Genomic DNA, 72089 nt, shown 5'->3' on the forward strand with positions numbered 1-72089 from the left:
GAACGCGGAACTTAGCACAGGGTTTCTCAAAGCAGTGATGCGTATAAAAGTAGTGACCCAGAGCAAACCTCAGGGGGTAGAGTTTCTCTCTGTAAAACATTTTGGGACGTTAATCATAAGCAAGACTTTATGGACTCAGACAGTGGGTTAAGTTCAATGTGCAATGAACCAGTCAGGATCACTAAGAGAGGAAACCCAGACCGCCGTGATCTCAGCCCTTGTTCAGTGGCAAGTACCGAGTCCAGCGAGTCAGTCATCTGCCTAAATTTGTTGACTTGACACCCGTGACCAGTTCTGTACAACGTCCCATACCCTGTAGGTCCAAAATGTCTTTGATGTCCATCAATCAAAACTCTGGTCTAAACATTGAAACATCTAAATCTCAGTATTGAAAGAGCAGGCTTATGTTGGAAATATACATGTATCTAGACTTGAGACAAGAGTGGATTCTGAGACTAAAGTGAATTCGGAAAAGCACATCAAGATGTTTGTGATTCAGCTAATTCTATGAGTCTGGAGCCAGGCTTTGACTTGCCATCTGTGGTGGTTGTCCCCTGTACGAAATTGAATGGGATTGTGTCATCTATTAAACCCATCAACAGTATTCTGTAAACCCAATTAAAACCTTGCCAGAAACAGTTCCATCTGGTCCATTGCCTGAAAAATTATGAAATTCAATCTAGTGTCACAACAGCCCGGGAAGGCTCTTTACCCCAAAGAAATGAAATAGACCTTATGCAACCAGAATCACAAGTGATTACTAAAATATCAAAACCTCTTACAGTTCAAGTCCCATCTGAAAGCATCAGACGCTCTTATAATTCCACTCCTAAATCTGGAAGTGCTTCTAGTCAGTCGAGTCGATTTAAATTGCCGCCATTTTCGGGCCTAAACAAGAAGAAAACGACAATTGATCGAAATGCATTCTATACACTAGAAAAGCAAAAGGTTGCAAACCAAGAAAACGTAAAGCTGAATGAGGCCTCTTCATTGAGTCAAGTGAAACAATACTTGTTGACACGCACAGCTGGAACTGCAAGAACGAAATTTGAAGGTTTAAACTTGAAATCCAATGTGGACAGTTCCTCTTTGTTGTCCAGTATTAAGTCAATCACATGAACAATTGGCAAGTAGTATAAACATGCATAACATCAGCAAATTCGGAAAATAATTCTAGTCAAAATGGTGTTAATATGCGAAGCGCAATGTCTTCCATCCTAACAAAGAGAAAAAGCTTTTCAAATATGTCAGATTTCCACCATGTTGATAATAAAAAACCCAGAGAAGAAACAAGCACAAACAATGAAACCAATTCTTTGAAGGAGAATTTCCCTAACAAAAGAACTATTCACAAATCAGAAAACAGACTGTTAAGCCTGGTTATACGGGTAAAAACAAGTCAATGGTTGATAAATGGGCCACAGACTCAATGAACATCACAGGTCACTCTGATACTCCAGAATTCTTGAGGAATTCATTCGTTCCCACGGCAACCGAAAAAGATCTCATGGTTGGTTCAGATACCGTTTTACAAGACCTGTACGACGCACTGAACATTCCCTACAACCATGTGCAGGACACTATGACCAGCATCATGTCAGATGTGGATGACATTCTACAGTTTGTAGATGCCAACGATGCCTTCAGAGACGACATGCGGGCAACCTCGCCAGAATCCTGCAGGTCTATACCTGTCTTCAAAGAGCACTTTAAAACTGATTGGTAAGACTCTTTTTATTGTTTATAACTCAGGTATGCACTTTGTTACCCTCGTTTTTGCTCAGAAAATCTAATTTAATTAAAGACCTTTGATTTTAAGTTTTAAGGGCTACATTTCCAATCCTAAAATACAGATGAGCATCAAACAGTTTAAAACCTGATCAGACTGCGAGTTACTGGCAGGCTGTTCTGGTTCTAGGCTGATGCATATAGCCATTTGTGCTTTGCTTTTGAGCATGAAGTCTGTATAAGTACATTTTTAGCAGCCAGTAAAACATCAATTTCTTTTTAAATTGACTAAGTCTTGAACCAAACTTTAACTTGAATCCATATTTTTCTTCCATCTTTCTAAAAAGCTTGCATCATTGTTGCATATAAGCCTTATTATTTAATCAGGCTCAAAATAAATTAAGGATGTAAAAAAAATCATTTTTGTTATAATACAGCAACATGACATTTGTTTATGCCTCAACTGGTCTGACATTTTGTCTAAATAAAACTATTTTCACATTTCTCATTCGATTAGATATAAACTTAAAATATGTAATCACTAATAAATCACTATTAAGTGTATACATGTATGTGCAACTCCATTTTTTCATGGCGAGTGATACGCATACATTATGCCTGAGTTTGCCTTTGAACATAAATGACAGTGTTGTAGGGACATTAATTATGTTAGTGAAAAACTGTAATACAGTGCTGGTAATTGTACACAAAAGCAGCAGAATAATAACTGGACAGTGCATTCAATGTGTATTAAATTTGTTTTAGTGATATACATGTTTATATAATACACATGTTTGTGTTGTCATGTCAGTACAATTTATTTTTGTACTATGCAATGTACAATTATTTAATTATATGATTGCAACACGATTGATGAAACTTTGTCAACAAAGGTTTGTTTTCAGTCACCGAGATGAAGAGCAGAATTCATTATACCATAACTTTGTATTCAAGCTTGTATTTATGGTGTGGCCAGTGTTTAAAGCTATCTTCTGCAATATGAAAATTTTGTTTTTATGCATCATTTCTGGAAAAGTGCTGGAAGACCTGATCAAGATGGAAGAACCATAACTGTGTTTTATCGTTTATTATTTTATTCGGCATTTGCCCTAGATTTGATCATGTAATATTGTTCACTTTAGATTAATGCAGAAGTTGCCCTCGCTTTTGCTGGAAGAAGTATAAGTGCTTGTATAAAAACCATAACTTTGTTATTCAGTAATTTATAAAGATGTAATTGCTCTCATTGTTCTTTATTTCTGCATTGATATTACTGCATAATAAACGCTTCTCTTACATGATAATATTGAAAAGATTGTTGAACCATCTCAACTTAGCAGTGCATCAAGGGTCATGAACTAAGCAGGGCTTCTTTGACTGATTTCCTGATTTTTATAGCTGTTATTCTGCCATATTCCGTTTGGTAAAAGCATCTCCTTTTAAACCTTCAGACATCATGAAGTATTTAGAAGTTCTAATATCCATTTACTGATATGTTATTGTTAAAGATTTTCTGTTTTATGCAAGTTTTATCAATTATTATTCTATTGCAATAAATCAATTCTTGATAAATCTTTTAAATTGAATGTAAATTGATGCTAAGATTCCCAATTTCACGGGTAAAAGTCATTAAAAAAAATGGGTAAAGAAAGCCCTGTGAATCAATATTTAATTATTAATCGAGGATCGAAGATGAAGCATTTTGTTGTATTGTCCTTTCTGTTTGAGCATTTACAATGTACTTATTGCGTAACAGTTTTTTACCTGCAATTGCTTGAGGTTCTGCATATTTAGTAGGGCCATTGCCCCAAGTTTACTATTTCTTTAATAAAACAGTTTAAGGTCCATCTCCTTTGACTAACATTGTTTCCTTGTTTATTAACATGTAAAACCGGTATAAATTATATTTCCTTGTTTGAGCAATTGTTGCATCTTTGATTGTCAATTATCCACTTATAATTTGTAATGGGGCAGATTTAAGCTCACCTTTTGTGATTGCTTTTTGTCAGTTGTGGTCCTTAAAATATTCTTTTTAATCATCAAATAGCTAATGACCAAGCGTTAGGTTACAATGAACATGTTTTACCCAAGCTGTATGAATTATAACTTTGAAACTGGGTCATGCATCGTCACAGCATTGTTAAAATCTAGGTCAAATTCTCATGAAAAGAAACAAATGTTTACCGCTCAAGATGTCAATCTTGTCAATAGAACTTTTAAGACATTATTGAAGTGCATTCAAACTGAGTCTTTGTCATAAATATTTGTCTTTCTGATTAAATCAATGCTTCATTCGGCAATTGTTCTGCTCCTGGACCATTAAAAAACATGTGTGGGTGTGGATATTTTCCTCAAATGGTTGAAGAAGGGTTTGGAATTATGTGAGTCCCAAAAATGCATTGAAAATGCTCAAAAAATAGTATCGTTTAAATTTTATTTGGACTCATTCTTTCAATTTGGGGACTCATAGATTTGAAAGTTATTGAGGCCAAGGATTTCAGATGATAAAATTTGTAAAAATATCACTGATTGGTCACATTTCGTGCAAGTAAACTTTGTTTTATGATATGGTAAATGTAATATTTTGTTTGAACATTTTATATCACGGCTGATAGGGCTTGCAGACGGTATATAAAAAAACTGTTAAAAACTTATGAACACTCTAGAGGGAATATTTATTGCACAACTTTGTCAGGAAAATTGTTCCAATAATATTTATGGCAAGTTAAAAATTAGGCTATGTGGGGTAAAAAAAATCAAAACTACGTGATAAAATGAAGAAAAGACCAAACAGTCTTGAAGTCATTGCAAATTTTCTTGAAACTTATTCGTACACTTGTTTAAAACATTTCAGTGTAGTCACTGCTGGATACTATGATAATTAAAGGTACATTTGTACACCTAGTTTAAAAGCCTTTATATTATGAACTCAGGTGAGCAACCAAGGGTCATCATGGCCTCTTGTTATATGAAGAAAAGCAATTATTGTTTAAATTCTTCTTTGTTTTCAGCATGGTCCGTATACCCGGTCGAAATTCAGCTTAAATTTGGTGCAGATGGAAAGAAAGATTGATGTTCTTGCTGAATTACTTTGCCAGTACTTAGTCTGTCATTGCAACCTCAAAACAGTGTGTTCAGTTACGTAGCGGACACAATGTTTTCATTCTGCATACACGTGTACAATATTATTAGCCTAGTTACAAATAGCTGTTTTGCTGGCTGTTGCAAGCTGTGGCTATATAATTTTGCCTCCAGTTCTCATGCTCACTTTGGTGCATTATAATTACACAAGTTCAGACAACTCTACCTTCGATATCCGGTTGACTGACATGTACACTGGCATGTTATGATTTAAATTTTGTGTACAATTTGAAAAATTGAATTTAGATGTCTTTCTGCAATGTTGTTTGGTAAAGTAACTACAAATATGGAGATTTACATCTATTCTTAAGTTCTCAAACCGTTTTCTTTCTGTATTTCTTGTGCCAAATCAATTCTGTTGAGAATGAGAGCTTATTTCTTGTGGTCTAATGTCAGACTTAAAAATGCAGTTGTATTCTGGTAGATGTATTTCGTGATGTCACATAATTGATGTAGGTTCCCTTATGCAGCTGTTTGACGCTGTGAAGGCTGAGCGTTATCTAATTGTGAATCATGGATATATGCTTTTAATTATCAATTAAATACGACATGACGAAATGGTTAAATATGTTCACGTAAATAACGTAAAATGATAACGTTCTCTTGTGTATTTTATCTAGATAACAAAGATGATGATGGTGTTGTTGATGATGATAATGCTGGTGATGGTGATAACATGAAAATCACTGCAAATAAACTGGCGAGCACCAATATGGAACTATCCGGCCGTCCGGCCGTCAGTACAAGTTGAGTCGTCATGCATCCGTCTGTCTGTCGAAATGTGGATTGAACTAATGCATGACTGTACTTCGGTTCAAGCATTGGTTCAATTGAATCAGCGTAGAAGATCGTCCAAGAAAGCATTGTTAACTGTGTTTGCAATGTCAACAGTCCGTTCATGATGTGTGGTCGTCGCCATAGGTCGTGCGCTAGTCCGTCTGTCTGTTCAGATGGGTTTGAACCAATGCATGACTGTACTAAGGTTCAAGCATTGGTTCAATTGAATCAGCATAGAAGATCGTCCAAGAAAGCATTGTTAACTGTGTTTGCAATGTAAACAGTCCGTTCATGATGTGTGGTCGTCGCCATAGGTCGAGCGCTAGTCCGTCTGTCTGTTCGGATGGGTTTGAACCAATGCATGACTGTACTTTGGTTCAAGCATTGATTCAATTAAATCAGCGTAGAAGATCGTCCAAGAAAGCATTATTTACTGTGTTTGCCATGTCAACAGTCCATTCATGATGTGTGATCGTCACCATAGGTTTGTGTTGTCCGTCCGTCTGTTCGGATGGGGATTGAACCATGCCTGATTACGCACTACATGTACGTTTCAGGTATTGTTTAAATTGGTTCAACTTGAAAGGCTGTCTGTGGCTAGCCGATGTTGGTACTACATGTATCTTAGCAAATGTTAATGTTCATATGTTTCTTGACTAATACTTATGGCATTATAATTCATTAAATTCAAACAGAAAACTTCACAATTGAATTGTTGACACTTTTGGGGTGTATTTTTACCTGCAACAGTTTCTTGGCATTATGCTTGACTAAAACTTCTTTTCTTAACTTGACGTACATGTACATTTATGTGATTTCATTTTGAATGATTTTTGATGTTCACAAATGATGTAAGATTATCCAATGCTTAAGGCAGTTGTAATACCACCAAATCTGTCTGGAATGAGACAAACATAAACTCTGTGCTGTGGTAACACGGTGCCTATACCACGTGACTTTCGGATCTGTGTTGGGGGAATATCGCGCGACCCAGTTAACATTTTTAAGGGTCTCTTTTTAAATATTTTACCATTTTTAATGGAATAAAGTGGAGAGCCCACTAATTCGTAAGAGTTTTCTATAGGTATCATGATTTTTTTAAACAAATAAGATTATTTTTAGTAAAGAGCAACCGTGCGTTTGAACGGTAAGAAAAATGTCGGACCAGTGTGGGGACTTCATATTACAAACGCGCGGTTGCACTTTACAGAAAAAAATACTTATTTGTTTAAAAAGATCATGATACCTATAGAAACTCTCACGAATGAGCGGGCGCTCCACTTTATCCCATTAAAAAAATGGCGAAATATTTAAAAAGACATCATTAACAATTTTAAGTGGGTCGCCCTTTATTCTCCCTACACAGATCTTAAAAAGTCACGTGGTATAGGCACCGTGGGTAATGGATACACATTTATTTTTCATACTACAGTTTTCAATAGTCATATCACTGAAATGGCTTATGATTCCAATGTATGGATATACATTTTTGTTCAATTGGTAATTTATATTCATCTTCAGATTGCCAAGTAGGAGAACACATAACAAATGTAGAAAGGTTGCTTGTTAATACTATTGTCTTTTAAACACGAATCTGTTAACACATGCAATAAGGACTTGTTTTCTTATGTTGCTGAATTCAAACTTGAGGGTCTGTTGTTGTTATAAGAAATCTTTGTTATAATGTGTATATCATGTGTTGCAACCAAATATAAAATTGAAACAAAAAAACTATTTAGTGTTTGTTTTTATGTATGTTGGGTTTTCAGCTTGAAAAGTCCGAGTTACAATACTCACCTTAATTGTAGCATTGGCGTCTGGCAATGGTCAAGATTAATATAAGTGCTACATCTCCATATCATTGTTTCTACTATACAGATTTGATTGAAACTACAAGCATGTGTTCCGGTTTATTGTGTGAGATCAAAATGTGTACCTTCAATGTATCAGCATTATGCCTCCATGTTGTATTTGGAAATAAGTAACTGACCTGTAATTATGCAGGCACACAAGGGTCTCCCATGAATGTTAGACAATTTGTGGGCCGAGTTTGGAATATAGGTTAAGGCGTCACACAGTTGAATTCGAAGAAAAAACGTGCTACTACTCTACAGGCAACATTTATTTAAGTCACTAAATGTAGATGAAACTTAGTCGGAATGTTATATTGACAATATCTATGCGAAATTTGAATCTGTATCAACTGCGTTCAAAAACTTGTTCATCATGTAAAATTTTATTTTAAAAACTTTTTCATACTCTCGATGTTTACCTGAGTGTTCAATTTCTGTGTTATTGTTATTAATTGTTCTGATCCAGGGGTATTAATGTTCAGGATTTTCATGAATTCATGAATAGGCCCTCAATAACTGCTTTTGATATTGATATGAATTAGAGGATTTTTTTCCTGGTATTTTAAGATTTTTGTCACAAAATGTCATCCTAAACACAAATTATTGTACTTTGACATACCGTATTGTTAACATAATTAAATGAATTATTAACCCTCTTTTGAACTGGTCCCCCACATGCTAGGCTTATTTTCAGGATTTTAGATTTTGCCATTTGACACCCTGTTATCAGTGCGTTCCCCTTTTTGTGTGAAATTGCCTACATAAGCTAATGCTTTAAAACATACTCATGCAGTTTGAAAGAACTTTGCACATATATCCGCCATTTTAAGACGACTTTTCTGGTGTAGCACAAGTCACTCTGACTTGAAGGTCAAGGTTGCTCTTAGTGGTAATAGATAAATTAGACCATTCATAGATGGATTTTGCAATAACTTGGAACAATATTAAAGCATAATAAGACGATGTGTCACGATTAACAACCGACTTTATCTCAGAGGTCAAGGACAAACCTACAAGTCAAAGTTGGCTTCACACAATGGCTGCCACTACAATGGACAGCCCATATGGGGGGCATGCATGTTTTACAAACAGCCCTTGTTTCATATATGACTATAGTAAAACCTTGTTAACACTCTAGTTATGTTATAAAGTGCTGCTTGAATGTATTCTTACAATAAAGACAATGTTAAGTTAATATCCTTCCCATTTTGCATATTAAACTTGCAATAATCTATAGATTCTTAAAATTAAATAACACCATTAATTCATAACTCTTTAAATTTATTTATTTAATTCAGTTGCCCAATCTTCATGAACTGGTCAGAACATGTGTTTCCTGTGTAGTAAAGTTTGGTTTTATTATGTCATTATTATGTACCATTAACTGTATTATTTAATTTTTCACAGAATTTTCATAATTAACATAACTGTTTTAGTCATTATTACTTATGGTAAGCCTATCAACTAAGAGATAGCTGACAGAAAGACAACAGTGTACACAATTTTGCATTATCTATTCCCTGTTTAATCTGCTGAGTCATGTTTCCCAATCTATTTTACTTCTGCTCTAGAATTTGTTAGACCCCTTGGTTTCAAAACACTTAATACTTCAAAATGCATATTTTTCTAGTATAATGACATTTTGGCTAAGTTGTAATTTTCTTGTGTAAATCTGTACTTATTGTTTTGTCACATTTGTTATCAGTTTGTAGCAACATTAATCTATAATGGGAAACTATTACTGATAAAGCCATCTTTGAGAAATTCCCTGCAGATATGATCATTGCAGGTGTAACTTTTAACCCTTCAGCTTTCTAACTTTTCTAGCCAGGTAGTGTCTGATACAGTTAGAAAACCAGCATGAGTTGCCCTGAACAAATTGATAATGACCACAGACTGACAGAATCATGATTCCTATGTACATAATTACCTTCTCACTGTGCTCTATGCCAGATGTTAATATCAGTGGTCAGTAATACACGCTAGTTGAAGTGTTTGATATATTTTATTTCAAAGAAGGAGTATTAAATGCATGTTTTAACAATTAACAAAAAATATGTAATTTAAATGGGATCTTCATATCAAAACAAGATTCCATAATAATTCACTTATATAATCATATTTAAGATATGTTAACACATATCAAATCGATACTCTATGAAAATAATAAAGAAATAATTTCAATTAAAACTTTCTGGAGATAGAAATCAGAATCAAATAACCTTCAAAGTCAAGATTTACCTATCTTATTTGCAGAGTTCATTTATCAAGATTTAATCATTTTCAGGGCTTTATGTATTAAAACGATGTCAGAAATTGAAAATAAAAACGGTAATAAATGATACACAATATTAATGAAATGAAATATAAAATCGATACATTTTCATATTTTCTAAATTGTTTAGTGTAAAATAGCCTAATGTTGAATAATATGTTTATAAAATTATATTTAAGTAACGGCAATACCTTTAGTTAATTGAATTACAACCAATCAGTGGTGTCATCCTGACCGGTAATACCGGTAAGCGTTTTTCGAATAAATATTTCGGCATTACATAAGTGCCCACAAAGTAACATAACCCGTAACCATCCTGTAACCGGTTCACTTGCGTAAGCAAACGAGACCGCAATACCACACCTGGATACGACAGTTGAGTTTGAAAATGGTTTGGATCGGTAAAAAAATGGCCGCCATGGGGGTCTTTTTCCTTATATTTATATAGAGAAAAAGCTTGTGAAACACTCTTAAAGTCACATTTTTTGCCTAATCATCATGAAATTTTGTCAAAACATTAGCTATGTGTATGTCTCGAACAAGTTTGAAAATGGTCCTGATAAGTGGAAAAACATGGGCACCAGATGGTGGGGCAGTTTTCTTTATATGTATAAAGTGAAAACATGTGAACAGTCTAGAAGACACAGTATCTTCATGAAATTTGGACATATCTTGAAAGAGTTCAAAAATGGTTCAGGTCTGTTAAAAAACATGGCCGCCAGGGGGCCATTTGTTGTTCATTCTTCATGAAACTTGGTTAGAACATTATTGTGTTTCATTGATATCTTGGGCTGCAAAGAACAGGTAATTTCTTTTTATCTCAGGTGAGCGACTTTGGACCTTTCAGGCCCTCTTGTTTGTTTATTATGTCAATATTATATTAACTTAGGTTTAACACATTGTAAAGGAAAATGAACATAATGCTGAAATTTATTGTTTTATTTTTCATTGATGGTTCTGACCTTTAACAATGGAAATTTTAGGCTGTCATTTGAGAAAAATATATACTTTTTGAGATCAGAGTTATGTACCCGTTAGCTTAACATTTTAAGTTCGAATAGGTCTGAAGCAAAATATAAAAAGCACTGCATAGTGTACACTGACAAGACAGCCACAAACTCTAGAAACTATGCCTCTAGATTGTATTTTGCCTTAGTGAAATGCTTCATTCAAATGAAACAGTATAAATATATTTCAATTTTATTTTAGCCTTAAACAGTATAACTATGTATTACAATTATATTTTAGCATTTAGCATTATCATCTATAATTCATCCATGTTTGTTTCAGTTTTGAGTACAAGTGTTCTTGCTGCGAGTACACAGAGAGCCACAGCTTCGAGAACTTGCTGCCAACCTTTCCAGAACTGTGGACAACTTTTCCATTTCCTCGCCTTCCCACAAGAAAAAGTGCCCAGAGTGTGGAAACTCAGAGGATGTTCGGACCATGGTGTATAAAGAGTAAGCACTTGAAGCGAACACTTGTTAATGGATGAAAAAAATCTATTGAAGTTTTGTTTTATTAGTGGAAAACAATCCTGATGATTAGAATCATTTTCTATTTGTATAGAAAAATTGTATAGCCAGTCAGTGGTATTTAAGATAAAATTTGGGAGCCGCTCAGCAAAGCCATTTCGCAGTGGAAAAATAATATATTTTCCCCAAATTAAATATACAATTTCCAAATTGAAGGTTCCATAAATAAAAGGTTTCCATAAATAAGTCTCAAGATTGTGTTCTGTTCATCTCCTATTAAGCTCTATAAGTTGAACCTTGGTAAAAATAATATTGTTATCACTTGTATTTTCAATAATATTGTTACCACTTGTATTTTTCAATAATATTGTTACCACTTGTATTTTCAATAATATTGTTATCACTTGTATTTTCAATAATATTGTTATCACTTGTATTTTCAATAATATTGTTATCACTTGTATTTTCAATAATATTGTTATCACTTCTATTTTCAATAATATTGTTATCTCTTGTATTTTCAATTTTAAAGCATATGTAGGCCTAAAAACAACAACACTTATTTCCAAATTTAAGTCAAAATACTGCTATTTTTCCCAATTCAAAGGGACCTGACCTTAGTCCCAAAATGGTGGGGAAAAACACACTGCCAGTACAATAAGTAAATCAATAAGTCACTGCCAGTAGTGATTTGCAGTTATCAGAATATCGTATGTCACTTTAAGATGGCATTAAGAATCAAGTGATTTGCTTGTATGTACATGTAGGTAATGTAGTATTATCTTCAACCTCCTATCTGTATGACCTGTTATAAGAGATATCAAGATAAGAAAATAGTTCATAAAATGGCATATTGAGCTGCTTTAACACTGGAGCTATTTACATGTTCACTTGACATACCTAATTTCAATGGTTCGATATATCATTCATTGTCTATTTTTAGCATTCCTGATGCACTGCTGATGCACTTTACGTCTGGATTACCCAGCATGCCCCTGTCGATCTTCAACTGAATCACCATGGAAATACGTACGCAGTGACGGGCTTGGTGCAATATCAAGAGGGGACAGACGTACCAAACCATTTTGTGGCTTGGCTGAGGAATCCTGATGGTGAGAAGGGGTTTTTCATTTCGTAAATTTTTTCTTGATTTTTTTTCACGAAAGCTTAATGTAATTTTTCTGCAATTGTTTTTTAACATGTTTTGGACTTAATAATGCAGTGATTTGAGTAAATGCTTATATAACAGTGGGTAAATATGCATAATAAAGTGCAAGTTTAAGTCCCAATGAGTTGCAGGAAACCTTGACTGAAATTGTTATTAATACCCTGAAATATTTACGTCATTCATTTTCTGGAGAATTATCTCTATGATTTGAAATACACTTGTACCTGTGCCATTTAAGTACATTTTATGTAAAAGGATTGACAGTGTATGATTTGATTATCTTGAAATGTTTTTTTTTTGCAGTAGGGTGGCATATAGCAGTCGCACTCTGCCCGTCTGTCTGTCCTTAACACTTTTGCGTTTGGGTTTCGAAAAATGCGCGTAACTTCTATGTGCCTTCAGATGTAACCTTCATATTTGGTATGCATGTGTAAATGGACATGGCCTTTCCATATGCACACAAATTTTTACCCTCTTGACCTTGAGCTTAGGGTCCATGTTAAGGTTTCGAAATCTGCGTTTAGGTTTCAAAAAAGCATTTTTCGGCGGCATATGTCTTCTCATGGAGACAGCCCTTGTTTATTATGACTATCTGCAAGATTACTGTTGTTCCAGACAACATGTGGATGAAGTGTGATGACCTTGACGGCTCAGTGTGCGCCTTCAACCACTCCCAGCCGTCTGTCCCATCGTCACAGGTGCACATCGTTATGTGGGAAAAGGTCATCCCAAAGACTCGAACCTGTCGCCAGCTTACCATGGTGCCTGACCATGACAACAGTATAAGTTTCCATGACGATGTTAAAATCTTCTGAAAACAGACAACTGTGGTGTCGATGATAGAAATCCTGACGAGGCTAACTTTTCTCAAAGAAAGGGCACTAAAATGACATTGTATGAGCCATTTAAGTTCGGGGGAACGCGGAACTTAGCACAGGGTTCTCAAAGCAGTGATGCGTATAAAAGTAGTGACCCAGAGCAAACCTCAGGGGGTAGAGTTTCTCTTGTAAAACAGTTTGTGGACGTTAATCATAAGCAAGACTTTATGGACTCAGACAGTGGGTTAAGTTCAATGTGCAATGAACCAGTCAGGATCACTAAGAGGAGGAGGAAACCAGACCGCCGTGATCTCAGCCCTTGTTCAGTGGCAAGTACCGAGTCCAGCGAGTCAGTTCATCTGCCTAAATTTGTTGACTTGACACCCGTGACCAGTTCTGTACAACGTCCCATACCCTGTAGGTCCAAAATGTCTTTGATGTCCATCAATCAAAACTCTGGTCTAAACATTGAAACATCTAAATCTTCAGTATTGAAAGAGCAGGCTTATGTTGGAAATATACATGTATCTAGACTTGAGACAAGAGTGGATTCTGAGACTAAAGTGAATTCGGAAAAAGCACATCAAGATGTTTGTGATTCAGCTAATTCTATGAGTCTGGAGCCAGGCTTTGACTTGCCATCTGTGGTGGTTGTCCCCTGTACGAAATTGAATGGGATTGTGTCATCTATTAACCCATCAACAGTATTCTGTAAACCAATTAAAACCTTGCCAGAAACAGTTCCATCTGGTCCATTGCCTGAAAAATGTATTGAAATTCAATCTAGTGTCACAACAGCCCGGGAAGGCTCTTTACCCCCAAAGAAATGAAATAGACCTTATGCAACCAGAATCACAAGTGATTACTAAAATATCAAAACCTCTTACAGTTCAAGTCCCATCTGAAAGCATCAGACGCTCTTATAATTCCACTCCTAAATCTGGAAGTGCTTCTAGTCAGTCGAGTCGATTTAAATTGCCGCCATTTTCGGGCCTAAACAAGAAGAAAACGACAATTGATCGAAATGCATTCTATACACTAGAAAAGCAAAAGGTTGCAAACCAAGAAAACGTAAAGCTGAATGAGGCCTCTTCATTGAGTCAAGTGAAACAATACTTGTTGACACGCACAGCTGGAACTGCAAGAACGAAATTTGAAGGTTTAAACTTGAAATCCAATGTGGACAGTTCCTCTTGTTGTCCAGTATTAAGTCAATCACATGAACAATTGGCAAGTAGTATAAACATGCATAATACATCAGCAAATTCGGAAAATAATTCTAGTCAAAATGGTGTTAATATGCGAAGCGCAATGTCTTCCATCCTAACAAAGAGAAAAAGCTTTTCAAATATGTCAGATTTCCACCATGTTGATAATAAAAAACCCAGAGAAGAAACAAGCACAAACAATGAAACCAATTCTTTGAAGGAGAATTTCCCTAACAAGAAGAACTATTCACAAATCAGAAAACAGACTGTTAAGCCTGGTTATACGGGTAAAAACAAGTCAATGGTTGATAAATGGGCCACAGACTCAATGAACATCACAGGTCACTCTGATACTCCAGAATTCTTGAGGAATTCATTCGTTCCCACGGCAACCGAAAAAGATCTCATGGTTGGTTCAGATACCGTTTTACAAGACCTGTACGACGCACTGAACATTCCCTACAACCATGTGCAGGACACTATGACCAGCATCATGTCAGATGTGGATGACATTCTACAGTTTGTAGATGCCAACGATGCCTTCAGAGACGACATGCGGGCAACCTCGCCAGAATCCTGCAGGTCTATACCTGTCTTCAAAGAGCACTTTAAAACTGATTGGTAAGACTCTTTTTATTGTTTATAACTCAGGTATGCACTTTGTTACCCTCGTTTTTGCTCAGAAAATCTAATTTAATTAAAGACCTTTGATTTTAAGTTTTAAGGGCTACATTTCCAATCCTAAAATACAGATGAGCATCAAACAGTTTAAAACCTGATCAGACTGCGAGTTACTGGCAGGCTGTTCTGGTTCTAGGCTGATGCATATAGCCATTTGTGCTTTGCTTTTGAGCATGAAGTCTGTATAAGTACATTTTTAGCAGCCAGTAAAACATCAATTTCTTTTTAAATTGACTAAGTCTTGAACCAAACTTTAACTTGAATCCATATTTTTCTTCCATCTTTCTAAAAAGCTTGCATCATTGTTGCATATAAGCCTTATTATTTAATCAGGCTCAAAATAAATTAAGGATGTAAAAAAAATCAGTTTTTGTTATAATACAGCAACATGACATTTGTTTATGCCTCAACTGGTCTGACATTTTGTCTAAATAAAAACTATTTTCACATTTCTCATTCGATTAGATATAAACTTAAAATATGTAATCACTAATAAATCACTATTAAGTGTATACATGTATGTGCAACTCCATTTTTTCATGGCGAGTGATACGCATACATTTATGCCTGAGTTTGCCTTTGAACATAAATGACAGTGTTGTAGGGACATTAATTATGTTAGTGAAAAACTGTAATACAGTGCTGGTAATTGTACACAAAAGCAGCAGAATAATAACTGGACAGTGCATTCAATGTGTATTAAATTTGTTTTAGTGATATACATGTTTATATAATACACATGTTTGTGTTGTCATGTCAGTACAATTTATTTTTGTACTATGCAATGTACAATTATTTAATTATATGATTGCAACACGATTGATGAAACTTTGTCAACAAAGGTTTGTTTTCAGTCACCGAGATGAAGAGCAGAATTCATTTATACCATAACTTTGTATTCAAGCTTGTATTTATGGTGTGGCCAGTGTTTAAAGCTATCTTCTGCAATATGAAAATTATTGTTTATGCATCATTTCTGGAAAAGTGCTGGAAGACCTGATCAAGATGGAAGAACCATAACTGTGTTTTATCGTTTATTATTTTATTCGGCATTTGCCCTAGATTTGATCATGTAATATTGTTCACTTTAGATTAATGCAGAAGTTGCCCTCGCTTTTTGCTGGAAGAAGTATAAGTGCTTGTATAAAAACCATAACTTTGTTATTCAGTAATTTATAAAGATGTAATTGCTCTCATTGTTCTTTATTTCTGCATTGATATTACTGCATAATAAACGCTTCTCTTACATGATAATATTGAAAAGATTGTTGAACCATCTCAACTTAGCAGTGCATCAAGGGTCATGAACTAAGCAGGGCTTCTTTGACTGATTTCCTGATTTTATAGCTGTTATTCTGCCATATTCCGTTTGGTAAAAGCATCTCCTTTTAAACCTTCAGACATCATGAAGTATTTAGAAGTTCTAATATCCATTTACTGATATGTTATTGTTAAAGATTTTCTGTTTTATGCAAGTTTTATCAATTATTATTCTATTGCAATAAATCAATTCTTGATAAATCTTTTAAATTGAATGTAAATTGATGCTAAGATTCCCAATTTCACGGGTAAAGTCATTAAAAAAAATGGGTAAAGAAAGCCCTGTGAATCAATATTTAATTATTAATCGAGGATCGAAGATGAAGCATTTTGTTGTATTGTCCTTTCTGTTTGAGCATTTACAATGTACTTATTGCGTAACAGTTTTTTACCTGCAATTGCTTGAGGTTCTGCATATTTAGTAGGGCCATTGCCCCAAGTTTACTATTTCTTTAATAAAACAGTTTAAGGTCCATCTCCTTTGACTAACATTGTTTCCTTGTTTATTAACATGTAAAACCGGTATAAATTATATTTCCTTGTTTGAGCAATTGTTGCATCTTTGATTGTCAATTATCCACTTATAATTTGTAATGGGGCAGATTTAAGCTCACCTTTTGTGATTGCTTTTTGTCAGTTGTGGTCCTTAAAATATTCTTTTTAATCATCAAAATAGCTAATGACCAAGCGTTAGGTTACAATGAACATGTTTTACCCAAGCTGTATGAATTATAACTTTGAAACTGGGTCATGCATCGTCACAGCATTGTTAAAATCTAGGTCAAATTCTCATGAAAAGAAACAAATGTTTACCGCTCAAGATGTCAATCTTGTCAATAGAACTTTTAAGACATTATTGAAGTGCATTCAAACTGAGTCTTTGTCATAAATATTTGTCTTTCTGATTAAATCAATGCTTCATTCGGCAATTGTTCTGCTCCTGGACCATTAAAAAACATGTGTGGGTGTGGATATTTTCCTCAAATGGTTGAAGAAGGGTTTGGAATTATGTGAGTCCCAAAAATGCATTGAAAATGCTCAAAAAATAGTATCGTTTAAATTTTATTTGGACTCATTCTTTCAATTTGGGGACTCATAGATTTGAAAGTTATTGAGGCCAAGGATTTCAGATGATAAAATTTGTAAAAATATCACTGATTGGTCACATTTCGTGCAAGTAAAACTTTGTTTTTATGATATGGTAAATGTAATATTTTGTTTGAACATTTTTATATCACGGCTGATAGGGCTTGCAGACGGTATATAAAAAAACTGTTAAAAACTTATGAACACTCTAGAGGGAATATTTATTGCACAACTTTGTCAGGAAAATTGTTCCAATAATATTTATGGCAAGTTAAAAATTAGGCTATGTGGGGTAAAAAAAAATCAAAACTACGTGATAAAATTGAAGAAAAGACCAAACAGTCTTGAAGTCATTGCAAATTTTCTTGAAACTTATTCGTACACTTGTTTAAAAACATTTCAGTGTAGTCACTGCTGGATACTATGATAATTAAAGGTACATTTGTACAACTCTAGTTAAAAGCCTTTATATTATGAACTCAGGTGAGCAACCAAGGGTCATCATGGCCCTCTTGTTATATGAAGAAAAGCAATTATTGTTTAAATTCTTCTTTGTTTTCAGCATGGTCCGTATACCCGGTCGAAATTCAGCTTAAATTTGGTGCAGATGGAAAGAAAGATTGATGTTCTTGCTGAATTACTTTGCCAGTACTTAGTCTGTCATTGCAACCTCAAAACAGTGTGTTCAGTTACGTAGCGGACACAATGTTTTCATTCTGCATACACGTGTACAATATTATTAGCCTAGTTACAAATAGCTGTTTTGCTGGCTGTTGCAAGCTGTGGCTATATAATTTTGCCTCCAGTTCTCATGCTCACTTTTGGTGCATTATAAATTACACAAGTTCAGACAACTCTACCTTCGATATCCGGTTGACTGACATGTACACTGGCATGTTATGATTTAAATTTTGTGTACAATTTGAAAAATTGAATTTAGATGTCTTTCTGCAATGTTGTTTGGTAAAGTAACTACAAATATGGAGATTTACATCTATTCTTAAGTTCTCAAACCGTTTTCTTTCTGTATTTCTTGTGCCAAATCAATTCTGTTGAGAATGAGAGCTTATTTCTTGTGGTCTAATGTCAGACTTAAAAATGCAGTTGTATTCTGGTAGATGTATTTCGTGATGTCACATAATTGATGTAGGTTCCCTTATGCAGCTGTTTGACGCTGTGAAGGCTGAGCGTTATCTAATTGTGAATCATGGATATATGCTTTTAATTATCAATTAAATACGACATGACGAAATGGTTAAATATGTTCACGTAAATAACGTAAAATGATAACGTTCTCTTGTGTATTTTATCTAGATAACAAAGATGATGATGGTGTTGTTGATGATGATAATGCTGGTGATGGTGATAACATGAAAATCACTGCAAATAAACTGTGCGAGCACCAATATGGAACTATCCGGCCGTCCGGCCGTCAGTACAAGTTGAGTCGTCATGCATCCGTCTGTCTGTCGAAATGTGGATTGAACTAATGCATGACTGTACTTCGGTTCAAGCATTGGTTCAATTGAATCAGCGTAGAAGATCGTCCAAGAAAGCATTGTTAACTGTGTTTGCAATGTCAACAGTCCGTTCATGATGTGTGGTCGTCGCCATAGGTCGTGCGCTAGTCCGTCTGTCTGTTCAGATGGGTTTGAACCAATGCATGACTGTACTAAGGTTCAAGCATTGGTTCAATTGAATCAGCATAGAAGATCGTCCAAGAAAGCATTGTTAACTGTGTTTGCAATGTAAACAGTCCGTTCATGATGTGTGGTCGTCGCCATAGGTCGAGCGCTAGTCCGTCTGTCTGTTCGGATGGGTTTGAACCAATGCATGACTGTACTTTGGTTCAAGCATTGATTCAATTAAATCAGCGTAGAAGATCGTCCAAGAAAGCATTATTTACTGTGTTTGCCATGTCAACAGTCCATTCATGATGTGTGATCGTCACCATAGGTTGTGTGTTGTCCGTCCGTCTGTTCGGATGGGGATTGAACCATGCCTGATTACGCACTACATGTACGTTTCAGGTATTGTTTAAATTGGTTCAACTTGAAAGGCTGTCTGTGGCTAGCCGATGTTGGTACTACATGTATCTTAGCAAATGTTAATGTTCATATGTTTCTTGACTAATACTTATGGCATTATAATTCATTAAATTCAAACAGAAAACTTCACAATTGAATTGTTGACACTTTTGGGGTGTATTTTTACCTGCAACAGTTTCTTGGCATTATGCTTGACTAAAACTTCTTTTCTTAACTTGACGTACATGTACATTTATGTGATTTCATTTTGAATGATTTTTGATGTTCACAAATGATGTAAGATTATCCAATGCTTAAGGCAGTTGTAATACCACCAAATCTGTCTGGAATGAGACAAACATAAACTCTGTGCTGTGGTAACACGGTGCCTATACCACGTGACTTTCGGATCTGTGTTGGGGGAATATCGCGCGACCCAGTTAACATTTTTAAGGGTCTCTTTTTAAATATTTTACCATTTTTAATGGAATAAAGTGGAGAGCCCACTAATTCGTAAGAGTTTTCTATAGGTATCATGATTTTTTTAAACAAATAAGATTATTTTTAGTAAAGAGCAACCGTGCGTTTGAACGGTAAGAAAAATGTCGGACCAGTGTGGGGACTTCATATTACAAACGCGCGGTTGCACTTTACAGAAAAAAATACTTATTTGTTTAAAAAGATCATGATACCTATAGAAAACTCTCACGAATGAGCGGGCGCTCCACTTTATCCCATTAAAAAAATGGCGAAATATTTAAAAAGACATCATTAACAATTTTAAGTGGGTCGCCCTTTATTCTCCCTACACAGATCTTAAAAAGTCACGTGGTATAGGCACCGTGGGTAATGGATACACATTTATTTTTCATACTACAGTTTTCAATAGTCATATCACTGAAATGGCTTATGATTCCAATGTATGGATATACATTTTTGTTCAATTGGTAATTTATATTCATCTTCAGATTGCCAAGTAGGAGAACACATAACAAATGTAGAAAGGTTGCTTGTTAATACTATTGTCTTTTAAACACGAATCTGTTAACACATGCAATAAGGACTTGTTTTCTTATGTTGCTGAATTCAAACTTGAGGGTCTGTTGTTGTTATAAGAATCTTTGTTATAATGTGTATATCATGTGTTGCAACCAAAATATAAAATTGAAACAAAAAAACTATTTAGTGTTTGTTTTTATGTATGTTGGGTTTTCAGCTTGAAAAGTCCGAGTTACAATACTCACCTTAATTGTAGCATTGGCGTCTGGCAATGGTCAAGATTAATATAAGTGCTACATCTCCATATCATTGTTTCTACTATACAGATTTGATTGAAACTACAAGCATGTGTTCCGGTTTATTGTGTGAGATCAAAATGTGTACCTTCAATGTATCAGCATTATGCCTCCATGTTGTATTTGGAAATAAGTAACTGACCTGTAATTATGCAGGCACACAAGGGTCTCCCATGAATGTTAGACAATTTGTGGGCCGAGTTGGAATATAGGTTAAGGCGTCACACAGTTGAATTCGAAGAAAAAACGTGCTACTACTCTACAGGCAACATTTATTTAAGTCACTAAATGTAGATGAAACTTAGTCGGAATGTTTATATTGACAATATCTATGCGAAATTTGAATCTGTATCAACTGCGTTCAAAAACTTGTTCATCATGTAAAATTTTATTTTAAAAACTTTTTCATACTCTCGATGTTTACCTGAGTGTTCAATTTCTGTGTTATTGTTATTAATTGTTCTGATCCAGGGGTATTAATGTTCAGGATTTTCATGAATTCATGAATAAGGCCCTCAATAACTGCTTTTGATATTGATATGAATTAGAGGATTTTTTTCCTGGTATTTTAAGATTTTTGTCACAAAATGTCATCCTAAACACAAATTATTGTACTTTGACATACCGTATTGTTAACATAATTAAATGAATTATTAACCCTCTTTTGGAACTGGTCCCCCACATGCTAGGCTTATTTTCAGGATTTTAGATTTTGCCATTTGACACCCCTGTTATCAGTGCGTTCCCCTTTTTGTGTGAAATTGCCTACATAAGCTAATGCTTTAAAACATACTCATGCAGTTTGAAAGAACTTTGCACATATATCCGCCATTTTAAGACGACTTTTCTGGTGTAGCACAAGTCACTCTGACTTGAAGGTCAAGGTTGCTCTTAGTGGTAATAGATAAATTAGACCATTCATAGATGGATTTTGCAATAACTTGGAACAATATTAAAGCATAATAAGACGATGTGTCACGATTAACAACCGACTTTATCTCAGAGGTCAAGGACAAACCTACAAGTCAAAGTTGGCTACACATATCTATTAAATACATGCCTCCGCCATACTTTTGACATATATTGACGGATTTCAAAATAACTTGGATAATGCAATCCAAAACGACCAAACTGCGATAAAGCTTGTCTCTCCCTTTTTCAAAGGTCAATGTCACACGTAAGAGTTCAGAGATAAAATGTTGCCCAAACCAGCTTTTTAAGACTGTTTATTTTCCATTAAGGATGGTATTTTGAGGGGAAAAACAAATATGATCAGCATAAGGAGACGGCATTATATGCGTAATAATCGTTTCCCAACCTTGAAGTTCAAGTCACAAATTGTGGTCAAACGTCAGTTGTGGTCATGAAATAGCTTGAATACACGGGCACTAGATGAGACAATATACGCTCCGTGCTTGAATATTGTTGTCTCGGTAATAACTTAGTCGTATATTTTATGGGTTGTAAAACGATTTTGAAAAATGTAATTCATCATAAGTCGATGTGTTGCGTTTTCAACTCATCTTCCTACCTAACAGGTTAAGGTCACACTTCAACCATAAAGGTTGGTTATAGAACAGGTTATTCGGACTGTGACTTTGTAATTCATTCTGCTCTTTTATAATAACTTGTCATGAATGATAACTAAGAAAACATGGCATTTCTGTGTAAATTATGTCTCTCTACCTCAGAGGTCAGGGTCACACTTTGAGGTCAACGATCGCATTTGTCTATAAGTGTTTTCATGTATTATTCTATTTTAAAACAACTTATTACAAATACGTCCTTATATAAGTCACCATCATTCTGACGGAAGGAGACCAAGTGTCACATGTATCAACTGTTTCACAAAATCAAAGGTCAAAGTCACATCTAGGGGTTAACAGTCAACATATGTTTGACATGGGCGTAGTTTAACAAAAAGTGATATTGTTTCGTCAGAAATAACAGACAACGGTGGGGAACGTTTAATGTGTGTATGTTGCATAAGTTAATCCTATATACCTGATATAACAAAGAAAAATGTGTTTACATCTGTTTTACTCTCGGCATGCAATCAATTCAAAACTATGTTATAATAAAATAACTAAAGCAAAACAATTTATGTAATTAACATTTTACACATTTAAACATCTTTTTTTGTAAAAAATGGGTAAGAATAGCATACAGTATTTCCATGAATTTATGATTGCCGAATAAACTATGTATATTTCTTCGAGACTATTTATTACTGTGTGAAATATATGTAAGAAACTTCATTTTGTATTACACAGTAATGCAAAATATAAGATAACATATAAACTATCATATAAACAGAGATAGCATGATTATTATCCCCGCCGAAAAAAAATTCGGAGGGGATAAAGTAATTGGTCCTGTCCGTACGTCTGTCTGTCTGTCCGGCTGAAACTTTGTCCAGAGCATAACTTCAAAATCATTCAATGGATTTACTTTAAACTTAGAATATAAACAGATGGTAACTAGGAGAAGTGCAGTGACCAAGAACCATAATTCTATCTACCTTAGTTTTTGAATTATCTCCCCTTTTATATAACTAAAGTAAATTTTTGTCCGAAGCATAACTCTAAATATGCTAAAGGGATTTACTTGAAATTGAAATATAAACAGATGGCAACTAGAAGTGCAGTGACCAAGAACCACAACTCTATCTGCCTTAGTTTTTTTATTATTTCCCCTTTTTATGATTTTAAAGTAAATTTTTGTCAGGAGCATAAATCTAAATATACTAAAGAGATTTACTTGCAATATAAACTGATGGCAACTAGGAGAAGTGCAGTGACCAAGAACCACAACTCTATCTACCTTAGTTTTTTAAATATCTCCCCTTTTATATGATTTTAAAGTAAATTTTTGTCCGGAGCATAACTCTAAATATACTAAAGAGATTTACTTGAAATATAAACAGATGGCAACTAGGAGAAGTGCAGTGATCAAAACCACAACTCTTTCTACCTTAGATTTTGAATTATCTCCCTTTTATATAATTTTAAAGTAAATGTTTGTCCGGAGCATACCTATAAATCTACTGAACGGATTTACTTGAAACATGAAATATAAACAGATGGCAAGTAGGAGAAGTGCAGTGACCAAGAACCATAACAATATCTACCTTAGTTTTTGAACTATCTCCATTTTTATATAATTTTAAAGTAAATTTTTGTCAGGAGCATAACTCTAAATCTACTGAAGGGATTTACTTGAAATATAAACAGATGGCAAGTAGGAAAAATGCAGTGACTAAGAACCATAACTCTATCTACCTCAATTTTTTAATTTTATTCCCTTTTATATAACTTTAAAGTAAATTTTGTCCGGAGCATAACTCTAAATCTACTAAAGGGATTTACTTGAAATATAAACATATGACAAGGAGAATTGCAGTGACCAAGAACCATAACTCTATCTACCTTAGTTTTTGAATTATCTCCCCTTTAATATAATTTTAAAGTAAATTTTTGTCCGGAGCATAACTCTAAATCTACTGAAGGGATTTACTTGAAACTTCAAACTTAAACAGATGGCAAGTAGGGGAAGTGCAGTGACTAAGAACCATAACTCTATCTACCTTAGTGATTGAATTATATCCCTTTATTTAATTTCAAAGTAAATTTTTGTCCGGAGCATAATGAATTATCTCCCTTTATTTGTTTTTGCAAATATTATTCTACTCTCTTAAACAAATGTTGTCATACAAGCAAAAACATTTCGGAGGGGATTTGGCACTACTGTGACAAGCTCTTGTTATCCCCCGCCAGAGGTGGAGGGATATTGTTTTGGCGTTGTCCGTCCGGCCGGCCGGCACTTTTGTGTCCGGAGCCATATCTTGGAAGTTCTTTGGTGGATTTCATTTAAACTTGGTACGAGTATATATATGCATAAGAGGATGATGCACGCCAAATGGCATTGTACACCATCTGTTAAAAACAGACTAATGGCCCTTTGTATCTTGAAAAAATGCTTTTTAGTGTCCGGAGCCATATCTTGGAAGTTCTTTGGCGGATTTCATTGAAACTTGGCATGAGTATATATATGCATAAGAGGATGATGCACGCCAAATGGCATTGTACACCATCTGTTAAAAATAGGCTTATGGCCCTTTGTATCTTGAAAAAATGCTTTTTACTATAGGCACTTTTGTGTCCGGAGCCATATCTTGGACGTGCTTTGGCGGATTTCATTTAAACTTGGTATGAGTATATATATGCATAAGAGGATGATGCACGCCAAATGGCATTGTAAACCATCTGTTAAAAACAGACTTATGGCCCTTTGTATCTTGAAAAAATGCTTTTTACTATAGGCATTTTTGTGTCCGGAGCCATATCTTGGAAGCGCTTTGGCAGATTTCTTTGAAACTTGGTATGAATTTATTCCCGCGCCAGAGGCGGAGGGATATTGTTTTGGCGTTGTCCGTCCGTCCGGCTGTCCGTCCGGCACTTTTGTGTCCGAAGCCATATCTTGGAAGTGCTTTGGCGGATTTCATTTGTATTATTGTCCTCTGTCCGTCCATCTATCATTATGTTCATCCGTCCAATTTGCACCCATCCTCAAACAAAGCATATGTTGCGGGGGATACCTTGGGCCTTTCAGGCCCTCTTGTTATTATTATTTCTGCAAAAATATTAGAACAAAAATGTAAATTAAAGTATTATTCGGAATACAAATGAAAAATAATAACATCGAACACAGGTGGTTAGCGTGTGGCTATGATATTAATTAGTGAAAACATCATTTTGAATGATAAATAATCATATTATAACGAAAAATTAACTTTTCTGAAAAAAAAATTCACTATCAAATATATATATAACAAGGTATGCAACTCAAAATCACCCCAAAACGGGGTGCATCGCATAATTTTTTTGGCTACTTTTCAACTTGACAATTAAAACTATCAAATGAGTTAATTGTTCATCATTATATATATATATATACACACACACACACTATATTGGGTTGTTTACCAGTGTGGTGCTTATACTTGATGCTTTATTTTGACACTAACTGCTATACTATATGTGATATTTGTGATATTTATCACATTCTTTAATATTTTATACTCAGGCTATACTGAATTGGTTGACTTGTTTCTCACGGCCGTAATAATTATTATTGTAGGCTTATCCATTTTCTTTCTCCCTTACAACTTAACCTCCAAATGTCTTACACTCAACGGAAAACATCCAAGGGGCAGAGTCAAAACCTCCTTTACTGGGGGAGGTACTATCAGGGCTGGACATGCACCATTTAACCCACAACACCATGCCCTTTAGGTGCCTCCTTCAGTCAATCGGAAGTGTAGGCCCCATTATGTCTTTATTCTCCATTTTTCAACTGGCCTCGTGTTTGGCAAAGGAACTCCCCGGACTTGTTGAGCGGACTGTGCCCTTGGCGTCTGGCTGTGTGCTCTTGCAGCTCAAGTCCGCTCAAGCGCTTGCCCCCCTTCTCTGAAGGGGGTCTTTCCACCTTGGCAGCGTTGCGGTCCGGGCCTTCTCTCCGTCGAACATGAGGTCAGTTACCGGTCTCATAGCAGGGATCCCGGAAAGCCAGGACTTGTCCGAACTTAAAATATGTCTCACTTTCCAACTCTTACCTCCTTATTTCCAATCAGGAAAGGGTTGATCCATCCCGCTCCACCTGGCTTTCCGAGACTGGTCAAAATATCCTTTCTGACTTTTGTACCAGTCCCCATTAAAACCTTTGTCAAGGGCACTAGCATTGCCCTTGACATTGTTCCCTGACCGGTCAATCCTGCCCGTTGCTTTAATTGCCAGGGCTTTGGACATATATCCAGCAGGGGTAAATGCTCAAATGTCACTACATGTTGCCGCTGCGCCGGTTCCAATTGCCAAATAAGGTGCACCAACAAGACTCGTATATAAGAGGGCTGTTCATATAGCCACTTATGCTAATTATTATGGGGCCACCTGGTCCAAGGCGGAGAGCAGGCTACTCGCACCTGACACTGTGAGCGACAGCGTGGGCGCCCGAAACACCAACACAACCGGTTCCACGTCATCACCAAAACATGCCTCATCCGGTAGTATCTCGCCCCAAACCGGGAGGACATGTCCTATAGTTGAGGGGTAAGTGGGTAAGAGTACCCCCCCCCCCTCAACCTCAGAATAGGAACCCCCAATCAAGGTTACACCTGTGGAACCGGTCTCCAACCATACACTGAAAATACGCACCCCCCCTGTATCGCCTATCAAGGGGGATCGACCTTATCAGAGACGCCCTCCTGTGGCTACCAGGGGGTCATCCCCGTCCTCCCCGTTATCTAACGGTGCTAGTGACACCACTTGCAGTGGCACAACACTTTCTGATAGCTCTATGTTTGATGTGACGGGGCACGACTCTCTGGTGTCGGTGCACTGCAGTATATTGGAGAATCTGTCAATCTCTGGTGTCTGGTAAATAGAGGAGGAGCCCGAGTTAGTGTCCCCCCCCCAACCGTCCCAGAATGGTCGACACCCAAACATCTCCAATAAGCTCCCCGGCCTTTAACACCAGCAGACGTAACTCGTTTGCAGGGGAATCATTTATTAAAATTAAGGATCCGCCAGCAACAGGTCACACATATAGAAACATTTATCTCAGCGAGCTGACGGATCTGATAGCTGAGATAATAAAGGACCGAAATAGGCCCACTGGGTGTCGGGTTTCTCGGTTAAAAAATTGCAGAGAATCTCTATCAAAGGTCATCCCCCCTGACAAATCCTTAAACAAATAAAATCCATTCTGGAACTGGGGACCCTCCTAAAATAGAAGACCCAGGATGCCCCCCACCGGCCGGCGGTCCCCCCTCAGTTAAAAAGAAACCTTCCCGGCCGGCCAGGACCCCGCGAAACTCAAAGGGGCCTGTGCCGGTCATAAACTAGGACTTAAATCTCCTGATAACAAATTGAATCAGATTAAGCGCAATATAATTTCTTTCCAATATGGACAGTAATCTTCAAATCATTTCTTTTAATGCTGGTGGTTTTACCACGAACAAACATACAGAGATAAAACATTTTCTTGATAGCAACCCAAATGTTCATATTTTATACTTACAGGAAAAAAAAATAAACCAATACTGTAAAGCAAATTCCAGGCTTTTACTGCGAATTAAAAAATTTTGGTATTGTAAACCAACATATTGCTGGTGGCCTTGCCATCTATATTAAAAATACTATTAATTATGAATTCCTGGGACTGAACAACCAATTTAAACCTGATGGTAGCACTGCTATTGAGGCATTAGCAATTAAATTGGTTATTGATAAGAACCGACCCTTTTATTTTGGTCAATATTTACTCAAGAGGATGTGATCTTGAAAATTTGAATGGCCTCTTTAAGGAATTAAGGACCATTAAAGGACCCTATGATGTAATATTCACAGGGGACTTTAATGCACATCACGCTGCTTGGGGTTCCAACAATTCAGATGCAGAAGGTCGGGTTGTTATTGAATGGTTGGACGAGCAAGACCTTATACTGCTCAATGACGGTTCTCCAACCAGACTTAACCCCACTGGTTTAAACTCTCACATTGACCTTACTGCTGTTTATGCCAGGATAGCCAGTGCGTCTGCATGGGCAACCGTTAATGATACAATGGGATCTGATCATCTCCCACAACAGGTTACCCTGCTCAACTATATTGCACAGGGAACTGATGCCCAATGCTCAGAGGAGCAAACAATTTTACTTGAAAAAGCTAACTGGGCTCAGTTTAGGGACCTCTGTTCAGATCTGTCCCTTGCAGATGTTCACTCTCAGGACTCTTATCAGTTTTGATACACTTTAACTAGTAAGATACTATCCATAGCGGAATGTAGCATACCGGTCTCCTTCGGCAAGGTTAAGGCCAGAAATATGAGTTAATTGTTATTGTTTACATTCGGGATTTTCCGCGCATGCGCACTGACTGGTTGGCAAAAACACTGGTTACAGTCACGTAAAGCATTTATAAAGGGCTTTTGTTAAGTAAATTAAACGATAAAAAATCCGAAATAAACTTTACAACTCTTAAACAACAGTGCAAATATATCATATTTAGTACCAATAAATGTATATTCATATATATATAATTTCCTCTTCATAAAAATACAAATGAGTTATTAGCATCCGAGTAAACGTGGTCGGAAGACTAAATATTGACAATACCACACAACAAAACAATAAATAAGCCGTATTCTTTTTTATAGTAAGACTCTAAAAATGATATTTCAAAACTTATAAAACATATATTAATTTGATTATAACTATAAACGGTGTGGATATTGTTATTGTTCATCAGCGATCGAAAGTGTATTATAAAAGACGCATTTAATCAATTATAAAACAAAGCCATAAAAAACGGAATACATTACAATCGTTAAATGTTGTGGTAATTTTCTTTTTCATAGAATGAATTTCCGTTTCGTTTCCATTGAATTACAATATTAATGAATTTTAATATACAAATGGAAATAAAACCTGCATCTTGTGCAAATTGAACTGTCTTTGCATGTATATTGAAATCTCTTAACAAGTAATAAGGAGTGATACATGTAACAATCTAGCATTTTATGATAAATATATATATTTATTTAATTTATTTTACGCAAATAGTGTTTATCCATTGTGATTGCTTGGTTTCATGATGGTGTTACGTGCACTGCAAGAACGTACAATCTTTACACTAAATTGCCGAGTTTACATTTGCCGGTAGCCGCGTTAAATACATCAATTGTGTAGCAGTAATATTGCACAATATTTTAAATTTAAAGTTATAAAGCACTGTATTATTATGATTAAAAGGCTAACATATAAATACACATGTTCCTGTTAATCCGTTTCGGACAAATATCTTCTTTTTTTAAATATGTTAAATTATTTATTAAAGCAAATGTTACGTATTTTGGCTTTAATATTTGGCTTGCTCATTATGACTGCTCAATATGCCAAGAGATGACATGGAGGTATCATAAAGTCTGCCACATGTGGTCTATGCAGGGACCCAATTAAAGTATAGGTCCCTATGTTTATGACACCGGCATGTTTTCTGTGAAATTGTCTGGGCAGTCTCCGATCATAACGAGATAATATGCTTGTGACGAACAACGGTGCAATTAAACACCAGGTTAGAAATGCTGAAACAAAAGTGTCAAAATTGGTGTGCACAATTAAATAGAACAATTAGATTTATGAATTTATTTGTTGTGTAACAAGTTTGTACAGATATATTAAGGTTAAAATCAGTTACTATATGTTGCGAACAAAAAGCGATCTATTTGTTGTTTGTTTTCATCCTTATTTGTGTTCTTTCATTAAATTTAATTTATTCTAAAAGAATTTTCATTTCTGAAATTTTGTATCTAAAATGGACGTGAAGATGCGTTTAGTAGAGATTTTTGTGGTAACCACATACCGAGCTCGTAGATAGTGTTCCACTCCAGAGCTCGTTTATAGTAAAAACAAATAATAACAACAACATAATCGTTCCTAAAATGAATTTCCACGCAGGCTTATGTTTTATTCAGACATAAATAGTAAAATTATATTTGATACAGTTCATGATTATCAATAAAAACGATGATTATGTCAACCTTCTCTATATGCGCCTATATGAATTCCACCTGTTTTTGCCAACCAGTGGGCGGAGTCTAAACTTTGCAGGTGCGTGTGACGTCACGCGTTAACTCGTCTATAAGGTCCCGTGGTAGAATGAGGCGTGCTCGAAGGCGGTACAGGACCGTAAAAAAGCATTACAAATTCTTAAAAAGAACCACGCTGAGCAGAATATTTTTAATTATAGGTCCCTCGAAAATCAGGCAAAGTGGGTCATTTTGGACGCAAAATCTCAAAATTAGAAAGAATTCTATGATTCAGCAATTATTAAGAAGCACAATACTAGGGATTTGTGTTACAAAATTCACATAATTAAAGGAAAATCTTTCACCCCAGTACCGTTACTTAAATACAAAGGCGAATTTGCCACCAACCCCAAGGGAAAAGGCTCAATTTTTGGTACAGCATTTCCAATCTGTCTCCAGTGACTCAAACCTTCCCCTTGAAACTTTGAATTATCAAAAGCGGTTTGAGACGGAGCACTAAAACATTTTAAACGAGCCGGGGGACAACAGCACGCCGCTCAATTTACCTTTTACATTAACTGAATTATTAAGTGCCATTAACACCAGGAGCAATACTGCCACGGGGCCTGACAAAATAGCATATTTAATGTTTAAAAATATGCGAACCATAACTCTCAACATAAAGCTTAACCTATTCAATCAGGTGTATAAGACAGGCACGGTACCACCCGAGTGGAAGCAGGCCACAGTGATTCCGTGATTCCTATTGCTAAACCCGGTAAGGACAAAAACGATCCAAACTCATATCGACCAATAAGTTTTACTTCTCATGCAGGTAAATTATTAGAAATAATGGTCAAAACTAGATTCGAACATTTATTGGAATCTAAAAACATACTAAACACCTTCCATTCTGGCTTAAGAAGGGGGCGTTCTACTTTTGATCAGCTAGCTAGGCTACAGCATGACATTCGATCTGCAAAAAATCAAGGGCAATCAGAACTAGCAATTTTTTTTTGGACCTTCAGGCCGCCTTTGATTTATCATGGACCTTTGGCATACTTAAAAAGCTAGCTGACTACGGAATCACTGGATACTGCTTTCACTACCTCAGAGCTTTCCTAGAGGGTCGCAAAACCCAGGTTAGGGTTGATGGGGAGTTATCAGAGATAGCCATAACCGACCGCGGCATCCCCAGGGGTCCGTAATATCCCCGACTCTGTTCTCCCTCATCGTAAACGGCCTACCTGAGGCCGTAAAAGATTCAGGAATGGTTATCTCCCAGATTGCCGATGACTCCGGCACTTGGTTTAAGGGGTCTAACATGTTACGCCTGCAGAAGGGCTCAAGCAGGCTTAGACTCCATATGGAAATGGTCTATTGAATGGGGATTCAAAAATTTTCCAACCAAAACAGTATTATTTGGCGACCAAATTCAGCACTCTTTGGACTTAAATTTAGGTGGCACCCAAATTATTTTTGAAAAAGTGGTAGAATTTCTAGGTATGTACCTAGATTAACAGTTAACCTTTAATCAACACTTCAAATATTTGGCAGAAAGGTGTGAAAGAGACCTAAACTTAATGAGAAGGTTAAGAGGCACAAGTTTCGGATCAGATAAAAATAGCCTCTTAACTCTCTATAAGTCCCTTATACGTCCAAAGCTAGATTATGGAGCCCAGATCTATGCATGTACAACGCCAAACGCCCTAAAAATAGTTGATGTCATTCAACATAAGGCTCTTAGGATAGCTCTGAGGGCCCTAAACTGAACACCATGTGCACTCATTGAAGAGGAGGCCGGTATGCTACCCCTAGACTTGCGCCGTAAACAACAGTCCCTTAACTTCTGGGCCAGGGCAAAGTCTCGGCATGGTTCAAACCCTGTTAACAAACTTGTCGGGACTGGAACCTTCATCAAGGGGAAAATTATTAGTATTAAGACCCTTGTTGAGGATGCCGGCCAAGACAAGGTACCTGTAGCAGACCTGAGGCCCTCCAACCCCGCAGGACGCTTGGACCCATTGATGTTGACCTATCACTCTCTAATATAATAACGAAAACTGACTTGCCACACCTCATCAAGTCAGAAACTCTCTCTATTATAATATGTATGCTGAGCATCTAAAAATCTATACAGACGGCTCCAAAAGCCCTAACTCTGGTTTGGTAGCCAACACTTTTGTAATTCCTTCAAAAAATATTACCAAAACGCGCAGGCTCAGCAACAATCTCTCTATTTTCTCAGCAGAACGTTTGGCAATTAAATACTCTTTGTGCTGGATATTGGTAAATAAACCTACTAAAACTGCTATTTTATCAGACTCAATGTCATCTCTTGGGTCTATAAAAAACAGAAAAAGCAGATCTAGGCCTGATATTTTAACTAGCATTTTGGAACTTCATCAACAGTGCCTAGATAAATCTTTAAAGGTCACATTAGTATGGTGTCCAGCACATGTCAACATCAGTTGGAATGAACAGGCTGACAGGGGGGCTAAGGAGGGCCTCTTGAGGGGGGCCGTAGATGCGGGGGAACCCCTGGTGCCTACTGAGATCTGCTTCCTGGCAAAGAAATTTGTCGTGGGTCAGTGATATCTCCGGAATGACAATCTGGCTTTCCGTCGACATAATTTTACCAGAGCCGTGAAAACCCTCAGGCCGCCTGACAAATACTCAGCAAGCATTGTGCTTGACAGAGCCATCACGCGCCTGAGGATGGGAACCACACTATTACCCGGTGGCGCGGGAAAGTATGTCCTCGGTGTAGACCCTGCATGTCCTAGGTGCCAGGAACCCCTCACTGCGCTCAACATGCTGCTGCACTGCCAAAACCATAAGGCGCAGAGGGACCACCTCGAAGCTGCTTTGCACTCTCATGGAATAGTTTTCAACCTTTCAAACGTGCTAGACCCCAAGGGAGCAGCTAGGGGCCCGGTCCTTTGCCCTCGCCAAATACCTTCTAGACTGTCAGATAACTGACAAGATCTAGGTCATTGGGGGAGGGAGAGCAGCCAACACCCATCCAATTATACAGCCATGTGACTGTTTTTTCTTTTACAATGGGGGAAATCACGTGGTCAGAATTGAGAAAACATGGCCGCCGATGTCTCGCTTAGATTGAAAAATTGAGTGTTCAAACAGGTACGTCTTCCTTATTACTTACTTGTTTTTAATCGGATAACGCCTATCATATGGCCAGCCGGAAGCGGTTTCATGGAGTATCAACCGTTTCCCTCTGGTTGGTCGGAGTGTGGAGATTACTCATGGAATATTTTGCGATTTCTTGAACCGTCAATTGCTGTTGTACACGCACTAACAATAATATCACTGTTTTCACAATAATTAGAACTGTTTAAGTACCAGTTGTGCATGTGGACGCATTGAAACTTACAAAAAATGGATACATCGATTGCTAATGGCGTTATTTTCAAGGTAAAGTTGAGTTTCGATTGGTTTTAACGATTGCCTGTTGAGCACGCACATGGCTGTTGTACACGGACAACTTCTAGAACAACTGTTGTTGAGCACGCACATGTCAAGGAATACCGTTTTCTCCGCAGACTAAGTCTAAAACAACATCGCATTGGCATGTTCCGGTACATGTAGCGATACATATCTTATGTATCCAGCAAAACACACATTTTGGTTAAAAATTTGCCGTTCTTTTTTTTCATAAACTGCAAAACAAAACGAAACACACAAAACAACTTTCATGTATGCTAAGCATATACTCAACACATATAATTATGAAATAGATTTTCCTTGATTTTCCAAGTACCAACACTTTTCCAATAAAATAGTTCAGTATTAAAACTATCAACATATTTATAACTGTTTTCACAGAGTCAGAAGCTCAGGAAAAGTACAAAACTGCTCACATAGGCACCAAACAGTATTGAAAGGGTCTTCGGGGCTTGGAAGCGATACTTTCATGTCCTTCATGGTGAGGTATGTAAGGACATTGTTTATATTATTAATGATAAAATTTATTTAAGATTATAAAATAAAATGTATTTAATCAACAAAGATTGTTAATCGAAATTGACATCATCATATATTTCTAGGCATATCAAGTCTAAGAGTTGGAAAAAAAGTTATAAATAACTTAACATTATTTTTGCATGCCATAGACACACTTCAGTTCTAAAATTCAACTTATTAATAGACGAAAAATATGCTGAATATTCTAAATATGAATAAATGTAACTGATTTTGACATATTGAACAAGTCAATGTAACAGCAGTATACACAACTTTCTCGTATTACTGTAAAGTACTGATACATTACTGAATGCCAGCTAAAACAATTAAAATATTTTTAGATATGTTTTTGTGTATCTGTTAGAGCTCATTAGAAATACATAAGATATTTGTAAATTGTTACACTCGGGGAAAAAAAGTAGCTGTTACTGTTAACTCTGCATCAAGCATTGGGGACAAATTTGACAACATTTTTAACAATGACTTTTAATGTAACATTATTTTTCAATGTTATTCCTCCAATTTCTGTTTATAACAGATAAGAATGAAGCCTGCCAAGGTTAGCCGCATCATCATTGCCTGTGCTGTTCTTCATAATCTGCGGTTGATGTGGGGGAACCAGCAGTGGATCCGGAACCTTTAGAAGAGGTTGCCAAGGGAGATATGTTTCAGGCTGTATCGGATGGGAGAAGAGTTAGAGATTCCATTGTCGCAAATTACTTTACTTAGGAAATTAACAGATGTAATTAAATGTTTTCATTATATTTGTGCTTGTATATCTCGGAGTCATACACTGATAGTTTGGTTCCTTGTTTGTTTATGTGGGTTTAACAGCATTGGAACAACCATTCAAAAAGTGAACAAAATATATTATTTCAATGCCTATATAATATTTTTGAAACAATGTTTAGGTAATAACCTCATTTGTACTCACTCATTTTTGGAATTTTTTTAAATGAGAATATATCAGTCTGTCTGTGATTCTTTCGTAGAACTTTTCATGTTTGTGCCAAGCTGTTCTGTTTGGCATAGTACACCATCTGCATCTCGCTCAGTGACCTGTATATGTTTAAATATTTTTGTTTTTCTTGGTTTACTCTATTAACTACTTACACAAATGATAAGCATTGTTCTGAATGATTTTGATTATTGAGAGCCATCAGCTATTTTATTATGGTTATTGTTAAACAATGAATTGATTCTATTGGTTCAGTATGTCCGTTTCATTGTTAGCAAATAATTTCAATTTAAAGAATATGACATTGTCATTATGTAGTTTAAAGTTGAATTTTTAGCTTATATAAATAAAACAAGGTCCACGATTAGTTATATACATACATAGTGTTTTATACAGAAAGGAAAAGGGGCGTGGTGCAAAATTTCAAAAAGGGCACTTTAGCGCGCGACATCCATAAATAGGGCACAAATATATCTGTATAGTGACTTAATAACAAGCTTTGTTACACACAAACATTGTATGTATAGTTTTGAGATTTATTGTTGAATAATTAAACCAACAAAATCCAGAATGTATATTTTATTATGTGTTTTATATTTTCATGTAGTAACAAAAAGCAAGATTAAACACCATAGGATATATATCTTATACAAACTATAGCTTTTCAAAGAAGTCTTAGAATACTGTTAAATGAGTTACCCTCTTAAACAATTATTTATATTTAAAACGTTACACACATTGCACAAACAAGTCCTTTATATGCATCTTTAAAGTGTTGCCGCATAAAATTGTAAACTGGTATTGTTTTCACTTTGAACTTTCATGACCACGTGTTGTATTGTGTACATTTTATTTCGCAAAAAGTGTAACTAGGAACGGCGCCGTACTGTCTTTTGTTCATTGTCAATTAATTCAATACACGTTAATTGGTCTCCGATATAAACTTGTTTTTCTAACAAAGCAATTTGCATCAATTTCTAATTTACGTTTCGTCGAAAGTGGAATGCAAAAATCGGAAAGCGTACGTTGCGACATTCTAAACACGAATGATAAGTGGTACAAGTTCAATATTTTTCTAAAATTCATATCTGTGTTTGCCAATCAACATTATTTTGACAAGTTACAAACGGGTCATAATGTTCTTAATTGAACCAATAGTGCAGGCCTACTACTGTTACAACAATTAACAACTTTTTGCCAAATAGGGTCCAAGACGGGGTATCAACTTCTTTGCCGACATTCACACGTTATTGTAATTAAAACATCGTGACAATAAACAAGCACGTGCTCCAATTGAGCGCGGTCTGCCTAACCGTGAACAGAAAACGTGTTAAGATTGTCGTCTGCTACAATTCATCAACACACATCTACTGTGAGCCTGCGCCAATTGTATTGGATAGGAGGCGGAGCGTTATTTTAATCGACAGCTTTAATATGTCAAGGGATGCTATTTTCGGCGTATGGCCAATTTTCAGGAAGTACAGTGGACGTCATGGGGTTTTGTAATCGGCGTATGGAAACAATTATCGGGAGTAATATAAGGCCGTACGCCGCTTAGTGCAAGCCCTGTTAAAATTAATTTTTATTTTACAACTTTTTTGCATTAAATTTAAATCAAATCAATATTTTACAGATACAACTGGTGTTGTTTTTTTAAATTTAATTACGAGTAAAAAGAAATGTTTTGATATAACTGAATTATGCATGAAATGCACAATTTCCACGTGAATAACATCGAGGTTTTCATCAAGTCTCCTAAGTAACTGTGCACGATTGTATCCGGACCGATAAGTGTTACAAAGCCACTGAATTTATCGATTGATATTGACACATGGTTATTCACGCATGACGAATTCACAACCGCGCGAATCTTCGCTGATAATAGTCGGCTTAGAAGCTTGGTTAAGAGGCAATTAAGATGTTATCAATAAGGTCGCGCACGGCGGAAAACAGGGCGGCGGCCTTTGAAAGGGGCAGCGTGGCGCTGATTTGCCTTGAAAGGGGCAGCGAGGCGCTTCCAAAAAGCGGCGTGGCGCCGCGCCACGCTAAAACGGCCTGGATAAAACACTAATACATATATACATACTTAGTCTGAGGCTCTTTCTTGTTAATGTTGCAACTTGGGTGTTCATCTGTATCTGCTGATGCACATTTTGCCTGATCTCTGATGAACATACATTATAGAACACTGTTATAGATCAATTATGTTAAGATCATATTATTTGTTCCATTTAGTCAACTTTGTTAAAGCAAGAGATAGTTTGAAGTTTTTATTTGTTTTATACATGCGGTACAGTAGAGATATAATATTGGAAACTGATTCTTACACTGTTAAAATCGTCAATAATCGAAGTTTAGTCTAAACATAATAAAATCTTGGGCAAAATACCACTTTTGCCCCCGCCAGAGGGTTGGATATGCACACGGAATGAGCCCATTGTGTTCATTCAGTATGTATTCACACCTCATGCGGGGGGCTTAAGTGTTATATTGCCAAATCTTGAAAAATGAATGAACAGTCAAACCAATACAATTTTCTGATTGTTACCACAATAACAGCTCGATCAGATAATGGCTTCCGACTGTATGACAGACTTGTTTAACAACGGTAATTTCAAACATAACTTTTTAACCATTTGTTTCGTAGATTAAATAATTGTACCCCACTCTTGATTTTCCCAACGATGGCAGCTTCCAAGTCCATATTAAACCATCTTGCTATTTTGACTATAAATGTCGTGTCCAAACCATATTTGATACGTATTAAACGTTATTCTATGTCTGGTATGGCTTATTTACAGTACTTATACATAATTTAATAGCATTTTTAGCAGAGTACTACAGAAATACTTACCTGCGGTCACGCTGGCCTAAACTTTATATTGCCACTGTAATGAAGTTATAGGATCAAAGCTTATTGATGATTGTTGTTGTAAACTAGTTACCTTGTAAATTGAAATGTGTCTGAGTTGGTGTCTGTAGCTATAAGGTTTTATGTCCGCTTCGAGGTTATATGTACAGTCTGTCCTCGGGACGAAAAAAATGCTACTAATCATCAAATGTGTTAAGTATATTCACTCGAAATAAATATACTTTTGGCAAAAATACTTGATGAATTGATCTTTGAAAGCGTAAAACACAGTACACAATCTGTAGGAAATAAAATACATTTTCAAGTTGTTAAAATCCATGCCCAATTCCAAATCATATTCATCCTTTATGTTCTGGTCACAAACTGTATAGTAATAGGGTAAAATGTTATCCTGTCTTTATAAAGTTTATATGTACTTGTCCCTTTAACATGAATAATTGTTCTGAAAACAATTGAACATTCACTTAAATGACAATATCATAAAGGGATTTCTTCAAACAAAATCAATCCAAATCAAATATAAATAAAACTCTCTGGAGGAAAAGCAACATTTTCAAATACTCGCAAGCCATTACAAAAGGCAGCTACACCGAAAGAGGCTAGCTATAAAATTCCTATTGAAAATAAAATTTTGATGATCCAGATTGCCAATTTCGTATACGAATTAACATTTTCAGTGCGTTTGCATAAGATATGTATCGCTACATGTATCAGAACATGCCAGTGCTGTTGTTTTAGACTTATTCTGTGGAGAAAACGGTATTCCTTGACATGTGCGTGCTCAACAACAGTTGTTCTAGAAGTTGTCCGTGTACAACAGCCATGTTCGTGCTCAACAGCAATCGTTAAAACCAATCGAAACTCAACTTTACCTTGAAAATAACGACATTAGCAATCGATGTATCCATTTTTTGTAAGTTTCAATGCGTCCACAAGCACAACTGGTACTTAAACAGTTCTAATTATTGTGAAAACAGTGATATTATTGTTAGTGCGTGTACAACAGCAATTGACGGTTCAAGAAATCGCAAATATTCCATGAGTAATCTCCACACTCCGACCAACCAGAGGGAAACGGTTGATACTCTATGAAACCGCTTCCGGCTGGCCATATGATAGGCGTTATCCGATTAAAAACAAGTAAGTAATAAGGAAGATTTACCTGTTTGAACACTCAATTTTTCAATCTAAGCGAGGCATCGGCTGCCATGTTTTCTCAATTCTGACCACATGATTCCCCCCATTGTTTTAAAACAGTGTAATTTGTACACAAACCTGACACTATCTTATTGTAATTATGTAATTATGTTTGGTTTGTGTCACTAGGACACAACTTTGTTTTAGTTTTTAAAGGGATTATTGTTCCACCTTGCCCTTTCTAAATCAGGCCAATGGCATTGACCTGATATTCATTTTAAAACTTTTTTTCTTAAATGAGAATGACGTTAGTCCACCCTTTACATTTTTCAGTATCGTAATACAATCATATTTTATAGCAGTTTTTATTAAAAGAAAGGACGAGGCCGTCCAGTAACCCGGGTTTGTTGGCTGCATTGCACCCCCTCCCTTCCCCATTGACACCCCCTTCCCCTTCAAACTCGAAAAGCCATGTCGGACTGGAGTGCACGGTGCAGGGCCTTATACTTTGCAAAAAAAATATTTTTTTAGCCCTAGCTAGGGTCATACCAACTCTAGATGTAATTGTAGATTTCTCTAAATATTGCTAACTCGTAACATTACAGCATATAATGTACTCCTGTACTTTTTCCTTAAATCTTGTCAAAAGTGCTATTTTATATAGCAAATTAGGTACTTTTGTACTATTTCTTCTTTTATCATCTATAATCAAGTTGTATTGGATGGATAAGAGTTTTTGTGTGGGTCTTTTCCTGCATTGAATTATAATTTGCTGTTTCATGTTTTGTTTTTTGTTTGTTGTCCTACACATTTCATATTTTACTGGAATATCTCAGTATCACAACTACCATATTGCTTTAATTTTTATATTTCCTTTCATTTGTGCTCTAATTTGTCTCCATTTACCGTGCACTCCCTCTGGTCCAAGGGACAAAACTATTATAAAAATCCTTCACCCAAATTATCTCCCCTAGTCCAATACAGTGGTATTACCCCTGCTGGAAACCCCCCACCCACACCAGCCTACACTTCCAATACTCTCTCTTTTAACCCCCCAGGGTGGCAACATGTATTTTACCTATTTATAAATGTTGCAGCTTTATACATAATGTAAATAATCTACTTTTATATAAAAACATATTTGTTTTGTTTCATTTTTAACTGTAAAATACATTATTTTTACTTCCTATTCTAATGTGGCCCTATAAAGGTAACCGTTTCGCGACAAGTAAGTAATTAACTTTAATATATAAATATTACTATTGACTTTCTTTGGGGGGGACGTTTCTTCTTCATAGCCCAATACTCTTTAAGTTCCATAAAGACAGGGTCTTATGTTGGAGCATTACGGCTTTATTCCCTGTCTGCAAGTGTTCAACATTGAACCACATACATACATATATAAAAAAAAATTCGTGCAAAATTTTATTCACTCCTTATAATATAATATTACATACATACATACGTAGAATATTGTATACATTCAAACAAAGTATTATAAATTTCATAAAACAAAGTATTTCATGTACAGCTTCTTAGATGGGTACATAAATATAATATAATTAATATACTTGTAGCACATTCAACATACATTCATATAATATTATAATTGTGTTATCGTTCAAGTATTTTACAACAAAAAAAACATAACACAAAGTATTTCATGTACTGCTTTTTTGATGGGTACATAAATGTAATATAATAAATATAATTGTAGTACATTCAACATACATTCATATCACATAATAATTGTGTTATAGTTTTACAACAGAAAAAAAAACACAAGTTTGTACAATACAAACTAAATTAATGTTGAATATAAGTATGTATATCATTTAACATAAAATATTGCACATAAGAGAATAAATAGAAAGTGCTGAATTGCATTGTAAACGAACAACTGATAATGCAGAGTTTACAACAACGACAACAAATGCATATGTAATAAGCATTATTTATATTAGGTGTTATGATTGGTTATGTCATTATATGAGATGTCAGTAAATATTTTAACCAGAGACCATATTTTTATTTCTTCTGATTTAATTGTATTTCTGTAAATTTCAAAAGTTTGTTTCATACTGATTACAAGTCCGTATTTTGAAGGAATTCTGTTTTTTCTTTGACAATAAAAGATATACCGTTTAAGCTCTATGCATACTATATTTAAATCATTCATTTTTGGATTAATAATTCCAAGTACTAGATCCTGACATGTAATGTGAATATGTATGCTTGGTCTACTTCTACGAACAATATCAACAACCAATTTAATAATTTCCTGGGTATGTGGACAGTACCAGAACAAGTGCATTATATTTTCAACTTCCAAATTACAGAATGTACATAAATTATTAGCGACAATTTTCATTTTGAACATTAGTAAGGATTTTGTCCCCAATATTCTGTGGACTATTTTGAACTAGAGCCATCTGATATAAGTTTCTTTAGTTATATTGAATACAAGTGCATGTACTTTTTTCCATTCAATATTTAAAAATTCTGAATTCCATTTAGTATTACAAGCTGAAATGTCATTGTTTTTAATTAATGTTTTATAAATATGTTTCTCTTCTTCAGGGCTGGTTACTATTTTTTTATGTAAGTTAGTAATATAGGTCCTTGAGTGTTTTTGTCAAAATTTGGCAGGTCTTCAAAATTGTCAATATATTTCTTTATTATATTTATTAATCCTTGGTACAATAGGAAGTTTACGTTGGTTCCAACTTGTGTATCCAAAGATTCTTTGGAAATAAAGCAGTTTTTTTCTACCATTATGTCTCTCACAAACCGACTACCTCTTTTATATAAACATTTAATATAGATATAGCTATTGCTAATTTTAAAATTATGATTATAAAAAAGAGGAATACCCAGAATATAATCACATTCAATATTGGCAGCTTTTCAATATACAATATATAGTTTTTCAAAACATCAAGCCAAAATTTATTTTTTAAGTGCAAGCATATTTTTTCGGCATACATTTTACCAGTATTGAATACTATTTTAAAATCTATTTACGATCTAGCCAGTGAATACTAATTTCCTTCGCCTGACACTATTCTCTTAAGCCATGTTATTTTCATATAATTTTCAAAAGAACATATATCTACTATATTTAACCCACCTTCGTTATAATCCTTAACAATGACTGTTTTTTTAATTTTGCTTGGTCCTGCCCAAATGAAGTCATAAAAGTGTTGATTTATAGTTTTCGTGGTGTCTATGCTTGGTGTTGGTAATGATACAAATAAATGAGTAAGTAAAGGTAGAAACGATGATTTGACAATGGTTATCTTTCCTAGAGGAGTAATGTTTATGCGATTCCAATGACTTATTGATCTTTTAATACTTTCGATTTTGTTTTCAAAATTTGACATTACCATTTTATCTAAATTGATATCAAACACTATCCCAAGAACTTTGAAGGTAGTAGCTCCCTATGTTTGTATTTAGCTTTTATTTATCTAGTACTATATTTCATAGAGCCTATCCAAATTTAATTAGTTTTTTCATAGTTTATGTTAAGTCCAGAGTATAATGAAAATTCATGAAGCATATCTAATGTACAGTTTAGAGATGATTCCGATCCGTCAAGAAATAAAGATGTATCATCCGCAAATTGTGATATTTTAAATTGCAAGTCATTCATATTTATACCTTTAATTTCTTTGCTTTCCCTTATTTTAATAGCAAGAATTTCTGCACAGATAATAAAATGTAAGCACTGATTGGGTCTCCTTGACGACATCCCCTTTCTATGCAAAAAGTATCTGACAAGAATCCATTTATTTGTATGGAGGTCATGGTATTATGCAAGAACAAGAATACCCATTTTTGAAACATTGGTCCAAAATTGAAAAAAACTAAAAGTTGTTTCTATAAACTGGAAAGACAAGGTATCGAACGCTTTTTCAAAGTAAATCGTCATAAGTAACCCAGGTAAATTATTATCTTCAGCATATTTCACGAGGTTAATTATTATCTTCAGCATTTTTCACGATATCGTAAAGTAATCTGGTGTTTTCACCAATAAATCGACCTTTAATGAAACCTGTTTGATCTTTGGAGATTAAAAATTCAAGTACTATCTTTAATCTATTTGAAATGGAACCTGATGCTAATTTTTCAGGTAACATCTCGGCTTGTTTTCTTTTGGGAAACAAGTAATTATTCCATGTTTTTGTGTTATGGACAAGGAATTTGTAATAAAAGCATAATTAAGACTTCTCACTATGAAGTGGCCTAACTTACTCCAAAATACTTTAAAGAATTCCGCAGTGAATCCATCAGAACCTGGACTTTTATCATGTTTCATATTTTTAAGTGTTACTGATACTTCTTCAATATTAAGCAGTCCTTCTTATGAGTCAGATTGCACTTTATTCAATTTAGGTGTATTTTTATTACATAGATCAGCATTTATATTGTGTTTTATTTCGTTGTCATTTTTATTGTATAATGTTTTATAGAATGAAACAGCTTCTTTTAAAATATCGTTTTGCTCTGTTAACTTAGCCCCGTTTTCTAATTCAATAAAAGGTATCGACTTGTTTGTGTAATGATTAGATTCGAGTGAGCAAAAGTATTAAGTGGGTTTTTCTCCATCTTCTATCCATTTAGCTCTAGAGCGAATAAGAGACCCTTTAAGTTTATTTTCACTCACAGTTTTTAATTCTTTTTGTAGCTCACGTAACTGATCTGAATTAGTTTCAGTTAAGGAATTTTGGAGTATATCAATTTTCCTTATTAAATTTGATTCGTGGTTTTTGTTCTGTTTATATGATGACAATGAAACAGTTTTTTCCTCTTATTTCCATAAGTAATGTTTCCAGAAATAATTGGTCGTTGATAACAAATTGCATGTTGCTATTGTGGATATTTTCTATGTTTTCTATGTTGTAGATAGGTATACAGTTCTGTAGTTTAATATTTTCTATCAAAGTATTAATGCAATTTAAATAGTCAATAACCTTTAAAAGTGAATTGTTGAGTTTCCATAGCCCTTTTCCATGTGCTATACCCTCAAAAATTATTCTAGGTCGATGATGGAATGATCTGACTTATAACATGAATCAATAGTAGATTTTCGAATTTTGGATGAGAGATTATTTGAAGTTAGGAAAAAATCAAGTCTAGCCTGTTGTAATGGTGTTAAGGGTCTCCATGTATATTGTTGGATAGTGCCATTTAGATATCTGAAAGTATCAATTATATTGTTATCTCTTATAATAGATTGCAGTGTTTTTCTTGCATGTTTATTATTGTTAATGGATGTGTAATTTTGATAATCTAAGTTGACATCTAAAACACAATTTAAGTCCCCACATATTATATATTTATCAGTATTAAAATCTGTTATTTTTTTTAAGAGGTCTGTAAAAAAAAGTTGGCGTATCTTTATTCGGCCCGTATAATGTTCATACGGTATATATGTCAAATCAAAAAGTAAGTAGTTTCCAACAGAGTCATTTTCAATTTTATTTACTGTGATTGGTAAGTTATTTTTAAACAAAACGCAAATACCTCTTGAATTTGATTGCCCAAAACTAAAATTACATTCTCCATCCCACTCTGAATATATTTTATTTTTCATATCAGGAGTAAAATGACAGTCTCGCAGACAATAAATATGCGCTGGTTTTGTTTTTAAAAATCCAAAGACATCTCTACGTTTTTTAGTGTTATTTAGGCCCCTACAGTTGTATGAGATTCATTTCAGATTATCCATTTTTATACAGATGACAAAAGTGCTTTAACATATGAATCATAAAACAGGTATCATGGTACAATATATAAAATACAATAATGATAACTTTTAACTTCTGCATGTTGAAATACAAACAATTCAGCAAATTAAACACAAACATACAATATATGAACAAAAGAACAAAATGTACAAACGGAGGCTTAAAGTATAATGAGTGAGTGTGGCTACAATCAAACATATGGACTTATTTACATCAAATTACATAATTTTACAACATATGTAGCATTCACTACATACTATTGTTTTGGTGGAGTATTCCTTATGGTAAACATAAGAAAAGGGAAAAGTGACGAAGAAACCGAAAGTCTTCATGATTCACACAAAAACAACAACAACAAAACAAAAACTGAATGCAACAGATTTTGATGGCCAGTTAATTCTGCATGCTTTTCAGAAGTTTCTTATTTTAATATTTAATACATTATGCGATAAATTTTAAAAGTGAATGCTTAATTTATCTAAACATATTTTTTTTATAAAATCGGCAAATACACATGCTTTATTACAACAAAAACATATGTGTTTCACATATAATTATAGTAAGATGCAAAGCATCCCTGATAGAATACGAATTAACAGTAACGTTCATATTTAAGACATTACGAAATTATTTTTGACAAGGAAAGTTTAATTTATCTAGACGTGTTTTTTACAAAATCTACACATACACATGCTTATTACAAACAAAAAAACATATGTGTTAATCATGTAATTAAAACAAGGTACAAAACATCCCTGATAAATAAAGGATTGTAATCAATTTTTATAATGAAATCTTATTTTATCTATACATATTTTTTTTATAAAATCCACATCTACGCATGCTTATTACAACAAAAAACATATGTGTTAATCATATAATTAAAGCAAGGTACAAAACATCCCTGATAAATGAATGATTGTCATCAACGATCATGTGTTGCAGATATCAGTTATATTCATTTGTAGATAGACGTTATTAAATTACGAAAGCGCATTTAAGCAGGCTAATAATTGCGCATATTTAGAAGACATATACAAGAACAATATGCAAATTATGTTTTTACAATAAAGATTGTAATAATGTTATTTATTTTCAATAATAAAAGATAATGAAAGCGTGGCAGCAAAAAATGTAGATTGCAACCATGGTGGGCAAAAAGATTAAGTATACAAGGACACTAGAGTCCTATTTATTGGCCTATATAGGTCTATACTGGAAGGTCAATGATTGAGTCTATATGAACTGAGTTTGTGAAATAGCAATACATTGGGTATAGGTGTACAATACTACTATGTTGATTCTAAGATAAATTCTAAACAACAACTTATTAACTGTTATTTTATAGGTGTATTATACTACTGTATTTATTCTAAGATATATTTTAAACAACAACTGATTAACTGTTGTTACATTCTGTGATTATTTTAATGTTCGAATATTGAAACTATTTTAGTGATGATAATGTAATTCATATTAACAATAGCGCAAGCATATACAGAGCGCATACACATGTTTTAGTTGATAATTGTTAGAATAACAGTATTGTCAATGTTTATTTTTTTTCAGTACTGCAAAGACATCTGCAAGATAATTTTCCTTAATGTTCCACAGGTTATGCAACAACAGTTCATTCTGAACAATAGACCTATAATGTACATATAGGAAAAAACACATATTCATCCTGAATATATTATAGTATAGGATATAACTACACATATGATTTAACACAATCCCTTCATATATAATGGGTCTTATTTCATTGAACACAATAATATCATAGTAGCATTAATTTATGTTTTTTAAAGTAGACTTACAGACAAATAAGTATTTCTACTATAAAGATTTGATAAATATAAATGCTTTCATGCTATTGCGTCACCTGTGTATAAATTTATGATTTGTTGTGCTACTCAGGAGTTAAAACTACCAAACACGTAAGAAATTTGATAAGGACTATAATCTGTTTAAGGTATAGATAGATATAGACTATAAGGGTATACTTTAAAATAGAAGGCAAAAATCTATAGTCAGTTTTAGAGTTTAACCGAGTATAATAAAGTTTGAATCTTTGTTTACGTTTGCAAGTTTTCATTTTATCAAAATGATTTTTTGTTATAGATTGTAGTTTTCTCATTTATTTATTTTTAAATAAGTTTTATGGTTGTTACAAGGAAGGTATTTAAATGTTAGAACAGTAATTTACAATTTGTGAGGAAAAAAGCACACACATACAAGCTGGTTAATCATATAATAAAGGCATTGACTTGTAATTAAAAAATGCAATTATGACAGATGTAAGATGTGGAACATACCACTTTAGCTTGTAAATGTCATCACTCTTACTGGCTGCTCCCGCCGTTTCTTCTATATTGCCTGAAGTTTTCTATGACATCATTAACATTGTCATATATATTAAACTTTATACGTTCTTCTGCAACAGTTTTCCCATAGACCGCCCCATTAAAGTACCACGCCCCATGCAGCTTGATGAGTTCTACACACCACACCCATTTTTTGGTCACTAGGTCAAAGGTCAAGGTCACTGTGACCTCTTATATAAAACTTTAACTTTGCCTCTAACTTCATAGTACTTCCACCTACACCTCTGAAACTTCATATGTAGATATGTTGATGCACCTTGATGAGTTCTACACGCCACACCCATTTTGGATCACTAGGTCAAAGGTCAAGGTCACTGTGACCTCTAAAAAAAATGAAAAATAAATTCTGACAAGCTTTCGCAACCGAGCGTGGCACCCGTTATGCGGTGCTTTTGTTAATGTATTATTATATCAATATTAATTCAAAGTTAGCTAAATTTCTTCACATGTCATGGTTTATAACTGTAGCTTTTAATAAGCAACTAGAAAACCCCCAAAAAGAAGCGATATACAAATTTATACTTAAATTTATTGCCTGAAAATGAATTGGGGTAGGCATACTCAAAGTAAAAATTCATTCAGTGGGTAGAAAATATGTTGTGTTAAATAAATATGTACAATATATATGCATTTCATCACACTACAAGTGACATAAAACGTAATTAAAGTTTCTTGTCACTAAACCATTTGTTGTCGTTTTTGCCATTTTATCCAGATAAGTGCATATATTATTGGACATCAAAGGCACAATTTTCTTTCAATGACACTTTTTAAATTCTGTATCTACTAACAAAATCCAGTCGAGTACGTTTATTAAGTTAATTGTCAAAATATATGTATATCCCATTACAAAAAACTATATATTTTTTATATAGGGTAAATCCATAGAAAACGCCCAACCGATTCAAGGGATAGGTGTATTCAACCAAGTATAAAAAGTTAACCGGCTAGTAAAACGTTTTAAAATTTTGCAATTAGTTGTGATATACAATTTACTGTGTGGAAATACTAACAAAGAGAGTTTCTGGAGAAGTACCCATAAGGCTACCACTACCTTAATATCTTAGTTAGAGTGTGAATTTTCAAGCGGTTCCGTAGTGTAGTGGTTACACGCTCGCTTCACATGTGAGAGGTCCAAGGTTCGAGCCCCAGTAGAATCAAATTATTTTATTTGTGTTCGATGTTAACTTTGTGTTATGATGTAGACATTTTAGTTTAAATTAATATGCTGTTTTATTGTAACCATTTTTTGTTTTTATTATGCCCAGGAAATATATGTGTGAGAGGGTGGGGGTCGTAAACACATTCAAACCTTCCTAGAAACCACCTAGTTACTAATAAAGGCGCTATAGAGCGAAGCGCGACACGTATTATTAATTGTAATAATGAGTCTTGATAAAGGAAGCAGCCGCTTATCAATGAGGAGCACCATCAAAGCACCCCAGTCTCATTACAATCATGTCCTCCTACAGGTTTTTTTAAGAACCACATATAGAAGGCCGCAGGCCTGACCCGTATCTTGCCAGTGGTATAGAGCCTTTGGTATGGACCTTAAACCCCGCTCACTATCCAGCGTTTAAACTTCCGGGTTTAAATTTAAACCGACTATTAATAGCTTATTAATATCTTAGTTAGAAGGTAATTTTTCAAGCAGTTCCGTAGTGTAGTGGTTACACACACGCTTCACATGTGAGAGGCCCAAGGTTCGAGTCCCACTAGTATAAAATTGTTTTATTTGTGTTCTATGTTAACGTTTTGTTTTGATGTAGACATTTTAGTTTAAATAAATATGCTGTTTTATTGTTACCATTTTTTGTTTTTATTATGCCCATGAAATATATGTGTGAGAGGGGGGGGGTCGTAAACACATTAAAACTTTTACAGTGTTTTCATATCAATGAGTACTCAACCCCTATCGTAAATGAGCAACGTAAGAATAAGTTCAGAATCATCTCCCCTTTAAGTTGAGAAAAATATGAAATTACGCTTACAAGATGAAGCAGATTTTTTAAAACCTACATAGTTCTGTTCCATTAATGAAAACTGCACACGGATACCAGTAAAAAAAGGAAACCAATGTAAATAAAATGAACTATGAAATATTTGGGGGTTTCAACACAATATCATAGATAATGGTTATTTGGGGTTATAACACAACATCATAGATAATGGTTATACCAGTATCTTTTTCTATTTTGTTTAAAATAATCGGCCAATATATAAATATTTACAGTAGAAAAAAATCGTTCCATGTAACTTCATTGAGTGCCTTTTACACTGAAATTCCCGACGCACTTTGATGCTTTGCATCAATACTTATCTTGTGATACCTTTGCAATGTATAAATATATGTCATATAATAGCTATGTTCCTGGATGAGTGATTTAGAAAAATAAATAGTGTTTCTTTAATTGGGCGTAGCTCTTTTACATCGCGTTTAACGTAGATGACTTGCGATAATTTATGCAGCAGAAGCATTGAACACTACTTGAATACGGAAAACACATGGTGATTAATATTAATATAAGAAACGTATAATCGAGCTAGCAGTTACACAGTTATTGTTTTATACGCGACAAAAGGCTTTAATGCTATTGGGTTGTTGTTGTCGTTTTGCAAAAAGAGTCCTTAAATATGGTTACATGTTAAATGCATCAAGATACTAAAGTGCATACATTTACATGCTGAAAACGTGTCTGTTAAGTATCATTCCTCTAGCAAAACTACTATAGATTTACGTGTTACACAGTTTTACAGTCCTTTGTTTCTAAATATGGGCCATAACTGTGCATACGTAAACATGATCCAAAATATCCAGACGCGCAAGTGCACATGCTGGTTAATATATGTTTATACAGTTTCATCGCTCAAGCAGCATTACGTATCGTATTACGAGTGACACAAGTTCAAATTGTATTTTAACTGAAAATGTGTCATCTCTGGTTATGTTGAACAAGAAATACATTTAAAAAAAGATATTTTGCGTATATCTTGATTTCACAATTTTTTGTTTAAACTGTACGTTCCTAAATAATTAATTTGATGACAAAGATGTAATTTTTGTTTATTTTTCAGTTGTTAGTTGCATTTATCACATACAAATAAACTTGTATATTTCATTTCGGTTTATAAATGAAAAAAATCTACCCATGATACTTAAGATTAAAAATTGAAATCAGGCTGTCTTATTAACTGCAAACGTGCAAATGTACGCAATCCTGATATGGATATTGCCTATGAACGGGTTGATCTTAAACGCAATACTCGATATTACTACGATGCAAACGCGCAATCACGATGATAGTAGCTTGATAACGAAAACGCGAAATTACGACAGTACGATGACGATAAGGCGATACAACTTCGTGTTGTCACCATCGTACTGTCGCATTTTTACCATCATAATGTCATTATATATTGCGTTTTCATGATCGTACTGTCGCATTATCATTATCGCATTCAATTTGCCGTTATATTGCGTTTTCATAATCGAACTGTCGCGTTATCAACATCATTATGACGTGTTATCGCCATCGTACTGTCGCCTTCCGGTGTGGATGGTTACAATAACAGCATCGTCGAACTATCGAGTTTTCCGTATAAAACCAATCCATTCATAGGGGATGACAATAAGTTGATTCTGTACAAATGTCGGTTGCCTATGCTGGCTTTCAGGGACGATTTCCAGAAAGACTGAAATTGTCTTTACAAATTCAATAAACTCAAATGTACTCATAACGCTTTGATTTGAATTAATGTCTTCAAAGAAGCCATCACTTTATAAAGTACACAAGGCGTTATTACGCCTTTATTAAAGCGTTTGTACGCCTTTGAAATTGGCATTATTACGCCTTTTTTAGCGTTTGTACGCCTTTTCGTTTGCGTTATTATGCCTTTTTTAGCATGTGAACGCCTTTTTATTTGGCGTTATTACGACTTTTTTAGCGATTGCACGCCTTTTAGTTTGCGTAATTATGCCTTTTTAGCGTTTGTACGCCTTGTAGGTTGACGTTATAATGCCTTTTTTAGGCGTTTGTACGCCTTTTACTTTGCCTTTTTACGCCCTTTTTAGCGTATGTACGCCTTTAAGTTTGGCGTTATCACGACATTTTTAGCGTGTGTACGCCTTAAAGTTTGGGTTATTACGCCTTTTGTAGCTTTTGTACGCCTTTATTTCGCACTAGTATGACTTAATTTCGCGTTATTACACGTTTATTCGCGTTATAATGCGTTTGTTTTTCGAAATTACGTGTTTGTTTGCATAGAAACGCCTTTTTTCGCGTTAATACGTTTTTGCACTCTTTTATTTAAAGTTTAAGGAGTACTTATAGGCTTTCGTAGAAAAGAGCAATTGTCAGTGCTAGATAAAGTCCACAAGCATGAACAGCAATTTAGTAAATTCTGATAGTTTCCCGATCAGGAAATTTGGTTTCTTATTCGGGAAACCACTGATTGAAACATGTTTACGTAGATTATACAAAGTTCGCAACCTTATTGAAAGTAAACCATAGACTTAAAAAATGTGCACAGTAAAAATTTAGATATGTATTTCCTCTACAGAAAGGCGGTGTTAAAAACAGATTTTTGTTTATATTAAAGTTTTCCCCCAAGCTTATTTTCTGAACCCACCATAAAATTGCTGTTTTATTTTCCGATCGGGAATAAAAATGCAAATTTTGTCTATGAGTTTCCCGATCAGGAAACCAATATGGGGATTCCCCTAGTTTCCCGAACAGGAAGTTTCTTCCACTGTATTGGGTATTCAAACTTAAATGAATATCGATCCAAGTAATAACACCAAGCTAGGTATTGGGAATTCGAATATTAAGGTATCCTAGGCCCTGTTCTGTCTGTTCCGACAAAGCCTGTCCAACATAATTTTTTCCCTTCCCTTACGTGACCTGCTATGTCGTAGTCTGTTCCAAGCTTTCCCTTACCTGCTAATCTCGCCTAGCATGCCGTGATATGCTTTGTTCTTATCTAACTGCCGTGCCTTGACCAGCCCAGCCAAGAGAAGTATTTCACTGTTTTGCAAAATCAGAAAACTCTCTAAATGAGAACTTTGGACCTTTACTAGATGTAAAAGGTTTAGGAGAATCGACCCTGCTTAAGGTAGCGCACCCGTATTGGGAACCTTTCCAAATATAATATAATGTATGATTTTCTTAATCAGCATCATGTCACTGAACTACATGCACATTTGTAGGTAGGCTTTGCATGCTTTAAAAAATATACTGATTTTTTTTTCAAAACCACACGCTCGGCTTTTGTCCTGTTTATTTGAACCGCTAGGGTATATGAACGTTACATAATTCATCTAGATTTCCAAATATGGGTATGCAGTTGGTGTGTAAAGATGAAGTAAAGGTGTTTAAAGTTTAAACAAGATGAAATAAGTATTCTACGAAGTAACCTACGAAGTAAATTCGCTAAATTTCACTCAACGTATGATGATTTAATTTCAAACTATAATGTTTCTTTAGAATGGCATCTAACTAATTGGATTTCCCACCCATCATTTTATGGAGATGTTTTGAAGCGTGTTCGCAAATTTAAATATTTTAAAGAAAATGTTTATATTAAACTTTTCAATTTGATTAACTCATTTTTATCAAACGGATGTGATGTTTACGTACTTAAAAACACATGCTTGTTGGTTTTCGACTCGCAGAAGAAGCCTGTTGATGAGCCCCTGGTTGGGTTTTGTGACGTCATCCACCAGCCTGTACCCGTTGCTTTTCATTGGTGCCCTTTTCCGCATGATGGCAGATTTCACGGAGTTGTTACGTAATTTGTTTATCACTGGGCGGATCTGCCCCTTCTTGGTTGGAATGCGGTGCATGGCCACTACATCTATTGGCTGTCGGTCGACCTCTGTGTTGATCTTTATGATCTCACTGACAGTTTTTGCCAGTGAAGTTTCTTTTTCCTTTTTATTTTCTGGGATATTTAGGATTTTTATGTTGTTTTTTCGTGAGTACTGCTGGTTGTAATAAGCTTTTTATGTGCGGTTTTGCTTGTTTCATTGGTTTTGTCAATTTGTTCTTGCAGTGTTGTTTTGTTGATTTCATTGATGTTTTCAAGTTGTTTTATTTTTTCTATGAGGTTTTTGTTATCAAAATCAATGCTGTCGATTTTGGCCTGCATTTCCTTTTACTTTTTCATTGATTAATTTTTTCTATTTTTTGTTTGTGTTTCTTCAAGTTTTTTTATGAGATTTGTCACAGTGTTTGTTATTAGCATTTCAACTTCATCTTTTTTGATCATGCCTTTGAGATCCTCCCTTAAGATGGAGATGCCTTCAGTCATGGCTTGAAGTTGTATATTTATTGAGTTAAGTTCCTCCATGCTTGAGTTACTATTGTCACTCGTACCTGGCCTATATTTTTTGACTGCAGGTTTTGTCTGTGGTTTTGTTCCAGTGAAGTTTAGTTTTTGCTGGTTTTTTGTTTCGTTGCTCATTGTTAGAATTGTTACAGTACAGTTATCTTCTTGCCTGGGGTATCAAAGTAAATAATTGGCAATAATTGGCAACCACTTATCAATAGCTATAGTCCTTTTTTAATCCTTTCTACACTTTGATGTCCAGTGATTTGTTCAATGTGATGTTTTATTGTTTCATACAGGTAATCTCTCAGGTGTCACACACATATCATAATTTTCCTCTGTAGAAACTTCTTCAAACAACTAATTTATCCCATAAGTTTTCCAAATTTTCACGTTCTAATAATGTTCACTAGATATTTATACACATGTTGCACTATAAATTACTATTTTTGTTTCACTTTAAACATGTACATGTATTTTAATGCATTTTGTGAAGAGCAAAATTATCCACACATTCCCTCCAACATAATAAATATATATATATTAATTACAATACATAATAACTTAAAAACTAAATTACAATACAAATATAAATTTGGGAGTTATACTCCTTGTGTGTTATATTTCTAAACAATTCCTTATATACATGCAAATCCCTTTTTTCATATAAGAGCTATTTAATCAGTCTCTACCATTCTCGAAAATGTGAGCAAAACATACGTTTATCGTATATTTTGCGTGCGTTTAAAGTGGCGTTATTGGCACTGCGTTTAATGTGCGCTTTTTCTTGAAAAGTGAATTTTTACCAAATAAAAAACAAACAGGAACTGCGTCAAATGTGGGCTTTATGTGGGTTAAAGTGCGCTTTTAACTAGATAAGAAAAATGTATGCTTATGATTGTGTCAAAATGTGCGCTTTTATGTGGGTAAAAACTGCGCTTTTAAGTGAGTTAATGTGTGCATTTGTATAAGTGTGTTTTTTGCTTTTTTGTGTGTTAAAAACTGCGCTTTTAAGTGCGTTTAATGTGAGCTTTTATTAGTCAGTACTGATAAAAAGCGCACATTAAACACACTTTAAGCGAAGTTTTAACCTACATAAAAGCACACATGTTGGTAAAATGTGCGCTTTTTGGCGAGTTTAACTGCGCTTAAGTGAGTTAAATGTGCATTTTTTTGTTAGTCAGTTTTTATAAAAGCACACATTTAACTCACTTATAGCGCAGTTTTAACCCACATAAAGCGCACATTTTAAGCATATGAATGGCAGTCAAATACGCACTTTTAAAAGCACACATGTGCGTTAAAGGTGCATCTTTTGCCTTAACAAAGTTGGTTCAATTGCATGATGTCAAAAGTTTTAAAATGCAGATATGAAATTAAAATAAAATGTAAGTATACTAGTATATTTTAAATAATTGCAATATAACTAAATTTTACACTTGAATGTGATCCAACATTATTATATTTATTAACATACATGAACAAGTTAATTTCAATGATGACAAGTGAAAAAAACATAATGAGATTATAAATAAACAAAACATAATAGCATACTTAACAGTATATACTCAGGAAAAATTTTGACTCGTGTTGAACAATCATTATACAAAAAAAAACATGAATCAAAGAACTTAATATAATCTGTTCATCTGGTCTTTGAGGCGACGAAGCGCGGCTCTCATTTTCCTTTCAACCCATGCCAAAGGTCAGTCGAATTTCTTTGCAGTTATATTTGTTATGAAGTATTGAATGATATATTCATGTGCTTATTTGTTTACTTTGCAATTACTCTTTACAATTTGTTTGATACTTAACATTCACAAATACCTCATTAATGTTTAAAGGTTATGTTTTTATAACATGACCAGCATAATTAAAGTACATCAATCACACTTCATAGCCATTTACATACCGATTATATCCTGACCTTCATCCGTTGGGAGGCCAGGACGAGGTCCCACGGTGTCAGGTACCAGCTCCCTTCATTGAGCAGTCTTTAACATTCTTTCCAAAGGATCATCCGATCGATGTAAATTTAAAATTGCTCAATTGTACCTAAAATTTAGCTCAAAGTCAGTTGCTGAAACCTGTTGTTTAAAAAAGATAACTTTCTGTGCTTTTAACCAATCAAATAGATGGTGCCTGAACCAATCAAAAGTCTATCAACACCCCTTTGTTATATAGGCCTAGATGGAGGACTGATAGGGATTAATGTTTATGAGGGGGGCAAATCTCTTATCTCTTATCTGATCTGTCAGCCAATTGCTCAATCTGAGAAATAACCACTGATAAGACACATTTCAACACCAAAATATTTATTGAATAATAGACAGCACCCTTAGCATTTTATATTTAATTGTGAATATTTCAATATAGCATGCTGAATGGTGTAACAAAATAATAATAATATTATAAATATTATTTTAATTGCCTTTTAAAATGTATGTTAATACTTATTTTTTTATGTTTAGGAGATATAATTGATGCTGGCAAGCCCACATAATATTTTTGACACTTTCATTATTTTTAATTCGTTACCCACAGCCTGATTTAGTTGTACTAGCCCTTTTAAAAGCTGTTCTATTGACTCACATATTTTATGAGCAGACAAATTGCAACAATAAGACCATTAACATTATGTGAAGATAAAACGAATTCAATACAACCAGTTACCGCTTTCAATTCAAATTGCACATTATATTATAACAGGTATATTACTATGTTAATTCATTTGTTGTAAATAAATTAAAGACACACTTGTTTAGAAGTGTGCTAAACGTGTGTCTTTTTAGATTTATCCTTTTAAAACTGATGTATGATAAAAGCGCACTTATGAAATAAAAGACTAACTTATGCTTAAAAAAAGACGCACATCAAAAAAGGAAAACACACTTTTGTGAAAAATAAACAACATCTGTAAATCTTAAAACACACTTCTAAGATGAAAGACTAGCATTCTGCTCACATCTACACTCAAATGCGCACTTACAGGAGAAAAACAACACACACAAAACTAACTGTTTCACTTAAAAACTCACTTGGAAAGAAAAAAAACGAACAAAATGCGAAATTAAACGCACTTATGCACACTGAAAACACAGATATTTACTTAAAACACAGAATTAACGCACTTTAAAGTGTGCTAAATGTGTGTTTTGTTAAAAAGTGACTTTTAATTCGAGAAGGGTACCTTCCCTACTAATTAATGTTTATAAATCTTTATATTTCCCCATTGCTTAGATCTCTTTGTATAACATATAATTCAAACAATAAAGTTACACCTATCTTTGGTTTTTACTATGTGTGTAAACATATAGTGGCAATGTTAAACAACTTTGTGATCTGAAAAATCCTTAAAATATTATTATTTTTGCTTATTTCAAACATATTACACATCCGTGTATTTCTTTTCTCTCATAGAAACATAAAATTAAAGTAATTCTATATTGATTTTAACATTTAAAACACAGATCACAAAGTTTAAAGACTCCAACAAACCGATTGCAGTACATACTGAACAGTGGGTCTAGTAATGATGATGCCACATACAACAGTATGTGCTTACACCATCTTTACTTATACAAATTGGGCTATTCTCTCTCTTTCTCTTTCCTTTTTAAACATCCAACACCAATATCATAATAATAGCAAGAAGAAGAATATAACATCAACATAGTAATTTATAACTATAAAACAATTAATGTATTTTATTAAAATTCAAGTTCTTTTGGATGTAATTATCCTTTTTCTTTCATTTCATATATTTCCTGACAATAAATTATTATTGTTTATATTCTATCGTGATCTCTTTGTCAAGGTCGTCAGCTGTGCAAATTTTTCATCCCAAAACGGATTAACCTACTTGTAATTTTTAATACAAAATTTCGGCCAATCAACGCCATCGTTGTATAAGCCTATTAACCAATAGAAACACCGCTTTTTTACAGCGTTAGGCTCAGTCAATATGTTGTTTATATTGAGTATTGCGTTTATATCGCATTTTATTTAATTATAAGTAAAGCTATTTTTTTAAATAACTAGATTTTTATTGAAGCACCGCATCAACACTGCAAAGTTTCCAATTTTTATAAATGGTACTGCCCAGTAAAATCGGGCTGTCCATATTATGGCCGTTTTCGACTTTTTAAAGCAGAGTTTTATGTTTAGCAGTGTGCTCGGGCAATGGTTTTTTACCGAAGTCCCGAGGGTAAACAACCCCATAAGTCGTATTCGTAAGTAGTTTTCATCCGATTTTCACCAAATTTGGATAGAAGTTGTGTCTAAATTATATCTAGGTCAAGTTAAAATATGGGTCATGTCGGGTCAAAAACTAGGTCACGGGGACACTTAGTGCATTTCAAGCATTAAGCATGGTGTCCAAAACCTTCAAACGGGCGTATCTTGTGACGGTTTGACACTCTTGTTTAATATTAGTTTTTGAATTAACTCATAATCATCACTGGATGGTTGAATATAATTGGGTATTTTATAATTATATGTATGAAATATAAGTTTAACATGAAATACAATAACCAAATTTATAATTCATTTGTTTAAAGCGTCGCCTTCAATTAAAAACTTTAGACTGGTAATGATACATTGCTTATTTTTGAACAAAAATGGAATCGCATTAAATTTGATTTTTTTTCTTTTGTACGAGTATACTTTTCACTGTATGTAACTTTACCTTGTCTTGTTGTTTTAACATCATTTTTATACATAGCAAAACACAATTAATTGTCATAAGCATTAAAAACATCATCCTCATCCTTATTCACCCCTTATTCTCATCTTCCTCCTCCTCCTCTTTATTCTCATTGTCCTCAACATTATCATCATCATCATTCCCTGTGGCAACTGCAACAATACCGTCGTTCTCGTCGTATTCGTTATTGTTGTCATATCATTATCTGTGGGTTGTTCATATTATCATCACAATCAACATAATCAACATCGAGAGAAACAATTACATTTGGAACAACTCAACTGAAATCATAACATTTGCATCCGATTTTCATAATCATTACAACAAAACTAACAATAAGAAATGGCATTAAGTCATCATAGGCATACGGGCATCATTTAGGAATAAAAACTATTTACCTCGTCACAAGAATTTAATACACAATGCTCGTAATTAGTCAATAAGTATGCGTGAAATTAATTTTGCAGAAACAAAATACTGTGCGGTAAATGTATAACAAATATATTCATATTTAATTGGTGTCATACAGTCGCATGCAATACTTTACTAGTTTATGGCTTGATCTTTAACATAATTGATCAAAAATCGCGATGGTATCAGAGTCAATTTTCTGTAATAACCAAATTGTGTTGTTGTTCTGTTGTTTATTTATGTTTTCAATAATTGGCACCATAATAATATCAATTTCATGTCACATGTTTCACTTTACAAGTTCAAGGGGCTGTACCCTAATTAATATGAAGTCCAATTGATATGCGATTGATGCCGTAAATACCACTTATGTAATACGTGTCTTCAATCTTACCTAAGCAGATGAAACATTCACTAAGAAAGCTTTGACAAAACTCATCATTTATGATATTGTTAACATAATCACCATCATCAACAACACTTTCACGAACAGACTAGGCATCAGAAGACATTTTATCGGTGTTTGGTGTCCGGTCATAATTTCGAAATCGTTTCCATTCAACCTGCGAGGGAGCGTCTAGTTCCTGTTTTTTGGGACGTATTCCTCTGGTGGAATCTTATTGAGCTTGTTTTCACTATTCACTTTAATACAAAAGAATTCCAATCTACAATAAAGAGAATGAGTCCATGCAGAAAGCTTGTTCGCCAGATGGAGAGGTTCGAATGGAGACAATTGATCATAACTATGTATGCGGGATACGCGTTGTGATAAGAAATAATATAAGAAGCGAAATCCAGGTTCAACCTTTTCTTGCAATGCATAATATAAACAAAATATAACGGGCGTGACGTCACGACGGGAAAGCGTGCGTGAACGTCAAGTAACAAATTGCGCGTTAAATGCCAACGTTACGAAATCCCAACATTCTGGGAGCCGCGAAATGCAATACACCATAATAGATTTAATACAAATACTTAAATGCATACCCATAACAAAATATAAACACCACTTAATTTGCAACATACTTAACACAATGAAAACGTTCAGTCTATAAAATCAATCACAAGTCTTATAAATGTTTCCCTTTTTTTCACTTCACTTCCAGGGGATAAAGTTTCGTAATTGGTCTGCTTGTCAATTTATTTCCAACTCGTATTTTTGCTGATCTCACCAGTCCATCGTTTCCCTTGACCACCTCCTCGACGACAGCTAGCTTCCAGGTACTACGTAGTGTTTCGTCGTGGACTTGCACAACACTACCAACCGAAATACATTGTTCGTTTTTTCCACTGACTGTATGATGTTCACGTAGCGCTGTGAGATATTCTTTTTTCCACCGATCACGGCAGTGGTCTATCAATATATGCTGTAATTTCGCGCGTTTGCGAATATCACTTCCGGTAGCACTTGTAATTTGCAGGTTGCCACTGGTGATGTCACGATATGGTAACGTGGTCACTCGTCTTCCGTAGAGTAAATGCGCTGGTGTCACGACGTCTTCTAACTCGAACTCGGAACTAACGTTAGTGAGAGGTCTGTCGTTGAGGGTCGCTTCGATTTCTACGATGATTGTCTGAAGCATACCAACTGTGATGTAGGAACGTCCCAGTATCTTCTTTAACGTAGTTTTAGTGAGGCCTATCAAACGTTCCCAGAATCCTCCGAACCACGGCGCTCTCTTCGGTATGAATGCCCACCTCGTACCTTTATTGAGAAGATCATCATGGACTGTCTGAGACAACTGCTGTAGAGGATTGGCTGCTGCTACAAACGTAGTTCCATTGTCAGATACCTTAAGATAGGGCAAAGACTTCCGGCTCACAAAGCGTCTGAATGCTTGCATGAACGAATCAGCTGTTAAGTCAGGAACTACTTCTAGATGAACTGCACGTGTACTTGCACACGCGAACAGGCATATGTACACTTTGCATTTAGTCCCCGCTAGAGTCTTTTACATACCCAGCGCCGGTGTAATCAACGCCTGTGACAGAAAATGGCGTTGAATCGTGTACACGGTATTTCATCAATGGCGGTGGATCCGGAGCTGAAAACGGTTTGCCCAGAACCTTCTTGCATGTAATGCAATTCCGTATTATTGTTTTAACACACTGTCTAATAGTAGGTATCCAGAACCGTTGTCGAAGAAATGTGATCGTCGCACTTGTACCGGAATGTTGAATTTCTCCATGAGCATCTGTCACTATCAGTCTTGTTAAAGGATGCTTCGCAGGCAAAAGAATAGGGGAATTTAGTCATCTCATTCAGTGGTGCATTGTGGATACGTCCCCCGCATTTCAAAATGCCGTCTGTATCAAGGAACAAACGTAACTGTTTCACCAACGATGCTATTTTACTGATTCCGGCTTTAAGATTTTCAATCTCTGTCCCGTATGAATTATGTTGACACGTTTTTAACCAGAGGTGTTCGGCGGCATGTATCTCATCTGGTGTCAACGTACTGTGTTGCATTCGTATTTCCGCTTTTCTGCAGCTTTGCACGAATTTTAAAACATACGCAGTAACTCTCAAAAACTTCTTATAGTTACTGAATCTGTGAATGTCAATTATCTCGTGCACCCCAGTGCTGCTTTGATGTACTGGTTGCGATGGTTCATGCTGCTCTTCTATCCCTGTCAGGAGTGCATGGTTGTAAATACCAGCGTTCGAGTTCCATTTCGGCCACTGGTCTTCTGCTGTGATCCACTGCGGTCCATTCCACAACATCTTGTTTTCTTTATGTTGTTTTGCAGTCACACCCCGTGTTTGTAGGTCAGCAGGGTTTTGGTGGGTTGGGCAGTACTATCGCTGATGTACCCATCACATGTTTCTCCATGGCGTGGTATTTGTAGCGCTGTAACTTGTAGGTTAAGGGAGCGGCCGGTGTCGTCTGAGTCAGCAGTTGTTGTGCAAGGTAGGGGGCGTTGTTCACGACCGGAATGCTGTGCACGGTGCAGCCGGGCTGCTTCCTGTTTTGATCAGCTCCCGGGGAGAGGAAATCGTTGTTAACGGTTCGCGGGAGAATAATAGGTACTTTTAAGCTGTTCGATGAATTTTCGTTTCTGGACTGCTTTCTGAACTGCTTATCTTGTGGGTGTGCTTCACATCTCTGTGTTGGTACAACTTGAGCATCTTTGCTGGTAGATTTTTGGAGTAGATATTGCCGGAATTTTCGCAGTTTGACTTCTAGGTCGAATGTGTATTCCTCGGATTCCAGCATCTCGTCCGGTGTTGATTTGGCGTCGGTAAGCGAAAGAATCTTCTCGTTTAGACTCTGAAGACTGCATACGTTGTTCTGTAGAGCTTCGATGGTAGTCTCGTATTGTAACATGTCATCTTCTTCTTTCGCTTCTGCCAATTTTTCAATAAATCGCTCAATGATTTTCTTTAAACCGAGACGCTGGCTCAGTTGCTTTTCTAGATCGTTGATTTTCGTCACGGTTTTCGTCACGGCACCAAAATATGTAGGCGGAATACGCGTTGTGATAAGAAATAATATAAGGAGCGAAATCCAGGTTCAACCTTTACTTGCAATGCATAATATAAACAAAATATAACGGGCGGGACGTCACGACGGGAAAGCGTGCGTGAACGTCACGTAACAAATTGCGCGTTAAATACCAACGTTACGAAATCCCAACAATAACAGACAGTCGAATACTTCAATGACGGAGGAAGTTGTAGGTCGATATATACAGATAAATGCATTGTAAGCGTTTCCAGCCGTGATAGGGATGTTAGTGACCGTGACAGCGACAATACATGATCCACTTCTAAACCTGTAAACCAAAGGTAATTAAGACTCCGATAATTGGCATTCTGACCGGGAAGCGTCTCCCATAGACCTGGACTATCGCTACCGACATCGAATGTACATGTATTATTTAAATCCGTTGTTATCCTATATGTTCTTAAAATGTTCTTGAATTCGCTGACTGCGTCCTCCACACACGAAGACATGTCATTGTCCCGCATCGTACTCTTCACTTCATGATCGACTGAAGTTATGTTACAGTGGAACAGCTCACACTTCCCGATATGATTTAGTATCAACAGCGTGCTTAACAGACTGCGTATCAAGGACGAGAAACATGTGACACTTTCCAGTCTAATGTTTTGTATGCAGGGTAGTACTGGAGTATACTCTGCACACTGTACTGGATCGACACCGTTTAGTAGACATCATGTACGAATGGCTTCATCGTCCAAACTGTTGAAATCAAAACCATCAAAGCCAATATGAGTAATGTTGTTATGAATGTGAAGCGGTTTCGGTATCACTTTCTCTTTACTGCAGAAAGTTATGGAATTTAAATTTTCAAACATTGACATATCTAGTCCGTCATAAGTTGTACATATTTTAACACATTTTAGAGTCTTATAATTATTAACAGAAAGTGGTAATAAATTAAATCCATTGGAGATATCAATTGATTATATGTGTTCAAAATGTGACAAGTCAGGCGCTTCACATTTACAAGACATTTTAAGATGTTTCAGCTTCTTCAGACCTACCAGTGCATTTGGTAGCAAGGTTACATCGAGCACCAGCAATTCAAGGTTGTGACACGGTGACAAGTCGAACTCGATACAGGCATGTAAGAAAACAGGTTCAGATCCTTGAAAACGAGCAGACGACGCGTATTGTGAACGTATTGGTACATGTCTGCCTAAACTGGGAACACGCAAAGATCGAGCCCGTGAAGTGTTCAGTTTCCAGATCTGGATCAAATCTTCGGCATTAGCACTATTGAAGTGAAAGTGACTCAGATGTAGGTGTATGGGAGTGTTCTTGTTCGCTTCAGTCTCCTTATAACCGGAGATGATGCACTTTTGGTAATAATTGTGGGTTTTTATCATGTGTGATATATTTGTCTGTCCCCTCGAATCGCGCAACGAGATGAAAAACAGAAACTTGAATTTCTGAAGGGTATCAAAGTCACCAAACAACATTTATTCTTTTGTAGATTTCACGATCAGCGAATGCACATTACGCCAATCGTGAACTAATTTGGCAGCAAAATAAGATTTTCCGTTGCCAGGTTCACCTTGTAAATATATTCGTTTAACACCTCCACAGAAGCAATCACTGTATTTGTATATCTGTTCTTGTGTTTCGTGCTTATCGTCTTTTTCAATTTTCATCCTGTGTATTTTTGGATTGGCATATATGTCCTGTACCCGTTTATCGAGACTAGGGTTCAATGTGGACAGGGGTACGCAGATAACAGTGTCACGGTATCAATCGCCTTAGAAAATTTGAAATTATAATAGAGCTAAATAACAAAACGAATTAAGGTATTGGACTTTTCTATAAACAAGAGGGCTAAGGCCCTATATATATATATGTCGCTATCCTGAGAATCAAAGAAATTGAACTGTTTTGAGCAGATTGTGTGATGTTTGGACAGTTTTTTTAAACGACCGGAACCATTTTGAAACTCGGCCGAGATATACTTACAACAAATGTTTTGTGCAAGTTTGGTGATGATTTGCCAAATATTTGAATTGAAGACATTTCACTAAAGCAATTAAAGGAAAACAGCCCTTCATTTAGCAGACTAGCAGACATGTTTCAAATCGACCAAAAGCATTTTTAACTAAGCCGAGATATCTTAATAGCATATATATTCTGACATGGCTTCATAAAGATTTGACACAAAATGTGACTTCTAGAGTCTGCTTACCTGATACAATCATTTTCATATGAAAGAAGTGAAGGCAGTCGGGAGGGATTGCGGACGAAGGGAGACACGGACAGTCAGGAAGACAGAAAGACGTTTATCCGACGGACGAACAAACAAGAAGACACAAAAACAGATAGAACAGACGGATTACGGACGGAAATGAAGGGGAAAAAAAGAGAGTCTAAATGCATTTAGAAACATTAACTGTATGTGCAGATTTTGTTATGTTAATGTCATTTATGTTGCTTTTATCTTTGTGTTTTACTCTGGGTGACACAGATTTCATAAGGAATGTGACAACATTCGAACAAAATTCAAGTTTTCATTATGAACATCGATGAAAACAGGTACTCAATGGGTAGGCATATTTTGACCCAAAGGAAATAGCAGAGGACCATCAGTCGATGTCGCATACCAAATACGAAAAACAGAACACTTGATGTTCCAGACAACACGTTTTTTTTAAAGTTTATTACCGTATTAGTCTGTGCAAATCATGTGACCCTTGGGCATGGTAAGTTTCAACCACAGGGGTATAATTTTACTAAAACTAAGAATATAAATTAACAGACAAAAGTGTACACACCCGATATGAAACCACTTACCTTTGTGGTTTCAAAGAAGAATACCAATAAACTAATTCACTCTTAAGCTAAATAAAACACTTATCCCCTGGGCGCGGCAAATTTTGACATCAGAAACAAACTGAGCAATATGAATTAGCAAAGCAACGGAACGACTTGGAATCATTTGAACGTGTTTGATTCCGTGACTGACGGACGACTTTCATTAGGCTTAATAGCTCCCAATGAGCACTACACTTTCAGGTGAGCTTAAAACAGACATTTTGAAATACATAGAGACCGATAGACACACATGAAACTGACTGACTGACTGACTGACTGACTGACTGACTGACTGACTGACTGACTGACTGACTGACTGACTGACTGACTGACTGACTGACTGACTGACTGACTGACTGACTGACTGACTGACTGACTGACTGACTGACTGACTGACTGACTGACTGACTGACTGACTGACTGACTGACTGAATGAATGATTTAGTAAATTACTAAATGACTGACTGGCTGAATAAATGAATGAATTCATGAATGATTTAATGAATGACTAAATGAATGAATGACTGACGGACGGACGGACGTTTTGGCGTTCGGTCGGGATGGCAGACAGCAAGTCAGGCAGGCGGAAATACAGGCACAAGACTGACAGTCGGGCATTTGTGTCGTACAAGTAAAAATCCCCTTTAATAATGCAACAGCGCTGCGTCAGTTTGTGTAACGCACTACCAAAAACCCGACGGACGGAAGGACAAACGGTCAAGTAATTTGGTTGAGTATGATTTTATTCATATTTTTCTAACCGGAATCCATTTTGCATTTTTCTGAGCAAACCATATAGGCGAAGTATTCATGTCTAGAGAATTGCTCTTATTTTCTTTAAATAAGAAGAAAAGGTTTACACTCATGATCGTTACCATTTGATTGAAGTTGTTACGTTAGCTTATAAGACAGATAACCGCTTAGAGGAGTTTGTCAATTTCGCCGCATTGATTACCTTCCATGTCGGGTTAAATGTGGCTAGTGCATTGTCAAGTAAAATCTTTCCTTATCTATTTTTTGTGTTATTTAATAAAAGTCAATTATCTACATTAAGATCGTTATAACCATAATAAACAATACTGAGAAACTTCGAGTAGAATGTACTAATGCATGAATTGATGAGACCCATGAATCCGGAAAACTTATCATGCTTATTTAAGTATGCCTTTAAAACAAAAACACTATTTAACAGACCAGTATACAAGTAAATAAAAACAACTCATGTTTAAGTTTCAAATAATTAATAGAAACTTAATTGGTCATGTATTGCATTTATTTGCATGTAGCCAATGTAATCACGTCGGATTTGAGTAATTCTGGTCCTTAATTCGACTTACTGATAAAGTAAGCTAACTGCAGGTCCCACGAATATTTTCAATTGTACAGTTATTTTTGTATGTACTTAAATTACGACGTTTCGTGTGTTCTGCATAATTACCTTTAGAAATATGACATTTTTATACAAAATGTATTCATTTTAAAGATGCAATGTGACAGGCGTTATTTCTGCACGATTATTGAGTTGCTTTTATTGGACGGAAAAAGATATCTACACTGAACGAAACTTTAATATTTTGCAATAGAGGCAAGTTGATGTCCGATATTGTCCGAAATAATTCCATAGGAAATCATAGGAAAAAACTGTTGAAACGTATGCAATTAACAAAAAAGAACTATTAACTATAACAATACCAAAATAACCGGTATTCTTATCTAACTAAGTGGATATGCATGTGTATCATTGACAGCATGATGTCTTACGAATTGTAACGTGAAATCTCAAGATGCCTAGTCAGAATGATATAATTAATGAATGGTCTCTTTACCTCTATATATCACAAATGCCACATTTTTACTTCAAAATACCGCGAACCGAATATTACCAACAGTTTATGCCTTTGTGATAATATACTCACACAGCTAGACATGTGTACTGCTTGGATGTTGTTTGTTGCTTACCGTTGCATTGCAGGGTGAAATCCTCGACCTCCTTTTGTGTCTTGATGCCTGTAAGATCTTTTTTGACCTTGTTGCTAATAGATTGTAATTCCCGTAGATGTGTCGAAAATTCCCGCGCACTAGCTACTGTCGCTGAATCAATAGTGTCCATTCCAGTAATAACAGCCGATTCGATGTCCTCTTTCCCAATGATGGTCTTAGCAGTCAACTCCCGAGCACCTGCCTCTATGGAAGATGTTATAAAGTTATGTCCATCAATTGTAACCGACTCTCGTTCCTGCTTTACTTTGATCACTGTATCTGTGACTTCCTTTACACCGGCCTCTGTGGCAGAAGTAACAGCTTCATGTCCTTCCATGTTGGCGGACTCTATAACCTGCTGTCCTTTGATCACTGTAGCATTGACTGCCGTCACACCAGCGTCTGTGGCAGAAGTAACAGCATCACGTCCTTCCATTGTGGCCGACTCTATAACCTGCTGTCCTTTGATCACTGTAGCATTGACTTCCGTCACACCAGCCTCTGTGGCAAAAGTAACAGTGTCATGTCATTTCATTGTGGCCGACACTATGACCTGCTGTCCTTTGATCACGGCATTATTGACTTCCGTCACACCAGCCTCTGTGGCAGAAGTAACAGCGTCCCGTCCTTCAATTGTCATCGACTCTATGAAATGCTGACTTCTGATCACTGAAGCATTGACTTCCGTCACACCAGCCTCTGTGAAAGAAGTAACAGCGTCCCGTCCTTCCATTGTCATCGACTCTATGACCTGCAGTCCTTTGATCACTGCATTATTGACTTCCGTCACACCATCCTCTGTGGCAGAAGTAACAGCGTCCCGTCCGTGAAATGTTGCCGACTCTTTGACCTGTTGTCCTTTCAACATTGCAACGTTGAGTTCCTTAACACCAACCTCTGTGGCTGAAGTTACCGCGTCACGTCCTTCCGTTGAGCCGACTCTTTGAACTGCCGTCCTTTATTCACTGCATTTTTGACTTCCGTCACACCAGCGTCTGCGGCAGAAGATGGAATACGATACTGAACGCACCATTTGCTTCAAATTCGTCAATAATTAATTTTAAAAAGCTTATACCGAGAGGATAAATTAGACTTATGCAGTAAACGTACATAATGCATAAGAAACATGATCATTCGCAATAAATTTAGATTAACGAAATAATAATGAAAAACATTCTAAACGTACCTCGGTGAAAGTCTTTAATCAACAACTATCACACATTACGTGACCCAGCTGATATGAAGGTCCAAAGCGTTAGTCAGTGAAGACACTAATGATAATATACTGTGAAGATAATTACAGTTTCTAATCACAATGTTATCAATCTGTTTATTGAGTAGTAACGCGTGAGATGATCACTTCTGTGTAGTGGTTAACGAGTTTACAAAGTTAACTTGTTTTACTGAAAAAAATAATTACTCAGTAGGCCCTGACAATACGAGATTATGGTAATACTTGTCAGCTATTGAGCATACTAAAGTAAGCTGGTAGAGTTAGAGGATTTGCATGCTAATGTTCGCTCGTAATAGCAGAGTTTGAAACGTTATTGATTACGAATACTCTTATATGACTATGAGCATATGTATGATATAATGTGAACTTGGCTAATAGTTTAATAAAGGCCATTTATCCTAGTTTAAAGGAGTGCAGTAGTTTATAAATGATGTTTACACTTTGGTGTTTAAAGTCTGTATTTATATTTATTATTCTTCCTCTTTGGAGAAGTAGATTATTAGTGTTTTTCTTCTGCCCGTGGGTCGGTTACATAATCGATCAATCCTTAAGCTTTTTTGCTTATTCCCACCATATTAAGATCACGGTTTAACGTAAGATCACGCCAGTTGGTACCATGGTTATCTGTTAGGAAAGAAAGATTATTACCTACTACGTACATATAATGAAGGCCAATGTTACAGGAATTTGCAACGTAAAATATTCATTTCCGGAAAATGAATTGCCATGCCAACATCTAAATAGGTGTGCTAGTTGTACTTGTGAAGAATACGAGATGATTAGGTCAACATGTCAAAGGTCAAGTTCACTGGGGCTTGCAACAGAAAAATCGTTTCAACCCAAGAGCATGCGAACACTTTGGCATTCGATCATTCTTAATCACTATGAAGAGACAACGCGTTACTTATAATAATTGTAATTACAACATGAATTGACAATTGACTCGACGTGTTAATATTAATATTATTTTTTTTACAATTGAACATTTTCCTGCGAAGGTTGGATATTCATTACTACTTTGACAACTTATAGTTTCTGCAGATCTTAACCTCCCGCACTTCTTGGAAGTTTTTAGATTGGTATGATATGATCCTCAAGCAAAACACGTAATAAATTAGCAGATTGATAAACTCCTACAATGCAGCACAACTGATAAATTCCCCCAGCGGACATTACTGAACACTCACAATCTCTCACATAGATGTTTTGTTTGTCAAACACTCACGGGACGTCCTGTCCAGCTTTGTTGAAGATCCCTTTATACCAAATCTCACACGTTTCCACTGCCCTATTATCTATGTCTTGAAACTCTCCTAATCAGCACAGTCTTGTTTCAGGCGTCATATCTGGCTCTATAAAGATGGCGACTACAACAAGTACATGCAACTTCTTAATTCTACTGATTGGACCTCATTTCTAAATAGCGAAAAGATGGACCACGTTGCCGATACCTTGGAAGGGCGTGACGCTGTTACTTCCGCAACAGAGGCTTATGTAAAGGAAGTCACAGCTTTAGTGATAAAAAAAAATAACTTATCTCCAGTGTTTTCATAAATCTTATTGGTTTATGAGTTGTGTTTATTTTTCAAATTGTGCAATAAAATATATATCAGAAACTAATAAAACAGAACCGTTATATTTACAAAATCGGTATTTGAATATGAGATATATAAAATAAAAAGCGTTACTCACGAAACCATTGTGCTTACTTAAGAAACTTGTATGTACACAAACGGGTGTTATAACGTTGCAAACAACTTTTTTCGAACATACCCAAACGTCTTGTGTGCTGTTAACAGAAACATCAACACCGGATTTAACACGAATTTCTCAGTACGTAATCGCAATGGAGTAAGTTGGTAAACATATTGACATTAGACGTTTTAATGAAAACAAACGCTATGCCTGATATATGTACGCAAGTGAAGACAGGTTTGTTTTTCTCGTGCAAGAAGACCATTCGTGTTGTTGTTCTGTTCTCGTCGGCCATCAAACTTATTACACTTCGCAAACGAGCATGCAAATAAGCCGAGGTGCACATGCACACATATTAGATAATTTTTATTCATTCGGACGGGCATTAAAGACATCATCATCATCATCATCATCATCATCATCATCATCATCATCATCATCATCATCATCATCATCATCATCATCAACATCAACATCATCATAATCCTTAACCTCCTTCTCCTCTCCCTCATCTTCTTCCTCCTCCTCCTCATGCTCTTCATTATCTTTCTCCTCCTCCTCTTCCTCATGATGATGATGATGATGATCTTTATCATCATCATTATCATCATCATCATCATCATCATCATCATCATCATCATCATCATCATCATCATCATCATCATCATCATCACTTCATCATTATCATATCATTATCATCATCATCATCCGCCTCCTCCTCCTCCTCCTCCACCTCATCATCATCATCATCATTATAATCCTTAACCTCCTCCCCTCATTTTCTTCCTTCTCCTTCTCCTCTTTATCCTCCTCCTCTTCCTCATGATCATCATTATCAACATCCTCCTCATCATCATCATCATCATAATCTTTATCGTCGTTGTCGTTGTCGTCGTCGTTGTCGTCGTCGTCAACATCATCATCATTATCATCATCATCATCATTATCATCATCATCATAATCATCAACATCATCATCATTATCGTCATCAACATAATAATCATAATCATCATCGTCATCATCATCATCATCATCATCATCAGCAGCAGCAGTAGAAGCATTCTTCTCCTCCTCTGTTTAATCATCGTCATCCTCACTATCAACATGATCAATTTAATCTTTATTTCATTATAATCGCCAATTTTAAAAAATCAGTATTAGTATCTTCTCCTTCTCCTTCTACATCTTCATCATAATAACTATAATCATCATTATCTCATCATCACAGTAAGCAAATTCGTTATTTCGTTCGCAAATCTTTACATTAATTTCAGTGCTGTGATTTTCAGCGGATACGCGGTTTTCCCAAGGGTCATTTCTGATATTCGTGTTAATTTGTAGCCTAAATTACATTGAAAACCATAACCGCTTTCATTCGAGCATTTTTTTTAAACGAGCCATGTCTATTGATGTCGTTTCACAATCCTCCAATCAAAATCACCTTCCGGAAATGTTTTCTTCTTCTTCTTTTGCAAATGGCGTCGTTCTAACGATGATTTCCAAATCATTAAAAAAAACTTATATGAGAGCTTCTTCTAAAAACCGTGAATATACATCAGAAATCATTCCAGTTTAACATGATAAACTGGCCTTGTAAGGGAGATTACTTGGTAAAACATGGTGAACTACGGATCCATTTAATTGAAAATCATTATAGAAGAGTCTATGTGTTATCAGTATTGGGGTCAGTGTGTAAAAAGTATGCAATGCGAATCAACCGAAAGACTGAATATACATGCACAGTAATATTTAATGCCGATAGGGCAGATGCTTTGTTTGTATATCAAATGTTAAGGAATGACAATTTGATTAAATAACTCAATGTTCTATAATTGGAAAAACAATTGATAAAATATAGATACTATTACAATTATGTTAAGTTCACTTCACCCTAATCACAT

At 35.3% G+C, this 72089-nt stretch overlaps 2 protein-coding genes and 1 long non-coding RNA gene across 10 annotated transcripts; 2 read left to right on the plus strand and 1 right to left on the minus strand.

Moving 5' to 3' along the window:
• The first annotated feature begins 1154 nt into the window (after positions 1-1154).
• LOC127868267 (uncharacterized) lies at positions 1155-21388 on the plus strand. Of its 7 annotated transcripts, XR_008044051.1 has the most exons (3): positions 13227-15064; positions 18093-19146; positions 19317-20245. XR_008044051.1 is itself a non-coding variant. In XM_052409896.1 (2 exons), the coding sequence occupies exons 1-2, from the start codon at positions 1403-1405 to the stop codon at positions 18124-18126; spliced, it is 354 nt and encodes a 117-aa protein (XP_052265856.1). In that variant the 5' UTR covers positions 1155-1402; the 3' UTR covers positions 18127-20241. The 7 variants fall into 7 exon arrangements, 5 of the variants coding, with proteins under 5 accessions (XP_052265856.1, XP_052265858.1, XP_052265857.1 ...); XR_008044053.1 differs by lacking the exon at positions 13227-15064 and adding an exon at positions 1155-1722 and having other exon boundaries at positions 18845-21388; XM_052409896.1 differs by lacking the exon at positions 13227-15064 and adding an exon at positions 1155-1722 and having other exon boundaries at positions 18093-20241.
• On the plus strand, positions 11091-13218 carry LOC127868272 (uncharacterized). The gene is made up of 3 exons (XR_008044059.1): positions 11091-11234; positions 12193-12361; positions 13033-13218. It is a non-coding gene; the product is annotated as an uncharacterized LOC127868272 (long non-coding RNA).
• Positions 21389-66899: 45511 nt separating the features above from the next.
• LOC127868269 (uncharacterized) lies at positions 66900-68587 on the minus strand. 2 transcript variants are annotated; one of them, XM_052409901.1, is made up of 2 exons: positions 68446-68587; positions 66900-68254 (listed from the first exon to the last, which is right to left on the minus strand). In XM_052409901.1, the coding sequence occupies exon 2, from the start codon at positions 67693-67695 to the stop codon at positions 67192-67194; it is 504 nt and encodes a 167-aa protein (XP_052265861.1). In that variant the 5' UTR covers positions 67696-68254; positions 68446-68587; the 3' UTR covers positions 66900-67191. The 2 variants fall into 2 exon arrangements, with proteins under 2 accessions (XP_052265861.1, XP_052265862.1); XM_052409902.1 differs by lacking the exon at positions 68446-68587 and having other exon boundaries at positions 66900-67812; positions 68011-68399.
• Positions 68588-72089: the final 3502 nt, after the last annotated feature.

Source organism: Dreissena polymorpha, chromosome 2 (genome assembly GCF_020536995.1).
Source record: "Dreissena polymorpha isolate Duluth1 chromosome 2, UMN_Dpol_1.0, whole genome shotgun sequence".
Taxonomy (NCBI): domain Eukaryota; kingdom Metazoa; phylum Mollusca; class Bivalvia; order Myida; family Dreissenidae; genus Dreissena; species Dreissena polymorpha.

What these genes read in the sequence shown, in the direction of transcription:
- LOC127868269 (XM_052409901.1), bottom strand. Translation starts at nt 67,695, where the DNA reads ATGGAAGGACGTGATGCTGTTACTTCTGCCACAGACGCTGGTGTGACG.
- LOC127868267 (XM_052409894.1), top strand. Translation starts at nt 13,908, where the DNA reads ATGGGATTGTGTCATCTATTAACCCATCAACAGTATTCTGTAAACCAA. An exon ending in GAGCACTTTAAAACTGATTG is followed by an intron (nt 15,065 to 18,092) that starts GTAAGACTCTTT and finishes CTTTGTTTTCAG; the next exon opens with CATGGTCCGTATACCCGGTC.